The sequence below is a fragment of the Notechis scutatus genome, chromosome 1, assembly GCF_049901735.1.
Source record: "Notechis scutatus isolate UNSWTSFEM ecotype Mainland chromosome 1, rNotScu1.2, whole genome shotgun sequence".
Classification (NCBI taxonomy): domain Eukaryota; kingdom Metazoa; phylum Chordata; class Lepidosauria; order Squamata; family Elapidae; genus Notechis; species Notechis scutatus.
The window spans coordinates 174,115,720-174,187,251 of NC_142009.1; the positions used below are offsets into that span (position 1 = coordinate 174,115,720).

At 41.2% G+C, this 71,532-nt stretch overlaps 3 protein-coding genes and 1 long non-coding RNA gene across 6 annotated transcripts; 2 read left to right on the forward strand and 2 right to left on the reverse strand.

The window, feature by feature from the left end:
• Nucleotides 1-16,186: 16,186 nt before the first annotated feature.
• On the reverse strand, nucleotides 16,187-23,147 carry MAIP1 (matrix AAA peptidase interacting protein 1). 2 transcript variants are annotated; one of them, XM_026667938.2, is made up of 5 exons: nucleotides 22,393-23,147; nucleotides 21,841-21,912; nucleotides 20,257-20,383; nucleotides 18,750-18,900; nucleotides 16,187-16,605 (listed from the first exon to the last, which is right to left on the reverse strand). In XM_026667938.2, exons 1-5 carry the CDS (start codon nucleotides 22,741-22,743, stop codon nucleotides 16,527-16,529), a joined length of 780 nt encoding a protein of 259 aa, XP_026523723.1. In that variant the 5' UTR covers nucleotides 22,744-23,147; the 3' UTR covers nucleotides 16,187-16,526. The 2 variants fall into 2 exon arrangements, with proteins under 2 accessions (XP_026523723.1, XP_087805647.1); XM_087949521.1 differs by lacking the exon at nucleotides 21,841-21,912 and having other exon boundaries at nucleotides 22,393-22,914.
• TYW5 (tRNA-yW synthesizing protein 5) lies at nucleotides 23,018-41,660 on the forward strand. Of its 2 annotated transcripts, XM_026667937.2 has the most exons (8): nucleotides 23,018-23,106; nucleotides 24,201-24,355; nucleotides 25,009-25,078; nucleotides 25,222-25,266; nucleotides 29,985-30,122; nucleotides 34,145-34,232; nucleotides 35,686-35,802; nucleotides 41,341-41,660. In XM_026667937.2, exons 1-8 carry the CDS (start codon nucleotides 23,035-23,037, stop codon nucleotides 41,595-41,597), a joined length of 942 nt encoding a protein of 313 aa, XP_026523722.1. In that variant the 5' UTR covers nucleotides 23,018-23,034; the 3' UTR covers nucleotides 41,598-41,660. The 2 variants fall into 2 exon arrangements, with proteins under 2 accessions (XP_026523722.1, XP_087805646.1); XM_087949520.1 differs by lacking the exon at nucleotides 29,985-30,122.
• A 497-nt stretch (nucleotides 41,661-42,157) lies between these two features.
• C1H2orf69 (chromosome 1 C2orf69 homolog) lies at nucleotides 42,158-48,048 on the reverse strand. Its single transcript, XM_026667939.2, has 2 exons — nucleotides 47,610-48,048; nucleotides 42,158-45,370 (listed from the first exon to the last, which is right to left on the reverse strand). Exons 1-2 carry the CDS (start codon nucleotides 47,946-47,948, stop codon nucleotides 44,543-44,545), a joined length of 1,167 nt encoding a protein of 388 aa, XP_026523724.2. The 5' UTR covers nucleotides 47,949-48,048; the 3' UTR covers nucleotides 42,158-44,542.
• On the forward strand, nucleotides 47,960-51,483 carry LOC148133111 (uncharacterized). Its single transcript, XR_015746461.1, has 3 exons — nucleotides 47,960-48,098; nucleotides 48,568-48,629; nucleotides 50,211-51,483. It is a non-coding gene; the product is annotated as an uncharacterized LOC148133111 (long non-coding RNA).
• The last annotated feature ends 20,049 nt before the right edge of the window (nucleotides 51,484-71,532 follow it).

A 71,532-nucleotide genomic window follows, 5' to 3' on the forward strand; every position in this document is an offset into this window, starting at 1 on the left:
GCACAGAAATGTGCAATTGGAACAGATAGACACAGCAGTGTGGTCTGTTGTAACCCTGATATATTGACAGATCCTTTTAGAATATTGTTTCTGCACACCTGTCTACTGTATTCAGGTAGATTCTTTGACAAGAGAATCTATAGTTAGTTATCAATCAGATTTTAGAAATAGCACTAGCTTCTGGGTATAACACAATGCCCTATAATTTAATTCACACAATGTACTAAAGCTTAATGTGGCTCTTTTTTTTCTCAGTGTGGCTGAGCAAAAGTATGGCTTATCTAACAATTTAAGGTTAGATAAATTATGAATTAGGAAGATACTTAAATCTGGACTGTCTTCCAATTGCTTCTGCAGCTAGCACTGAAAATTAATGGAAAATGTCTAATATTAAGTGATTTAACTGGGAAAAAAGCTATATATAAATAACCAAGATGGAAGCAGTACTTTGCATCACTTCTCTTAAAAAAGGTTTTCTCTCCACTCCTTTAAACAGATTGGAAAGGCATCCCATGAAGAAAATAAAATATTATATAAATGAAAAGGAAATGGAAGAAAGCAGTCTTACCTCTTTTTGCCTCTTTCCTCAATTAAAAAAAATCCACCTGAATATTCCTGCTGCAATGCTGAAACAGGAATGCTTGGAAACACTTAACAAAACCAATCATGCCTATAGGCCAGAGATGGTATTCAGCAGGTTCTGACCAGTTCTGGAGAACCAATAACGGAAATTTTCAGTAGTTTGGAGAAATCCCAACTCTGACTGACATTTATTCTCTGCCTCCCAAGTCCCAGCTGATTGACTGGGTCTTTTTTTGTTGCACTGCACAGGAGAATGGAGCTGGAAAGCAGGTTAGTGGGGTGGGGAGGGAATGGGGATTTTGCAGCAACCTTCCCCTGCCATGCCCACGAAGCCACATCCACCAAGCCACGCTCACAGAACTGGTAATAATTTTTTTTGAATCCCACCACTTCTATAGGCAGAGATCCAGTGCCCAGATATCAGTGGTACGATAGGCACCACTGAAGATGTTCTTGAGAGCTGCAATCAGCCATTAGTCAAGATGAGGCAGATACTTGGTTTTCACTAGGAATGCAAACATATCCTTTAGATGTGCATCAAGGTTTCATAATTGAATGCAAGGATGTTTTTATGCTTCCCTACAAGAAAATTGCCCATGTATTTATAGCTGTTGAAAAAGACAAAAATGCATTCAAAGAATGCGCCTGTCAGCCTCAAGATATCTTCTGCATCCTATCTACTACATCTTCTCTGCTGCTATGCTATGCTATTTCTTTCGGCTGTCATTTGCAACGGGGGGGGGGGGGAGGGGGACTTGGAGGGGAAGAGAGCTGGAGGTGTTTTGCATTCCTTTGCTGTGGGTAGCAAGGGGAGGGGGTGTATGAATTCTTCTTTTTAACTTTCCATTTCTTCGCTAGCTTCTATCCTCTTTTGCGCAGCTGCGAAGTTTTATCAAAATATGTCAAGGTCAACGGACAGAGGCCTCATCACCACCTGAAGATGCCCACATGATCATATTCAGAACTTTTAATTGGAAGAGTCATTTGGACTTTGGGGGGTGGGAACAATTCCATTCCTTTGTATATGTGATCTGCGCGCCAATTCCTCAGATTCGGAATTAAATCTGTAGCTTCCACTTTGATTTCCAGTAAAAGGATAACTTTGCTCTAACCCATGGAGTCTGAGTATTTCTTTCTTGGATCTTGAAGGGAGCACACACTGACAGCGCCCCTTTTGCACCTCACTGAAAATTCACTGCAATATATAATTTCCTGAATGGGGAAAACCAACTAACTTTGTCTTTGTAATTTCACTTCCAGTAAAGGTAGAGCACTCTTGCATGAAGCTCCTGGAAAGATTTATTCCTTAGTCTATAGGTCAATGTAAAAAGTGTTTTAATTTTCTAATGTAATAAACACAATTTCAGAGACTTTTCTTTCCCTACATGACATGCCTGGTGCTGATGTCTGGAGACATCTGACACCATTTTAGAATTCCAAATGAATGGAAGGAATCTAATTCATCTTCAATGGTTGCACATCTGATGATCCACTGCCTTTTCAATGGTTCATTGCTCAGTGCAAACTCTTCCTACTGAAGTACCCCAAAGAGATCTTTGCCATGGTTGTCAGACATATCATACTCTTAAACCTATCTTTTCACAAACCCTTAAAAAACTGCTCCATGCTGCTTTCAACCAGAGAAATTTTACTGTCTCTAACAAGGAAGAAGTCATTATAGGTACTTACTGACATTACACCTATATACTGTATATAGATATAATTCTTGACTGGGAGAAACAAAATGTTTTGGCTGTGATAAAATACTCCCACCTAATGGACACAGATGAGAAATGCAAGAAAAAGCTACTGAGTGCTTTTCAGACATATGTGTTTATCTAATGTTATTTCCCCCCATTCGGCCTGCAGAATAGGAATGTCTTCCCACGATCAACTCAGGTGTTCCTAGCATTTGTCAGCACAGAATGGAGTTCCCAAGGAAGGATAATTTCAACTGCTTTTACTTAAAGGGTCCTGGTCAATTGTGCAGGATTTCAGGAGAAACGAACCTTTTCTTCAAGTTCCAAGTAAATTCCACTACTAGGGAGATTCATGCGAGCTAATTCTTTCAGGCTATTTATCAAAATTATATAGCCACCCATCTCACAAGAAGTCTCTCTGGAAAGCTTACAACAAAGATCTAAAATAATAAAACATATTCAAATAATCATTATTAAAAAGTTTTAAAAGCATATGGCCCACATGAGGTCAGACTAGCAAGGGAGCAACTCAAGATCTCACTTGGTCCCAAGTCCCCCAAGCTTTGATGGCAAAGGTAGGTCTTGACAGACTTCTGGGATGTAAGTAAGGATGGAACTGATCTTCCTTCGGGAGGGAGAGGAGAATATTCTATAAGTCAGGCACCATGACAGAAGGCCCACCTCCTTGGACCCGCCAAATATAATTCTTTAACACATGGGACCTGCAGCATGCCTCTTCTGCTGGACCTGATGGGATGAGGTGGTATAATCAGGGAAAGACGGTCCCTCAGGTAATCCACCCTATTCCATGAAAGGCTTTAAAAGTTAAAAACAGCATCTTGAATTGGACCTGGAAGCAGATTGGCAACCAATGCAGCTTGCAGAGCAGACATGTCACATGTGCTGTTCTAGAAGCATTTTGCACAAGCTGAAGCTTCTGGATATTCTTCAGGGATATCCCTACAGTAATCCAATCAGGAGGTAACTGGGGCATGAGTGATTGTGAGGAGAGCCCTCTGATCCAGGAATGGGTGCAGCTGACACCTTACCCATGACTGCACCTGCTCACAGAGCAGGAGTCATGAGGCCAGAAGGCTCCTCAGATTGCTCATCAGATCTGTTTGGGGTAATGCAACCAATCCAGCACCAAATATAGTATTTTATTTGTTAGACTTTTATCCTGTCTTTATTACTTTAACTCAAGGCGGAGAACATACATAATGTGCTCGCTTCGGCAGCACATATACTGAACATACATAATATTCCTATTTTCCCCATAATAACAGAATAGGAAGATGAGATAGTTGGGCTGAGAGAATAACTGGCCAAAAGTCACCCAGTTCTGGAACTGGCAGGTCTCAAAACCCAAAGCTATTCAGTCATTTCCAGGGTTCAATTGAAACCTATTGTTTCAATTCAGACCCTTACAGACTCCAGACTTCAGGGTAAGACATTCATAGCATTTCTTAAGTCATTAAGGAAAGAGATATATAATTGATAAATATATATGATCAGCATGCTGAAGATCTCTCATTCTGTGGGAATGGATGAGCTTGCCCAAGCAGCCTCATATAGGTACTAAATAGCAATGGAGAGCGCACCTAACCATGTGGCACCCAACATACAATAATAGGGGCTGAGGGTAGGATCTCTCTTCCCCAACCAGAATTGACCTTGGAGAAAGGAGGCAAACAGTACAACAGGCTGCCCATGCTCAATCCTGCTCTTGCCAGTGATCACCAAAAAGTGCAACCAATGCCATTTTCAACCCATACTCAGATTTGAATTCTGACTGAAAGGAATCCTGGTAATCCACTTCACCAAGGTGTTGGAAGTTGTTGTGCAACCAACTTCTCAACCACTTTCATCAGAACATGGAGGTTATACTGGGTGAAAGTTGTCCAGTATTCTGGAGTCCAGCAATGGCTTCTTAAAGAGGGGATAAACCAAGCCCTCTTTTAGAATAGGACCTTCTCACTCAAGGAAGAATTCACCACAAGAATCCACTTATACGATGCACTTCACCAAGCTTTTTTAACAAGCCGGGGCGTGATATAAGCTAAGGAGCAGGTGACTGAGCTTACAATCCCAAGGACACTGTCCATTTCTGCAGACCCGAGTTTAAACCATTTCCAGATAACTGGGTAAGACTTCTCCCCAGGCCTCACCTCCAGACCTGCAACAAGGCTGGCATCCAACCCCAAGCAAATTCAAGTGACTTTTGTCCAAAAGATGCTGAAAAAAAATTCTTTGCATATCCTAGTAGGTGGTTCTCTGACCACCCTATATATAAGGCAACATGTCACCTAAACATGGCCAGCTATTCACAGATGCAATAAAGATGGTGAAGTAGACTCTTTATGTGCATGGCTGCATTCCCACTTATGCTAGTAATACTATTACTAAATTTGCAGATGATACAACAGTGGTGGGACTCATCTCGGGGTGGGGGGATGAGTTTGCCTACTGAGATGTAGAGTTGTAATTGCAGGAATGTTCCAATCTTGGACGGCAAACCTCAGATAAAGAATGTTTCCAAGCAAATACAACTCAGGCAAACAAAGTCACTAATCTATGGATAAAGGAGGATTAGAGAGGGGAAGTAGACATATGTTAGACTTTAACTAGAGATAATTGTATGGATTACTGTACTAAACAGTAGCGAAAGTTAAGCAGTAACCAAAGTTAACCAATGATGGAGGATAACTAAAAATGTATATAAATGCAAGACTATACTCCAATAAAGATCATCATAATTCAGTTGTTCATGATCAAACAACTCGACTGCCTCGTCATTACAACACCGAGATGAGGTGGACTGGTGGCTTTCATGGTGTGGAGACAATAACTTGGTCTTCAACACCAATAAGACCAAGGAGCTTATAGTGGAGTATAGGAGGAACAGATCAGACGTCCAGCCCTTATCAATGGAGACTGAGTGGAGCAAGTGGCCAGTTTTAAGTTTCTGGGTGTTACCATAAAAGAGGACCTGACCTGGGGTGCTCACATTGCAGCATTGGTCAAAAGGGCCCAGCAGAGATTATACTACCCGAGACTTCTCAGAAAACAACTGTCGGCTCACATTAAAAAAAGGAAAGTTGATTCTGAATGCCGTGTTTTCAACAAGGCATGGACTGCTAAATATTTATTTACGGAAGTCAAAGGCAAAGCCGTTTGCTTAGTTTGTGGTACAGTTGTCGCTGTGTTTAAAGATTATAATCTGAATCGCCACTATGTGACCAAACATGAGGATAAATATAGGAACTTGTCTGACCAAGAGCGAGCAAAGGAGTCGGAGATTTTGCTATCCAAGCTGCAAACTCAATGAACACTTTTTACAAAACTTAGCACATCCAGAGATACAGCTACCAAAGCAAGTTATGTCATATCTCATAAAATAGCTAAACGAAGTAAACCGTTTTCTGATGAAGAGTTTATTAAAGAGTGTTTGGTGGACTCTGCTGAGCTAATATGTCCAGAGAAAAAGGGTGCATTTGAGAACATCCCTCTATCCCGGCATACTGTGACGAGAAGGGTTGAGGACATTGCAGAAAATTTGGAGTTTCAGCTGAAGAACAGAGCGGTTACATTTTCCTTTTTTACCCTGGCTCTGGATGAGAGCTGCGATGTACGAGACACTGCCCAGCTACTCATCTTCTTACGTGGGATCACTGCAGACTTCAAAATAACGGAGGAACTGGCAGCCATGCAGTCAATGAAAGAGACAACAACAGGGAGTGATTTCCTAACGGAAGTAAATGCATGTTTAGACAAGTTGGGACTGAAATGGGACAAACTTGTAGGTGTGACAACAGATGGTTGTCCAAATCTGACAGGGAGAAATGTTGGACTTTTGAAAAGAATGCAGGATAAAGTTACCGAAATTAACCCTGAGCAGAAATTGACATTTTTGCATTGTATCATACATCAGGAAGTGTTGTGTAGGTCAGTATTAAAAATGAACCATGTTGTTGATGTTGTAACTAAAACCGTTAACTTCATCAGAGCAAGAGCACTGAATCACAGACAGTTTGTTGCACTATTGGAGGAAAATGAGTCTGAACATCATGACATCATCTACCACACAAATGTCAGGTGGCTGAGGCTGGGAAAAGTCCTGAAAGTTTTCTGGGACCTGAGAGAGGAGATCTGGCAGTTCTGTGAGAACAAGGGAAATGACATCCCTCAGCTTTCAGATGCAGTCTGGCTGGCAGACCTTAGTTTTGCTGTAGACGTGACTTCTTTGATGAATGACCTGAGTGTCAAACTGCAATGCAAGGGCCTTTTTGTGCATGAAATGTACAGCGCAGTGAAGGCTTTCATGAGAAAGTTGCAGCTTCTCTCAAGCCAAATGGGGAACAATATTCTTACTCACATGCCAACACTGAAGGAAGGCAAACCATCAGCTGATCACCTCCACAGATACTCATCCATGTTAGAAGCACTGCATGCTGAGTTTTCAAGGCGATTTCAAGACTTCAAAACACTTGAGAGTGAAATGGACATGGTTTCTTCTCCCTTCAGCTGCAATGTGGATAATGCACCCAGTGATGTTCAGATGGAACTCACTGACTTGCAGTCTGACACACTTCTAGCAGCGCACTTTAGGTCTGTCCCACTGCTTGAGTTTTACTCATCGCTCAAAGAGGAGAACTTTCCACACATGAGGAGACATGCTCTGAAAATTCTAGTCCTCTTTGGATCTACCTACATATGTGAACAGACATTCTCAGTGATGAAGTTCAACAAATCCAGACACAGATCCTCTATCACTGATGACCACCTCTCAGCTGTCCTTCGCATAGCCACCTCAGATATTCCGCCAGATTTCAGTGCACTTGTTCAAGCCCAAGACAGACTGGATTTCTCCCACTGAACAGGTAAATGATTCTTATATATAATTTGCTGCATTTTATAATGGGCCCTTTATAATGGCCTTTTATAAAATTAGTTCGGCCCTCGAACGCAGATCTGATTTTCTATGTGGCCCCTGACAGAAATTAATTGCCCACCCCTGGTGTAGATGAATTAGGTTATTTGTTGAAGAAAAATAATACCGAGGTACCACAGAGAAATCTCTTAAGGTTGGTCCAGGAGATTGCAGCTCAGTGCCTATGGTACCCAGAAAAGGGGTCTTTAAAATTAATTGATTGGGAACGTATTGGGAAAACATTGCATACTGAACCTCAAGCAAAAATAGAAGTTTTGCATGTGTGGCATTTATGTAGGCATGCAATTGAAACATTTGGTCACAATGAACTTTCTCTTTTAACACCTCCACCTTCACGTTATACTATACATTTGTCCCCCTTCTTCACCTGAATATATGTCTTCAATTCCCTCAGCTCCTGCAGATACAGGGCAAAAGCCTCCTGACTCTATTGTTCAGTCTTCTTTTCAGAAAATGGTAGAGACTTGTAAAAGGGATGCCTCTGTCTCAGGAACAGAACTTGCAGAATTACTGTCTGTTTGTCCAGTACAATATCATCCTGGTCAGGGGCCACAGCTTGGACTGCAAGTAGCAGAATGGGAGGGTCTGCCTTATCAGATCTTAAGAGAGTTAAGCCTTTCATGCTTTTCTTAAGGTAAACCCAAGCTGGAGAATCTAGAGCAAATTTTTCAAACATTCGACAGAATGCCAATGAGCCTTATGCTGACTTTGTTGAGCGTCTGTCCAAAGCAATTAGACAGCAGTTTGATCATCAGGAAGCTGCTGGTGAACTTCTTTGCCAGTTAGCTATTGAAAATGCTAATGCAGATTGTAAAAGAGCTTTACAGCCATTAAAGGCTACTGCTCATTTCACTCTGGCAGATATGCTGCGAGTCTGCCAGGATATTGGACCACAAACTTATAAAATGCATATGTTAGCAGCTGCTATTCAGAAAGGACAGCGACCAATTGGTAACTGTTTTAAGTGTAAGAAGCCTGGCCACTTTCAGAAGGACTGTCGTTCTACACCTTCTATGCCTCAGAATCGTCCTTCTAAGAAGTGCCCTATTTGTAAAAAGGATTTCATTGGGCCAATCAATGTCAGTTTCGGTCGGGAAACTTGCCAATGGGTGTGGCACCCACCCAGAATCCAAAGCGTGCCTTTCCCATCACTCTGACTCCTCCAGCAGTCTCTCTCACTCCTCCCCAGCCATAGCCAGTAGCGCTGGAATCGATTTAATCACTCAAGAGGAAATTGAGTTTAAATTTCCCATGGAAGTTAAAATAGTTCCATCTCAATTTAAAGGTCCTCTTCCTTCGGGATTAGTTGGCTTAATTTTGCCTCGTTCTTCTGCACACAAAAAGGGCTATTTTGTTGTGCCTGGGGTAATAGATTCAGATTACACTGGTATCCTCATGATTCAGATTTGGGTGAATCTTCCTCAAGTTCTTCCTTGTAATTCTTCTGTTGCTCAATTGCTTCTTCTTCCATATGAAATTCCATCTCCTGGTATAGGTAATCGTGGGGATGCAGGATTTGGATCAACTTCTTTATCTGTAGGCTTACTTCATCAGCTGAACTCCTCTCATCCTTTGTTAATGCTCTTCCTTAACCATTTCAAGGGTTATTGGTTACTGGAGCTGATGTTACTGTCATCTCCTCTTTACAGTGGCCAGTACAATGGCCAAAAATGACACTTTCTTCATTGTGGGGAATAGAAGGTTCTACAGCTGCTTGGCAGAGTGTTCAAGAAATTAATGTTACAACATCTGCTGGTAAGTCCTTTTTCCTACAACCATACATTCTAGATATTCATACTAATATTTGGGGCCGTGATATCCTTTCTCTTCTTAATGCCCATTTGATTCTTGATGATGCCTTGTCCTCTTAAATGGCTCTGTTCTATGCTGGTTTGGGTGGAACAATGGCCATTATCAAGGGAAAAATTCGCTGCTTTACAACAATTGGTTTAAGAACAATTGGCTGCTGGTCATATAGAACCTTCTACTAGTCCTTGGAATACTCCTGTTTTTGTTATAAAAAAGAAAAATGGGAAACATAGAATGTTGCACAATTCCTCCATTCCAATTCTTCCTGAATTACAAGTACAGAAATCATATACATTAGTACAATGGCAAAAATTATTTGGCATTATTAATTGGGCACGCCCATTCTTCTACATTACAACTGGTGATATGTTGCCCTTATTTCAGTCTTTGAAGGGAGCTCAATCACCAGGAGATCTAGTTGTATTAACTGATCTTCAAAGAACATGCCTTCAAGAAATATTGAATAAGTTTAAGCATCGATATGTGGACAAGATAACATCCTTAACAATAGGACTTTGCTTAGCTATTCTTCCCACTACACCCTTACCCACGGGATGTCTTTATTCTAATGCGTCCTCGCAAGTGGTCAACATTCATGAATGGATTAATTTGTCAGCTACTCCGCCTAGAAACATTTATCCTTATCAATCAGCATTAGAGGATTTTAAAGGTCGTAAACGAGCCTTACATCTTACAGGACAGGATCTCATTAGCATAGCTTTCACTCATACAAAAGTTGAACATGAGCATTTGATGATGATTTCAGAATCATATCAGATAGCCTTTTCTCAATATGTGGGAAACTTGTATTCTTTACCCAAGGATCCTAGAATAGTGGTTACTACTACTTTAAATCTACTTTACTACTTAATTTCTTAATTACTACTTTAATTTCTTCCATTTTTGTGCAAAATCCTATTTCTAAAGCTCTTACAGTCTTTACTGATAGATCACCTACAAAGAGGTGTAGTTGTCTGGCAGATTCAACAATGGTATTCTAAATTTACTGCCACGCAGACTTCAGCTCAACGTGCTGAGCTGGCTGCTGTGATTTTGGCTTTACGATTGTTCAATGACCAACCTATTAACTTGATCGTTGATATTCAATATGTGTATCTAGCTATGCAATCTCTTCCCTTTTCTTATTGTGCTCTCTCTTTGGATAAGAATTTGTTATCCTTGTTTTTATCTTTAAAGAATAGTTTGGAAACTCGCTTGTATTCTTTGTATGTAGAACACATTCGAAGTCATACTCCCTTTACTAATGCCTTGACTGAAGGAAATCGGAAGGCAGATGAATCCTTAAAGGATGTTGCGTCTTTGTTTGCTGATCCTGTTGCTAGTCATTCTTATTTTCATCAAAATGCCAAATCGCTTGCAAAGCAATTTAAAATTTCATTATCTCAAGCCCGGGATATTGTCCGTGCTTGTCCAGCTTGTCAGCAACTGGCAGTTCCCTTTCCAGTGGGTGTCAACCCACGAGGAACCCAAGCTAATCAAATTTGGCAAATGGATGTAACTCAATTTTCAACCTTTAAGCCATACTGTTATCTTCATACATCTATTGACACTCATTCACACTTCCTTTGGGTTACTGCTTCAAAACATGAACGTGCTTCAGATGTTATTTCTCATTGCCTATCCTCTTTTGCTGTAATGGGTCGGCCTTCTCAGTTTAAAACTGACAATGGCCTCGCTTATATTAGTAAGGAGTTTCAAACCTTTTGTCAGAAATGAAATATTACTTTAGTGCACAGAATTCCTTACAACTCTCAGGGTCAAGCTATAGTTGAGCGAACTCATCGTACTTTTAAGGCATTGCTTCAGAAACAATTACAAACTGAGTCTGGCCCTTACCATCTGCGAAAGATTCAAAATCTCATTGCTGTAGCATTATATACTTGGAATTATTTAACCTTTTTAGATTCTCTTGCAGACTCACCTGTTAATTTGCATTTTCGAACTACTGAATCTTTAGCAAGGCCTTTGGTAAAGTATCGCCAAGCTCCAGATCCAACCTGGAAAGGCCCTACACCGCTGATCACCTGGGGTCGCGGTTACACCACCGTGGAAGATCCTTCTACTCGACAAGCAGTGTGGGTTCCAGTGCGTTATGTTCGTCCGTATCATGGCATGGCATCAGGGCCTTCACAACCCGATTCCAGATTTCAATCTTCATCTGAACACGGAAGTCCATCTTCCAAGGTTGATGTGCCCGCAACCCATCACTTGGGGCCAGGTTAAATCTACTACATATCAAGCTCAACAACAACTGCAACAGGCCTCATTACCTCAGACTCCTGAAAATCTTGTTGCTGCTATTTTTGCTATTATTACTGCTAACTCTGTTACCATTTTACTTTGTATTTTCTTGTTTATGTTTAATGGTGTTTCTGCTCAAAATGACACTTCTGTGGTTCGTCTTAACCCTAATTTGTGGGTTCGTCATGCCCAATACATGTTTATGCCCATGGCACAAATATTACTTTATACTATGAGCCCCCAATGGCATTTGGTCAAATTTCTTTTACCCCTAACTTGATCATGTCTTCTACATTTATTGTCTTACAACTACAATCTATTTCACACTCCTGTCTATTTTCTACACCCCCTATGCAATTGAATTCTGTCCATTGGCGTTACTTGAAAGTTAGTCAATTTACAAGGGGTCTGTGTTTCTGTTGTCACGCTAAACACACTTCATAATTGGTCTGATTATGATGCTGCTCAGCACATATTAAAAAAGCTAGGGAGTTATAGTTATTGTTCTGACTACTATTGGTTGTCACGTACCCTTAATTCTTCTTTGCATGGAATTAATATAGCTCCTGATATGTATCATGACAATTTTCCTATTTTTAATGCCTCTGATCAATCTAATACAGGATCGATATGCGCTGGTTGGCAGCTTAAGGATCCTAATATGTGGTTCTTTTTTGATAAATATGCCACTAATGTTCATCCTCAGAATTATCAATGTGCAACTATGTTATTTTACTCTACCTGTTCAAATAGGTATGCTCCCATCAACTCGACAGCAGCGTTCCTCTCTGGGGCCTACATGTAATGATGAAGTCATTATTGACACACAGTTGTCTTCTGGTTCTACATTTGGCCATGCATTGGCAGGGGCCGTTACAGGAGTCCTTACTCTAGGCTCTTATCCTGGCATAATTGCTCAAGAAAACAGACGATCTATTCTTGGTCTCACCTGCAGACTTGAAAAATCCATCAATGCTACTGCTGCTATTATTCGTAATTTGCAGCATGAAATAGAAGACTTAAATCAAGATGTCTTACAGCAGCGTTTTGCCATAGACTATCTTTTAGCCCATCATGGAGGGTTCTGTACGTTAGTTGGACACCGTGGATGTGCTGTGCATTTTCATTCTTTGAATAAAACTATTGAGGATGAGCTTGCCAATTTACAATCATACATTCAAAATAATATCCATGCTCATTACTCACCTTTTGAGTGGCTAACCAATTGGCTCCCTGATTGGTCTTGGCTCAGACAGTTTTTCTTTTATGCTCTAATTATTATTATTGTACTAATTGCAACCTGTTGTTTTATTCAATCTATTCCAAATTTATTCGCATTGTTTCGTCCCGCTTCCCCCTCTCTTAACCCTCTACAATTGCGATACATTTATAAATCTTTGAATCCTCCATTTAAAATAAAAACCGAGGATATGTAGAATTGTAATTGCAGGAATGTTCCAATCTCGGATGGCAAACCTCAGATAAAGAATGTTTCCAAGCAAATACAACTCAGGCAAACAAAGTCACTAATCTATGGATGAAGGAGGATTAGAGAGGGGAAGTAGACATATGTTAGACTTTAACTAGAGATAATTGTATGGATTACTGTACTAAACAGTAGCGAAAGTTAAGCAGTAACCAAAGTTAACCAATGATGGAGGATAACTAAAAATGTATATAAATGCAAGACTATACTCCAATAAAGATCATCATAATTCAGTTGTTCATGATCAAACAACTCGACTGCCTCGTCATTACAACACCGAGATGAGGTGGACTGGTGGCTTTCATGGTGTGGAGACAATAACTTGGTCTTCAACACCAATAAGACCAAGGAGCTTATAGTGGAGTATAGGAGGAACAGATCAGACGTCCAGCCCTTATCAATGGAGACTGAGTGGAGCAAGTGGCCAGTTTTAAGTTTCTGGGTGTTACCATAAAAGAGGACCTGACCTGGGGTGCTCACATTGCAGCATTGGTCAAAAGGGCCCAGCAGAGATTATACTACCCGAGACTTCTCAGAAAACAACTGAATGAAAAACTGCTGGTGACCTTCTACCGCTGCACCATAGAGAGTATCTTAACTTACTGCACCTCAGTATGGTTTGCCAATTGCACAGTGGCAGATAGGAAAGCACTCCAGAGGTCATTGCCCAGATCATTGGTTGCCCTCTCCCCTCTTTGGAAGAGCTTGATAGCTCCCGCTGCCTTAAGGAAGCTCAAAACATTCTCAAAGATCCATCTCATCCTGGGCACCCATTTTTTTAACTATTACCATTTGGCAGACGATACAGAATAAAAACAAGGACAAATAGGCTGAAAAACAGCTTCTATCCCAGGGCAGTAACTCTACTGAATTCTACTGTATAGTGCAATATTAATGCGATATCAGGGGTTTTCAATTCAATGTGTGGAGTGTGAGGGATGTGTGCTTGTGTTTATTTTCATAAATTGTACACTGAAGATAGTATTTAATTTTGTTGTACGAGGTGCAATGACAATAAACTAAAATTAAACTAAACTAGATGCTTCACCACCCTTACTGCCACAAGGTAGGCCTTGTAATGGCTGTCAGCCATGTTCGGTGAATTTCACCTTTCTTGAGCACCATAATACTACAGATTTTTTTTTTCAAATTCCTCAACTCTGTGAGTGAAATTGCATGGATGTGATCTGATCTAAAGCTCAGCTGCACCCCATTCTAGGCAGTGACTAAGGTTTCAGATGGACTGTGCACCAGACCAATAGGAACAGTCCCCAATTCCCTCTTTCATCCAGGGTCATCAGTCACCAGGGATGGGTAAATCGAATGGATCAAGCCTCCCTGCCACGGATAGTGGCACTAGAGAAATCCATGATCATTAGGAGTTGATTTGATCATGACAAAGGAAACTCTAAGAACTCCCATTTCAGAACATATAACCACTGCTCAGATGTGACTGCCATTTACATTCTACCCTTATCCAATTCAACTAATATTTTTCTTCCTGTTATTTTCCGATTTACAACTTTAGGCACTGGATCCTAACAACAAATAATTGTATACAATGTGAAGAATCAAAAGTATCACTGCATATGCTGAACTGTTTAAATTACCAATTAAATTAATTCAAATGGATCAATTGATGGGAACCAACTGGTCAAGAAAAAAATTGGAAGGCTGAGACTGAACACTACTCTGTAGCTTGTTAAAATTCATTTCAAAATTGACGTTCTCTTGTATTGCTTTCATATGCTAAAAGAACATACCTACTGGAGAATGCATATTCAATCCATCTTATCAATTTCAAGCCAGAATCAATCAATACCCCAAATGCATAATTGTAGGCATGAGACAGTATAATTGCTGCTTGCCTCATGTTCTGCATGTGCATCTCTTTCCACCCCTTCCACAGCTCTTCTGATGTGTTTGTACATATACCTGTACACAGAGTGATAAAATATTTTTTTCTCAAGACCATACTCCAGGCATCTGCTAAAGTGGGCTGTGATCCAGAAAATGTTAGCAGTCATAGATGTATTAGATTTACAAGTGCCACAAGTCTGTTATTTCTGTTGCATGAGATAAGCCATCCCATCAGGAACTGCATTATAGTAGTTTTCAAAAGTAATAGATGCATTAACATAATGCAGCAAACATATGAGAAAAAAGCCAGTGTCTTAAAGACAATTTGTAAGTCACTGGCACAAGATACAGGTGAGGTTCAATAACTGTTTGTTATACTAGAGTTCTTCTCCAGGCTACTCACCATTTGCTATTTTGACTCATAGTAGCTCTTCACGGTTTCAGAGATCTTTCCCCTTATTTCTTATTCCCCCCCTGCCCCCTTTAGCTGAGAAACCAGAGAATAAACCTGGGGTCTTCTGCATGCAAATCAGGTGTTCTATCCCTGAGTACATTTAATAGCACCATTAAGGCTGTAAATGCAGACACCCTATAATAGTACAGCCCAGATACCCTGCATCAGGATGCCTTCCAAAATGAATGGATTCAGATTGGCAGGTCTCTTATACTGTCACAACGGGGAGTAAATGATGGCATCCACTTCAGCAGATTATCTAGGGAGATCTGGATGATCAAGGGGATCAATTGTCTGGCTCATGGAAAGGAGCTCATAACATCCAGGTACTGTGCCTGCTGTCTACTCACAACAAGTAGAGTGATCCCTGTGGAAGTGGCTAACTGGATGGTCAGTTGGCTTTACTGCTATTCTTTCATTAACTGAGACATTCCTGGGTATATTTTCTTCAGTGTCCTGCTTTTCAGGTAAAAAGCACAAACAGGAGAGTTTAAAGATTAAATTAAAATACCTCAAAATCTTTTGCAATCTCAGAGAATCAATTCAAATCATCTTATGCTGTCAAGTTTCAATAAATCATTTTAAATGTATAAAAGGAACAATACTCGGATTGCTTGGATTGGGATTTTAGCCATTTAGTAGAAGTCAATTTAGTCCTATATATTTTATATGTATGAAGACCTACATTTAAGCTCTGGCAGTGTCACAAAGAAAATATAAAAAGCTGCCTCACATTGAAATTATGTTCATCATACCATACTGTACCGTACTATACCATATCATAAACCATACCATACTATACCATACCACAGACCATACACCACAACACTACCATATTTTGGATCTCAGCTAGAAGTTGCATATGACTATTATAGTTTTTTACTTTTACTTTCATTACCAAATATACAAAAAAAAGTACAAAATTAATTCTGGTATAAATACGAAGTCTATTGAAACATCTTTACTTTCATTGTTGAATGATCCAGATAATATGTCCATTGAAAAGTAAATTATGCATTCTAGTGTACTTGATCTTAAGTACTGTGTATCAATGGAGTCGGATAAAATCTGGTATTTGGAAGGTCAGTTCTTTCTCTTTTTTATTTTTTTGAGACCACCCATTTCACTTTCTGAAGATGGTTGAAGAAAAAAGATGTAATGTTCAATTATGAACTATGAATTATCTTCTACCAGAGCACATCAAGATGTTTCTCATACCAACCTAATGTTCCCCATTATACATTGGTCCAAACTGTGCTTTCAACTCTGATAGGAAAGACATTATTTATATTGTTCAGAGCAAGATGATATTCAGATAAAACCCACAAAATTAGTCCACTATGTATTGCGGCATATAAATCTTGAGATGTTTCTTGATATGCCAAAATATTACTAGTACATGAAAGTCTTTGTTCAAGGAACTTATTCCAACAGGTTTGGATGTTCAATCCATGTAATCATCCAGTCTGGCTTCACACCCTGTGTGAATTCTCTTCGAAACCTTTGGGGAAAACAAAGTAAAATAATGAAGAGACAATTGCATAAGTCAAGCAACAAACCCTTTGTGAATGGCCTTAATATTACAAACATAAATGTAGTATTAAAGTGGTGAACAAACATAATACTAAAAGTAGATTTAAGACTTGGCTGCCAAATCTCTCAGATAAGAACTGCAATCTGACTTAAATTGACAAAGCAAGAAACATAGCAGATTTCAGGAACATCTTAATAATTGCATCAATGAACACTTCCATTTATTAAATGAACATTAATGAAATCTGGAGGTTTATGCAAGTCATACCATTAGGTTGAAGGCAGAAGGCATGTTGAGCATACAAAGGAACTGGAAGCCCTTATGCTACTTCCAGTAATTAATGTTGGAATCTTTGATTGACATAGAAAAAGGCTGTGCAAATGGAGCAACTGGTTATCCAAAGTACTTGTTCTCATTGTCAACATTCATAACTGATACTTTTTATTTATTGCATCCCTTAAAATAATAATTTAAAAAAGCAGAGATGACTAGATCAGACACAAACATCCAGTTGGAGCCAGAGAAAAGTTATAGGAATGAACCAAAACGTTCCTGTCATTCTGACATTGTTCTTCAAGAACTATTATTCTTTGCTTCAGTATCTATTAATTATTAGAACCATCTGAGGGTTTATCTCATTGGCTTTGATTATTATTCTATGCAAAGTCCCTCGTATTTTCAAAAATATCTCCAAAACCATAAGAAAGCATGATAACTTGAAACCTTGATCTTCAAAGAAGGAAGATAAATCTAAAAGTCATCAATGCAAAGAAAAATATCAATTGTGATCTCTATGAAAAATTGCAAGAAAATATTTTAAGTGATACAAGATTCTGAAGTTTTTGTGTTTTAACTATACTCAACAGAAAATTGTTGGGGGAAAATAGAGAGATGACATAGACCCCTATTCATTTTTATTTTTCAGTTCTTAGAACTGGAAATCTACACAATCTTCTGCTTAAGAACCATTCTCTCTAAACATCTGCTTTTCATTTACAGCTAAGGACAAAGGCTGTAAAGGCTATATTTAACTGCCTTACTAAAAGCCATCCTCATATTTGGATTTGTATGTGCGAATGCTGTTCTGGCTTTCATCACTCTTGAATAGACATCCCAACTACATGTTCTGCAGATGTGCTGGACATTAACTCCCATAAATTATATAAGAAAGAGAATGTAAGAGAGAATCCCACACAGTATAACCAGTATACACCAATACAGTCCTACAATACACACATTTTTTTTCTATAATACATGAATGAAAAAAATGTGGAGAAAAAATGGTTTGCAGTTGGAAATACAAAGTGATATGTTTTTTCCTGAAAAGCTTCTCAAGGACAAATGTCTACATTTGATCCACCAAAATGGTTTTTAGCCACTCGTGCACTCCCCAAATTTGGTCCAAAGAGTCTTTTTGCTCCAGACTTTTGCAAATAGCTTTAAGGAGGAAACAGAAATCCTGTCTGCACAACCTCTCTTCTGTGGGGGATGAAAACAGTTACACAAGACTGATTCTTGCAAGACAAACTTCTACTTTTTCCAATAGAAGAAAGGGAAAAATATTTTTGAGCATTATTTTAAAAGCAGTAAAAGTAATAGAAATATGGCAATATATGTATTTATTAAAATACTGTTATGCTGCTGGCCAATGAAATATTCTGGACTACAAACAATATAAAAGAGGTATCCTATAATCACTCCAATCAAACATTTTCATTATATATTATCTTGTTACAGTATTAACTCTTCATTGTTCATTTTATAAACCAATCCCATCTGTTTAGACATCTTTCAGGCTAAAATAAACTAATCAGACAGATAAATTGTCCCATCCAGTTTCTCCTTTATAAACTGATTATAAATCTTTGCCTTTCTGAAAGATCAACTTAAGCTATTATTGACTTCCTAGGACATTTTGTTCATACTGCACTGCTTGTGATCTTTATCACTGACCTTCCAATAAATTATTTTTTTCTCTTGATTAGTCAGGTATATTGCTCAAGATGCAGCATCACTTATATACTACAGAGCTAACCTTGTTTAAAGTACTCTGAAGTTTCACCATACCTGAAGAACAAAACCACGGTCAGGTAGAAAAATCAATGACTTACTCATAGTTTGCTAATAAAAGATGTCTTCTTTTTGGTGTGCTTTCACCTCTAAGCGCAATCTGGAATACTTTGGCTCCTTCTGGAGTCTTATCAGGGATGTCAGCACTGCTCAGATACCAGAACGACATCAGGATACTAACAAACTTCCTGCCTGTTTACAGCGCAAGATAGATTTGGAAACAGAGAAAGACATCTTATATGAAGAACACATCTCTCTCTTTTTCTAACACACACACACACACACACATACACAAACACATGTACAAATTGTGAAAAAGCAGGATAGCAATGGCTCCAAAGCCTCTTTCAGAGACAAAGCATGAATTGCCACATACTTGGTTCATGTATTAGGCTAATCTAAAAATTACTTTTCCAGAGTTTCCTAAATACGTAACAATTAACATACATAACAAGCAGGATGCAGACCAACAATATTATGGATTAACACAATGCACAAAATCAGCCAGAATTCTTTTTTGTTTTTTTTTTGGGGGGGGGGGCAGCATATGTGACTCTTCAACCATGACCCACTCATAGTTGCAGCCAACTACTTTCAGCTACCAGAGAACCTATTAACTGCTTCCACTTCCAACACAGGTTCTCCTGAATTTTCCCTTCCCAGCAAAAATCTAGGAAATGGTATAGACACAAATCAATTGCTTTCTCCTACTAAGACCAACACAACATAATTCTATGTATGTTTGTAGATATCAAATGGGAAAATTCATGGCTTGGGTATGAATTAGAGTTATTACTGTTTCTAATATTTGCCATTCAAGTGATTAATTCAACTTAAAAAATAAAATTAGGAAAGTTGTTTGTCCTGCTGGACAACCTACAAGAGAGAAATTAGCTCTGTGTATTTTTTTTAAAAAATATTATACTACATCAGATCTCATACTGATTTCTTGGAGTATAGTTGATGATCAAAGGTGTAAAAGGCCTTTCTCACCAATTTCTGAATAAACATTAGATCTATATTTGACTAGCAAAGCATGGATCTTCTTAAAGAGCCAAGCAAACTCACTCAGCTTCTCAACTGCACGTTGATATAAAGTCCATTCTGCATGTCAGTTCTGTTGTTTTAGAACAGTATCTCAGGATCCCTTTACATTTTTAAAAATGATTGAGGACCCCAGGGAGTTTTGGTTTGTGTGGGGTATGTCCATTATTAGTTACTAGTAGTAACTAAGTAGTAATAGAAATTAAAACTGAGAAATTAAATAAGTTATTTGACTTCACGGGCCCTCTGAAAGGGTCTCAGGAACCTCCAGGGACTCCTAGATCACATTTTGAGAGACATTGTTTTTTTTTTTAAATAACCACTTGATTTTACTTGGGGCCAAAAGATTGCTGGCAGAATGAAATAGCGACAAATCAGACACAAGTCAAAGTAGCAGACAGATGCTCAACATGAATACTTAAATGGATAGAAAATAATTTTTACGCATTATTTAAAAAGACTGAGGGATGCTTTTAAGGAATGTGAAATAGAATGAAGGCATACCACTGTCATCATAGTAAATGCCTACATCTCCTGTTGCTGTGAACATAATTTCATCCATCTCCGCAGCCAGGGCTTTTCTGTGGTTTTCAGACAATGAAGAGAGCTTCTCTCTTAACACCTGAATCATCTGGATTAGAAATGGAATTGTTAATGTTAGTGCTTACTAATTCCTTTACACCAACTCACTTAATCAACCATGTAACAGTTATATAAGATATTGATAAGATATTATTGAAAACTATGCTGCCATTTCTCCCTGCCATTTCAAAAGTCAAGTATTTTTTTAAAATCTCAGTCTTGCTTTAAATAATTATTAGATGAGTCTGGTTATGGTTGATTTCCTTTGTGTGGATTCTGAAACTCCCATTTAATGTAGAAACTAATAATTTGGGAAGGGGAGAGAACCTCTTTCAATGAGTGGCTATTGTAGACATTACTTACTGATGAGAGAATAGTCTTCTATAACTAGTCTCTCACAACTTTTTAGTGACCATTCTAAATTCCAACGGCACTGGAAAAAAAAAGAGTAATGAATGGTTTTCACACTTACACTGCAGCATGCCCATGGACATGTGATCAAAATTCGGATTCTTGATAACTAGCATGTATTTATGGCAGTTGCACTGTCCCCAGGGTCATGCAATTTGTGACCTTTTGTGACCTTCTGACAAGCAAAGTCAATGGGGAAGCCACATTCACTTAACAACTATGCTACTAATTTAACAACTGCAGTGATTCATTTAACAACTGTGGCAAAAAGAGAGTGTAAAGTGGGACACAACTCACTTAAAAGCTGTCCTGCTTAGCAACAGAAATTCTGGGCACAATTGTAGTTGTTAAGTCAAGGATTACCTGTGTGTCCTTAAAGGCACCCTTATAAAACATTTAATAGTTCTATTAAACTTAGTCTTTCTTCTAAAAGCCATTCAAAGCTGATGCTGTGGAAAACTGACTCCAGGTAAGATCTGCTAAGTGTTCCACTACTGAAAGTCATGCCCACAATCTTTTGGAAGGTCTTGGATATTCAGACCATCCCTTTTTTACTAAAAGTTATTATATTAAAACTGTAGGCAGTTCTGTTTTGGAAATGAAGTGGCATGAAAGTTGTAAAAAATAAATTAATTAAATCCTACTTTTAGAAATGATAGTGCAGCTGAAGTAGATAAACTGTGAAAAAAACTAAGTTAGAATAAAGGGAATAAACAGTTATAGTGGTTAAATTACACTGAAGAGAAAACATAACCTGATTGCTGCCCCTTTAAGAAAATCAAATCTAAGTTGTCAGTTTCTAGGAATAAAAAGCTATCAATTTATATGCTATTTGCTTGTTCTCTAGGAATAGAATATAAATCCAAATTGTTTCTTCCACTTTTTGATTAACTTAAGGCAATGGTTTCCCTTCTCACACTCTTCAATACACAGAAGTTCAATGCTTACAATTTTTAGCCAACATATAGGAGCTGACATCTAACAAATCCACTATGTTGTGATAAGCTGGCTGATATTGTCCTCTGTAAAAAGAAATGTTTAAGGAACAGCTAGGAGAATCTGGTTTTTCACATATGAGAAATATTAAATATTTACCTCTTTTGATACAAGTTCTTCCAATACATCATATTTACACTGAGAAAGTAGCCTTGAAACAACAGTAAAGGCCTGGAAAACAGACAAATGCTACTTTAATTAAGATTAAGCACAAGTTTGCAGCTCAACTACATTAATGTGCTTCTAGTGAAAACATTATTTCTAGTCTTTCAGTATTCTCAATTTGAAATGCAGAATCCTGCAGAAAAATGCAGGTTCTATAGACTAGAATGTAATGTATTGTTGTCTTTGTGCATATTTAAAAAGTAAATAGTTTAGGTTCATTTAATGCAAAATACAGAAGGGCATTGTGATTTTATTGAGCTAAAAACTGATGCAGTAGAAAGAACCACAACCACAGGCAGAGTAAGAGGACGAGAGCCCTCCGCTACTGCACAGCCATAAACACCATTTCATTTAAGCAGCATTTGCTAAACGAATCCCAAAGCTTCCTCGGAGGAGTGTTAAAAAGAAAGGGGGGGGGGGAAGCCGCCCTTCCTTTTAATATATAACATCCCGAAATGTGGCGCGGCGGTTCAACCAACGACTTACGTGCTTCGCCCCTTGCATGAACTCCTGGACGCTGAAGTCGCGGTCGAAGTAGGTGCGGATGAGGAAGAAGTAGAGGCGAGTGCGAAGCCATCTCAAGGGGTTGGGGAACCCCAAGAAGACCGCTCGCTCCTCCGTCTTGGAGTCGCCGTTGCCGCTGCTATAAAAGCGCGCGGGGGGCAGCGGTCGAAACTGGTATCGGCCAGAGAGCGGCAAGAGGTGCCCGACCCCTTCGCGCTGGGCGGCTGAACCTCTCTGGAGGGCGGGGAGCCCCCGCAGCTGCCAGCACCAGCAGCGCCTGCAGAGGACTCCCCGGTTCAGCCCCATAACTCCCCGCCTCGGCCCTCCCGTCATGCCGCGGCGACGGAAGAGACGCGGGAGGGGATCGGCAGGTGGTGAACAGGCTTCCCTCGCGGTGAAGGAACGGGCTTTGCGCCGCCTCTCGGGCCTGCAGGAGGGACGGGGGGCGCCTCGCTCCGCCCTTGGGTTGTACAGCAGGGGCCAGATTCTCCTCGCGGCATCCCCTCCGACGGTGTTTGGGCCCTTGGGGCACGGGGTTGGGGGGTCTACTGGTTTTGCGAGGCCTCGTTGCCAGCGGAGGGAAATCACCGCCGGACCCAAAGGAGGAAGTGACCGAGCGGGGACATGGAGAAGCAGCGAGTCCCGCAGTATACCGGGATTCCTCGGGAGCGTTTTTTGCAAGACGTCTATCCCCTGGTGGGTGAAACCCGGAGGCTCAAGCGCTTTCTTTCCGTTTCTAAATAACGTGGCAAAGAAAGGTATGACACAGAGAATCAGCGTAGTGTAGTGGTGGAGGTGCTGGCCAAAAAACCCAGACTGAGTTCTAGGCCAGTCTGAGCGCAGTCCACTTCACAGGGTGGTGGTTATGGGGAAAATAGGCAGGAGTAATTGGTATAAGTAAAAATTAAAAGGGACAAAAATGTATTAATAAAAACAGTTCTATATAAAGTACTCAGGTGGGTCCTTTGTTTTTTTGACTTCAGGGAAAAGAATACATTTTAATTAATCCTGCCTTTAATCAAATATTTGCTGTGCTCTCTGTGGTTAATATTTACATCCTAAACCATTACCAGGTGCACATAAAGCAAGGCATGTTTTCCTTCTCCAGATAAAATAAGATGAAGATAATTAACCTTTTCTTTGTTAATTGTCATGTTTGGAATTTTTATTGCAGGCTAATTTTGGTAGCATGTTAAGTGCACTTTCAGAAAGTATCTGCCAGAATGGATTTGTTCACAACATGCTAATTTACCACAAATGAATAAATATTACTTCAGCAGTCTTTAGCTTCCTAGAATTCTTATCTTATTTTTCTGAGTTTTGCCTTTAATATTTAGATTTGCTGCTATGTTCTTCCAGTACTTTGTTTCCTGTCTCTTTCATAGATTTATTGAAAAATGATCTAATTAAATGATCTAATCTAACTTGTAAGGTTCAATTAACTGTCTAGATAATATTATTTAGAAATCAATTTGCTTCAAAGTAGTTGTGCTAAGAATTAGGCTGCAAAGCTCTGTAAAAAGTAGATTAATCAGTACTGTGCTGTGGGGTGTTCGTTAATGCTTATCTTGCTATTAGAATAATATGTATTTCACTAAAGCATGCTCTGTTAGAAAAATCATAAGAGTTAGAAATATAGATGTTCATTTTACTGATAAATAATTTTCTAAGAAAAGATATGCTTTTCTTAGGTTTGGATAGTTGGGAGTAGAAGATAAGTCATAGGCTTTTGTTTGTTTCTAATAGCAAAATGGTGGCATGTTATCCAATAACTTTTTTTTCATTCTCAGAGAAAGCCTGCAGTACTGAAAGGAATAGATCTGGGCCCTTGTGTGACCAAATGGACAGTAGATTACCTTTGTCAAGCATCAGGGAAAAAAGAAGTAAAGGTTCATGTTTCCACTGTGCCACAGATGAACTTCCTTAGTAAGAACTTTGTGTATAGGTATTCTGTTCCAAGCTTTACTCTGTTTCTGTAAGTGAGAACTGGTAGCAACTCAGATGTTGCTGTTCTAGTTAGAACATGCCATGCTTAGCTCAAAACAAACTAGAGATGTGCCATTTGAGAAGAAAAGCAAGTAGTTATAGAACTATTTGCATTAATACATCTTATGGCTCACTTAGTTTTTCCCGACCTAGATAGTAGGGATTTTGTACTGACTTTATGTTTTCAGTCCAGCTACACATTTTCATGATGGCTACAGTTGGCAGGCTTTGTGTATAAGTGTCCAAGATCAACTTTTTATATTCTCCCACCTATCTCTTATACAAAACTTGTTTTCCCATCACAGAAATAATTGTACTGTCTTAACTAATGAAGCAAATAGGCTGATTTAATCTTCAAATTCAGTAAATCAAATTATTGTAATTTGTCTGAAATTCCTACAATGTTTTCTATGGCTGCCTTCTCTGTGTCACAGTCACCCATTGCAACTACAATCAAGTCACAGTATACTCTAGCTTACAGTCAGACTTATTCTCATTAAAAAAAATGAAAGCAATTCTGCATATTACTACAAAGAAGATGTTTTAAGATAGTTATTAACAGTCAGTCCCATCTGTTTAAAATATTTTGATAACTTTTATTTTGATATTTAGAACACTGCCTTTTGATGTATTTATAAAGAGAGCAGCTGAAATCAAACATTCGGATTATTTTCTTTCTGAGGTAATATATTATTTTCTTACTGAGCTGATTTTTTTAATGTAGGTTTTTTTTCAGTTACCAAACTACATGGCACTTGATAAGTCAATTAAATATTAATGTGCCTATTCATTGCAATTTATTTTCCTTATGTTTGCATTTTTAAGGATGAAAAGTATTATTTACGATCACTGGGAGATGATCCCCGAAAGGTGAGTACATTGTATATGATACAAATGTTCTCTCTGAGCTATCCTGGATTATCCTTCAATAAGTTTGTGCTTTTTTACTATGTTTAAATAGAGAGAATGGAGAATCATAAAGCTGATAGAGAAAATGATTGATTAGTGTTATCACTATTATTTCCTGGAACAGATCAGGAAATAGATGTTTTTGCAAAAAAAGTTCTATCCTACCCTGCAACTCCCTGACTCATGATTTGGAAAGAGATTTGAAAAACAGTATTTCATTGGACAGTTCACCGAAGTTCTGAGCCAAATGTTATCTTGTTTACCCATGTTAACTTCAGCAATTCAATATTACAACTGCTCCTAACATATTCATATCCTTTTTGTTCCTTTGTGAAATGTATTTCTTCAGAATCTGGAAATGAATGAAGGATTTGAAGTGTTTCAAATGAAGCCAAATGCTTATTGTGCATTATTTGAACTTGTTCAGTCCAAATATGGATAAATTTGATGGCTGGCCTGGAAACTTGCCTTCTAAATATCTTATTGAAAGCCCAAGCTAACCAGAATCTCTTGAATTGAAAAGTTTTTGCAGTTCATGGGGGAGGAAACTAGCAGACTTACAGTTATGGACTAAGGTCCTTTTGTCTTTCTGTAGCATCCTAACACCGTATATACTCGAGTATAAGTCGACCCGAATATAAGCCGAGGCACCTAATTTTACACAAAAAACCTGGGAAAACTTATTGACTCGAGTATAAGCCGAGGGTGGGAAATGCAGCAGCTACTGGTAAATTTCAAAAATAAAAATAATTAATTTGGGAAACGATCTCACTATCATGAAAGGTTTAATTGATTCACTAACCCAAAAGAAGAAGATGACGACAGCGGGAGGCAGGAGTCACTCTCTTCCCCTCCCTCGGAGGCCCCCTGAGTCAGGAGTCGCTACCGCCGGTGCGGCCCCAGTCCTGCGTCGCCTTGGGAAGGGAAAGGCAAAGCGCTTTTGCCTTCCCTTCCCGGCTGGGGCTGTTGGGAGTTGCTGCCGCCAGTGCGGCCCCAGTCCCGCGTCGCCTTGGGAAGGGAAAGGCAAAGCGCTTTTTGCCTTTCCCTTCCCGGCTGGGGCTGTTGGGAGTTTCTGCCGCCGGTGCGGCCCCAGTCCCACGTCGCCTCGGGAAGGGAAAGGCAAAGCGCTTTTGCCTTTCCCTTCCCGGCTGGGGCTGTTGGGAGTTGCTGCCGCCGAGCGGCCCCAGTCCCAGCGTCGCCTCGGGAAGGGTGGGGCAAAGCGCTTTTTGCCTTTCCCTTCCCGGCTGGGGCTGTTGGGAGTTGCTGCCGCCGGCGCGGCCCCAGTCCGCGTCGCCTCGGGAAGGGTGGGGCAAAGCGCTTTTGCCTTTCCCTTCCCGGCTGGGGCTGTTGGGAGTCGCTGCCGCCAGCGCGGCCCCAGTCCCGCATCGCCTCGGGAAGGGTGGGGCAAAGCGCTTTTGCCTTTCCCTTCCCGGCTCGGGCTGTTGGGAGTCGCTGCCGCCGGCGCGGCCCCAGTCCTGCGTCGCCTTGGGAAGGGTGGGGCAAAGCGCTTTTTGCCTTTCCCTTCCCTGCTGGGGCTGTTGGGAGTCGCTACGCCGGTGCGGCCCCAGTCCGCGTCGCCTCGGGAAGGGAAAGGCAAAGCGCTTTTGCCTTTCCCTTCCCGGCTGGGGCTGTTGGGAGTTGCTGCCGCCGGTGTGGCCCCAGTCCCGCGTCGCCTTGGGAAGGGAAAGGCCACGGCTTGGAAGGCCGCCGCTGGAGCGAAGCTGTGCGCAGCCGCTGCGCTAGCATCGGATCGGGCGCGCCGGACGGTTCCGACCGAGCCCCGAGCGTCGTCTTTGGCGCCCGCCCAGTGCCGCGGAGCTCCCTGTACCGGGAGAAGGGGAAGACCCCCGGGCGGGGCAGGAGAGGAGCTTCTCCCGCCCGCCCCTCTTTCCGCGCCCACGGTGTCCCGCAGGACAACCCCGCCCGCAGTTGCCGCCGCTCGAAAGAGACGGGCCGGGGGTGGGTAGAAAGCGCCGGGCGCCCTTGGAGGAGAAGGTCCGCGTTCGCCTGTCTGCCCGCGGACGTCAGCGGAGCTTTGCCGCTGCTTCGTCCGGGGTCTCTGGGCAAACACGTCCACCCAAGCGGGGCTTGTCGCCTCCGCACGCAAGCAGCGCTGCCCTCGGATTCCCTGTCCGGTTGCCCCCCTTTTGAGGGCGATGGCAGTAAACTGTTCCCGTAGCAGCGGCTGCTCCTCTTTCCCGGCTGGGCTGGTGAACGAGGCTTTGCAGGGCACCTTCGGCTCAGCAATTCTCTCCGCCGGAGCGGCTGGTCCCTGGAGGCTGGCCCCTCTGCCCGGAGGGACTGGGGGGGAGGGGGCTCCGGTCCGGCCTTCCGAAGCCGTGAATTCGTCCCTCTCGCTGATATGCCTGAGGCGCCCCTGGTTGCCTTGCCGGCTGGTTCCTCCCCCACAGAGCGAAAGACGCGCTTCCCTCGAGGAGAGCAGGGGATGCGGGTCCTGAGGCAGCCAAGTCCCCCCAAATGCTCGCAGTCCCACCTGCCAGCCGGACGGTCGCCGCGCTCCCCTCTGGATTCTGCCGGCGCCTGTGCCCTCCAGAAGGCAGGAGGGTCACCCGGGTGGTTTTGTTTTTAGCAAACCTGAGAGGAGCACCAGGGTGGGGAAAAGGGAACACGTGACTATGCAGGAGCTGTTCTGGGATTCTTTCTTGCTTCTTGTGCAATCTCACGCCCCTCCCGAGAAGGGACACCCTGACCCCCATTTGGGACTTGCGCCTGACAGGGGCCTGATGGAGCCCAGAGCTTTGGAAGTCATTCATTCTTCCAGGCTGCACATGAAGGACATGAAGAGCTTCCAGGCTCTTGAGAAGGGGGGGGGGGGAGAGGCCAGCCTGATGAGGTCTCTGCTCCATCTGACCCTGGAGTAGTGGGGTAGTTGTGATTGCAGGGAAGCCAGGCAACAAATTACAACTCTGGCCTGGCGGGTTGATTCAGACCGCCCTGAAGTTGGACAGAACCCACGTGAAGTTGTGATAACATTCAGAGCCAAAAACAGCCCCCACCCCTCTTCGGAGAACCCAGTAGTTCCCACCAAAGAGAGGGCGAGGGTGCAAAGGCTGGTCTGAACACAGCTCAGATCTGGCTTTTTAATCAGGGCCAGGGGAGCCCCCTGAAATGCAGGTCCTGGGCCGCATCCTGATACTTTCCTTGGTGCTCTGGGCAGAAGCAACTGGCCTGCTTCAGTCACAGTTCAGCAGAACACCCCACTAAGTACCCCAAGGTTTAGTGAACCATAAACCACTGTTGGCTCCAACAAGGGACAGGCCAGGAAGAAGTAACTGGGGTTTAGTAAATCTAGAATCATTTTAATCCCAATCCAGATTGAATCCATACAGTCCATACAGTCTTAACTCTACGAAGCCTCGTTCACCAGCCCAGCCGGGAAAGAGAAGCAGCCGCTGCTACGGGAACAGTTTACTGCCATCGCCCTCAAAAGGGGGCAACCGGACAGGGAATCCGAGGGCAGCGCTCGTTGCGTGCCGGAGGCGACAAGCCCCGCTCAGGTGGACGTGTTTGCCCAGAGACCCCGGACGAAGCAGCGGCAAAGCTCCGCTGACATCCGCGGGCAGACAGGCGAACGCGGGACCTTCTCCTCCAAGGGCGCCCGGCGCCTTTCTACCCACCCCCGGCCCGTCTCTTTCAAGCGGCGGCGACTGCGGGGCGGGGGTTGTCCTGCGGGGACACCGGTGGGCACGGAAAGAAGGGCAGGCGGGAGAAGCTCCTCTCCCTGCCCCGCCCCGGGGGGGTGTCTTCCCCTTCTCCTGGTACAGGGAGCTCCACGGCGCTGGGCGGGCGCCAAAGACGACGCTCGGGGCTCGGTCGGAACCGTCCGGCGCGCCCGATCCGATGCTAGCGCAGCGGCTGCGCGCAGCTTCGCTCCAGTGGCGGCCTTCCAAGCGCTTTGCCTTTCCCTTCCCGAGGCGACGCGGGACTGGGGCCGCACCGGCGGCAGCAACTCCCAACAGCCCCAGCCAGACACCTGAGCGGAGCCCGGGCGGAACTGCCTGTTGCCGCCGTGGGCGCCGTTGCGGGCGCCCGGCTGCCCAAGTAAAGAACAGGGCCGCGCCGGACCATCGGAGAAGCGGAGCAAAGCCGGACACCAGCAGCCGCCTCCCTCGGCGCAGAAAGCCTCCCCCAACCCGCCGGCCGGTCTCCTCCTCCTCGATCACACAGAACAAACAGGCAGAGAAGGAGGAGAGCAGCTGGCCAGCCGGGGGAGGCCTCCCGTGCTGCGAAAGAGGCAGCCAACGATCTCCGGCGCCGTCCTGCTCCACGCACTGGCTGCTCGGACTTGCCGGGCCCGGCACATAGAACAGGGCAGTGCTGGATGTTGGAGAAGCTGAGCGGAGCTGAAGCGACCTCGGCTCGCATTGTTTTCTGAGCCCATTTTTTTTTCAGAGGGGAATCTGACTTGAGTATAAGCCGAGGGGGTTTTTTCAGCACAAAAAGTGGTCTGAAAAACTCGGCTTATACTCGAGTATATACGGTAATCATTTTCCTCTTCCAGGGGTTTCAGATGTAATTGGATTCCTACATTGCACTAAGCCATAGAATGGTTTGCTTTTGGCTTCAAATGCTGTGTGAACCTTGCTATGATTTCTACATGCTGTTTTATAACTTAACATACTATGCAACTCTAGTCAAGGTAAATATTTTTGTTTCAGGATATTGCAGACCTGAGAAAGCAGTTTCCTTTATTGGCAGATGACATTCAAATTCCAGAATACTTTGATAAGGAACAGTTTTTCTCTACTGTCTTCCGCATAAGTTCAGAAGGTCTACAACTTTGGACACACTATGATGTAAATAATATATTCCTAAAAAATTATTAAAGAAAAGTATGCTAAACAGATTTTGACCTTTATGTGAAGAGGACTCTGTAATTTCCTTGAAAATATTTAAAAGGAATGCTGTAGGTGTTAAACTACCGTATTTATCGGCGTATAACACGCACAGGCGTATAACACGCATCTTCATTTTAAGGGGGAAATTTCAGGAAAATTTTTTTAAAAAAATTCTGCCTGCCTGCCTTAGTTTCTGGTTGTTTGGGAGCAGCTTCGGCTGAGAATAATAACTATTCGCCTCTTTTACTCAGCCGAAGCTGTTCCGATTCAACCATTAACGAAGGCAGGCAGGCAGGCAGAACGGAGCACTGCGGGCGGGCGGACGGGGTGGGGGTGGGGGAGAGGCGACAGGAAAAGCCCCCCGCTTCTTTGAAGCAGTTTCTTCCTGTGCTGGTGGAGGAGCGAGAGAGCAACTGAGAGAGCTGACCCAGAGAGAAGGACAGGCTTCGGTTGCTTCCTCCCTCCCCTTCTTTCATTTGTGTCCTTGATCCCCGATCCCAGCAGCATTCACCGAAGGCTTCTTAACATTATATCGGCGTATAACACGCATACATCATTTGCCCCCTATTTTCAGGGGGGAAAAAGTGCGTGTTATACGCCGATAAATACGGTAAGTCAGGACTTTCTTTTTCTAAATTAAGATTAAGGATTTATACTCCAAACAATAATAAACCCTTAAAACACAATGAATCCAGTTTGAATGTTAAAAAGACAGCAAAACAATAATTTTAAAAAAGTTGTAGAACATTCTGACCCTTATGAAGTTCTTCAGGAATTCCACCTACAGGTGAAACTCGAAAAATTAGAATATTGTGCAAAAGTTCATTTATTGCAGTAATGCAACTTAAAAGGTGAAACTAATATATGAGATAGACTCATTACGTGCAAAGGAAGATAGTTCAAACCGTGATGTGTCATAATTGTGATGATTATGGCTTACAGCTCATGAAAACCCCAAATCCACAATCTCAGAAAATTAGAATATTGTGAAAAGGTTCAATATTCTAGGCTCAAAGTGTCCCACTCTAATCAGCTAATGAAGCCAGAACACCTGCAAAGGGTTCCTGAGCCTTTAAATGCTCTCTCAGTCTGGTTCAGTAGGAAGCACAATCATGGGAAAGACTGCTGACCTGACAGTTGTGCAGAAAACCTTCATTGACACCCTCCATAAGGAGGGAAAGCCTCAAAAGGTAATTGCAAAAGAAGTTGGATGCTGTAAAGTGCTGTATCAAAGTACATTAATAGAAAGTTGTGTGGAAGAAAAAGGTGCACAAGCAGCAGGGATGACTGCAGCCTGGAGAGGATTGTCAGGAAAAAGTGTTGGGGACTTTCACAAGGAGTGGACTGAGGCTGGAGTCAGTGCATCAAGAGCCACCACACACACATGGATCCTGGACATGGGCTTCAAATGTCATATTCCTCTTGTCAAGCCACTCCTGAACAACAAACAACGTCAGAAGTGTTTTACCTGGGCTGAAGAAAAACAGAAGTGGCCTGTTGCTCAGTGGTCCAGAGTCCTCTTTTCTCATGAGAGCAACTTTTGCATCTCATTTGGAAACCAGAGTCTGGAGGAAGAATGGAGAGGCACACACTGCAAGATGCTTGGAGTCCAGTGTGAAGTTTCCACAGTCTGTGTTGATTTGGGGAGCCATGTCATCTGCTGGTGTTGGTCCACTGTGCTTCATTAAGTCCAGGGTCAATGCAGCCGTCTACCAGGAGATTTTGGAGCATTTCATGCTTCTTTCTGAAGATGAGCTTTATGGAGATGCTGACTTCATTTTCCAGCAGGACGTGGCACCTGCCCACACTGCCAAAAGCACCAAAATTTGGTTAAATGACCATGGGATTACTGTGCTTGATTGGCCAGCAAACTCGCCTGACCTGAACCCCATAGAGAATCTATGCAGAAGAGCTGAAGGCCGGTATTGCAGCATCCTGGTCTTCCATAACACCTCAGCAGTGCTACAGGCTGATAGCTCCCATGCCACGCTGCATTGAGGCAGTAATTGCTGCAAAAGGGGCCCAAACCAAGTACTGAGCACATATGCATGCTTATACTTTTCAGAGGTCTGATATTGTTCTATGTACAATCCTTGTTTTATTGATTGCATGTAATATTCTAATTTTCTGAGATTGTGGATTTGGGGTTTTCATGAGCTGTAAGCCATAATCATCTCAATTATGACAAATCACGGCTTGAACTATCTTGCTTTGCATGTAATGAGTCTCTCTCATATATTAGTTTCACCTTTTAAGTTGCATTACTGAAATAAATGAACTTTTGCACGATATTCTAATTTTTTGAGTTTCACCTGTATGATATTTGTTCTTATTCATGCTTGATACAACTTGTCCATTTAGATACAACTAGAGAAGCCTTAAATCTAGACTAAGCCATTTCTACTTTGTTCCTATAATTTCAGCTGGAGGAATGATTATTAATAGGATATAATGAATGAGCACTGACACGTGAAGAAACTTTGAGGCAGGGTGTGGGAGTCATGAGCTTGAGTATTGGATAACTGAGGAAGTATGGAGTAGTTTTTGATGAATGAAAGAACTGTAACAAAGAATTTCTCTCATATCTGATTTAATTAGGCATTTGGATTGGTTGATAAAATGGCACCATATCTGCTCTTGAAACTAGTACTATGGTATTTATGAAACTGCACACATTTAGGGCAGCTTTCTAATTTCTTGCTTCTTAGCATCATCAAGCTTGTAGGTAGTATGCTTTGGATTGGATTATGAACATGTTCTGATCTAGTTAACTGCTTTTTTAAAAGATACTGTATAGTCCATCAGCTGTTTTATGAGTATCCCTCAATGTATTAAGTCTAGTCAGACATATTGTTCTCCTCCAAATGAGATACAGGTAGTCTTCGTTTGCTGACCATTCAGCAATAATTTAAAGTTATAATGGCCCCAAGGAGATTTAACAATTGTTGTTTGAAGTTCTAGCTGTCCCAGCACTACTGATATTATGTGATTGCAATCAGGTGTTTGGCAACTGGCTCACTCTTAGTGACAGTTGTAGCATTAGGTGGTGTCATGATTATCATGTGCAACCTTCCCTGCTGGCTTCCCACAAGCAAACTCAATGGGGAAGCCAGGAGGAAAGGCCATAGGTAGTTCCAGTGAGTTTCTTGCATCCTCCTCCACCTGGTAGCAGCCACCCCCAGCTGCATCCATACTGTGCCTTGTAGATTACTTACCGCCCTCTCCTCACCTGGCAACAGCTACCCCTCATGGCACATGTGTCATGCAGCCTACCTGGTGGCCTGCTTGTGAGCTGCCTGACATTTGCTTAATGACCCGAGGTCCTCACTTAACGATAGCAATGAGCATTACTAGGATTGCCATCCATAAGTCATGCAGCCAGTGATATTACACTTTACAACCACATCACTTAGTGATGGAAAGTCTGATCCCAATTACAGCTGTTAACTGAGGACTATCCTTACCTCAGTGCTGCACATGGAATATATTAATTTGCTTCAGGTTTTTAAGACATAGGCTTAAAGATTTTGATTGAGTACCAGTATCTTTCAATCTAAACAACAGTACAATCTGTACTTGGAGTGTATTGGGGACAAGCAGGGCATTAACGTTGTTTGAACATCTTCAGGGAGGACAGGAAATAATGCAATATTTTGCTGCTAATACTACAATCATTGTTGGTGTATCTATATAATTTTTGTGTGGGTTTGTATCCAGAGGTAAAGATATAAAGGCAGACAATTAGAGGCAGTTATTTTACCTTTATAATGCCAAGTGTTCCCTACGTGACTTTTTTTTAATTAACAGAGAATCTCCTATTTCTCCACATAAGGGCAAGAGACTAAAGGTTCATGATCTGACATGGTTTTCAGAGTCATTGTAAATGAGTATTATTGCTAATATGTTAGCTCTAATTTAATATAGCTGCAAGTCTTATCTGATCACATGCTCAGTAATGTTTACTGTTTTTATATTTGTAGATAATGGATAACTTCTTAATTCAGGTGACGGGAAAGAAACGAGTTGTACTCTTCAGCCCCCGTGATGCACCATATTTATATTTATCAGGTGTGTTTCTGTGGGTTACCTAGCTTAAAAGGAGATACTACATAAGACTTGAAGAACACTCCTCCTGCATCAGATCACATTTCCCTTATTTATAATGTTCCAGCTTCCACTTTGGTTGCTCAGATATCACTAGGGTCTGTTGGAATAAGTGTCTCGTGTTCTTTTGATTCAGTGTCAGACAAACTCAACTTTGTATTGCTTTTGAAACCTGGATCATTTAGTAGCTGTCAGTAAACTACCTTTCAGACATTTGGTGTAATCCCTTTTTACAACTGTTTAAAGTAGTTATCTTCTATATCAGAGTTCCCCAATCTTTCCAGCTTTGCGGCCTGGTGAGGTGTGGGGAGTGGATGGTACTGCCACTCGCATAAATGGAGCATGCACATGCTTGCCCACTGCTTGCGCATGTTCTGAACCTCTGCAGCCTTGTTCCAAATGGCTCAGGGCCCAGTAGTGGGCTGCGACTCAGGGGCACTCTTGTTCTATACCATTTATCTTGCATTGTGTACAATGTTTTTTTAAAATCTTTAACAATTGTTAATAACAATGGATGATTCAAAATTCTGTTGAGTATTTTGTTACTTTCATTTGTTGTTCATTTTTAATTCTTTATTGAGCCTCTTTCCCTGAATCTGTTGTCATTATTCTCATTTGTAAACTTTAAAGTTTTTCATAATCTTGGATATCCTTTTGTTTATCCTCCAAGATAACCTTGATTTTTGATAACTTTGTAAACAAATATTAAATTACTGGAACTTTTACTATTACTAAGATCTCTCCTACCCTGGGGCACCCCATCCTTCATTTAATGACCCGCACATCTGCATTGGGGAGAGCAGAGATGAAGGATCATAAAATGAGGTGCTTCACTTAATGGCTATCCTGACTTCTGACTGTAATGGGCAGGCTAATGAGCTAATGAGATGCAAATAGCTAAAGATCAGTTGACAGTTGCTTTGTGCAGTACCATCTCCATTCTAGATGACACTGAAGAGCAGACTTGCTATTTGATATTTGCTTGAACCATATATATTTCCAAAATTGGCATGCGCTGAATAAAGGAGAGCTACTCTGGAATGAAATAGTGTGATCTTTGATCAGTTAAACAGTAGTGTTTCTGAGATTGCAGAGAAAGGATGTCCCATTTGGTGTAATAAAAACTTAAATTGCATCATATTGTAGTTAATATTGATTTAGTGCTATTTGATAGCTTAAAAGAACTAGAGAAATGGAAAACCATAATTTTGGCACTCAACTTGAGGCACATAGTATTCTCTGTGTGTGTGCGCGCGCGCACACACACACACACACACACACACACACACACACACAGTCTTTCTCTCCTGGATGTTTTACTCCCAAATGAGGGGTGTAAATATTATGCTGGTAGCATTAAGAATAATACAGTTTAATAGAAGCATTGTCATTGATCGTTCCTTGAACTCTTCATTAGGCACAAAGTCTGAGGTACTAGATGTGGATAAACCAAACATGAAGAAATATCCTCTCTTTATCAAGGCTAGACGTTATGAATGTCAGCTGGAAGCAGGAGATGTCTTATTCATTCCTGGTAAGAAAACCAACAACAAATTTTCTTTTTTTTTAAAGGACTGTTGAAGACTGCCTATTCTTTGGCCTGATTCAGCTTAAAATTTAATCAGTCACAGGAGAGTGTTTTTTATGACTGCATGTTAACATGGAGCAAATAGCCATGAATTATAGTGATCTGACTCATATTGTGGTAAAACCATGGTTTTTGACATGGTTTTTGTCCTTTTGTCTCCTTATTTGCATATCATGCTAAGCCAGAGTTAAAAAAATAAGTGAACACACTTCCATTCTTATCTGTGAGAACCTATGTAACCAAATTTTTAATACAAATTCTTAACTAATAAAAACTCTAATTTTTAAATGGTATAGTGAGTTGTATTTTTTAGTAAGTCACTGGTGGAAAAAAACCTAGAGAAAATAAATGAGGCTTTTAAATTCTGAGCAGCACAAAATTATATTGCCACAATCTATATCAAGTGCAAAATTCACTTATGTTATCTATAACAAGCAAATTAATTCTTTTTCAATATACTTCAGGAGGGAGAAGACAATAAGGGGAAAAAAATAAAAAACTGTAGCTTCCAACTTTCTTCGATACAGTTATTATTAATATAAAAAACAACCTTTTGATCTAAAATTCAAGCAAAAGGTCCAAAAGTGGTTTCCATATAGAAGCAAAGCTATAAAAAGTCTTTTCTTTAATCAAAGTAGTTAATTTCCCCATCTCAGCCATCCATTAACTTTACCATCCATTGTTACATTATGGCAATCTATATAGGTAGTCCTCAACCTAAGACCACAATTGAGGGGGAAATTTCCATTCCTAAGCAAGATAGGTGAGTTTTGCCCCATTTTACAACCTTTCTTGCCACAGTTGTTAAGTGAATCACTGCAGTTGTTAAGGTAGCAACATGGTTGTTAAGTGAATCTAGTTTCCCCATTGACTTTGTTTGTCAGAAGGTTGCAGAAGGTGATCACATGATCTCGGGACACTGCGACTCATAAATTCAGGGCAATTGCCAAGTGTCCAACTTTTCATCATGTGACCATGGGGATGCTGCAATGGCTGTAAGCATCAAACAGTAATGAGTCACTTTTTTCAGTATGATTGTAACTTCAAACAGTCACTAAATGAATGGTTGTAAATTGAAGATTATCTGTCTTTCTAATGTTACCATATATAAAAACAAAGTCCCATTTTTTCCCCAAATGGTTATCCATCAAACTTAGGAAGAAACACCTCTGGTTTCATTTGTACATTTATTTAAAAATTGTTTAAATTATTTATTTAATGCCAATAATTTGTAGCTTTCTTATATGTCCATCAAAGATGTTAAAAGGTGCCTTCAGAAGGATTATACTTCCAACATATATTTGATACACTTCTACATCTTTGACAATTTTTGTTGTTGTTAGTTGCAAAGTCATGTCCAACCCATCGCGATCCCATGGACAACGTTCCTCCAGGCCTTCCTGTCCTCTACCATTCTCCGGAGTTCATTTAAGCTCACGCCTACTGCTTCAACGACTCCATCCAGCCACCTTATTCTCTACCATCCCCTTCTTCTTTTGCCCTCAGTTGTTCCCAGCATTAGGCTCTTCCCCAATGAGTTCTTCCTTCTCATTCAGTGGCCAAAGTATTTGAGTTTCATCTTCAGGATATGGCCTTCTAAAGAGCAGTCAGGGTTGATCTCCTAGAGGAGTGACCAGTTTGATTGCCTTGCAGTCCAAGGGACTTGCATGAGTCTTCTCCAGCACTATAGTTCAAAGGCCTCAATTCCTTGGCTCTCAGCCTTCTTTATGGTCCAACTTTTACAGCCATACATTGCAACTGAGAAAACCATAGCCTTGATTATATGCACTTTTGTTGGCAGGGTGATGTCTCTGCTTTTTAGTATGCTGTCTAGATATGCCATAGCTTTCCTTCCCAGGAGCAAGCATCTTTTAATTTCTTGGCTGCAGTCCCATCTGCAGTGATCTTGGAGCCCAGGAAAATAAAATCTGTCACTACCTCCATTTCTTCCCCATCTATATGCCAGGAATTGAGAGGGCTGGCTGCCATGATCTTAGTTTTCTTAATGTTGAGTTTCAAGCCAACTTTTGCACTTTTCTTCCTCACCCGCATCAAGAAGCTCTTTAGTTCCTCTTCACTTTCTGCCATTAGAGTGGTATCATCTTCATATCTGAGGTTGTTGATATTTCTCCCGGCAACCTTAATTCCCAACTTTTGATCTAGCCCTGTCTTTCTCATGATGTGCTCTCCATATAAGTTAAATAGGCAGGGTGATAGTATACAGCTTTGCTGAACTCCTTTCTCAATTTTGAACCAATCAGTGGTTCCATGTCCAGTTCTCACTGTTGCTTTTTCATGGCAAAGATACTGGAGTGGGTTACCATTTCCTTCTCCAGTGGTTCACGTTTTGTCAGAACTCTCTACTATGACCTGTCCATCTTGGGTGGCCCCGCAGGGCATAGCTCATAGCTACACAAGCCCCTTTGTCACGACAAGGCAATGATCCAATGAAGGGGTTTATCAGATGTTAAATACTAATGATATATCATATTGTAAAAATTCTTGTTTCAAATTATAGTTTAAAGTGTATTTTCAATCCCTTACTCCCCATATTCTCCGACTGATGCAGCATTTTATCTCCTTTTTTGCTCAATTAGTCATTCAGTCTTTAATTCATCTTGTATGTTCATTTTCATTAAAAGTCTATACATCTTGGCAATAATATGTTTATCATTAGTACTCAAACCAAATTCAGTTTTGTCATTTGTAAAACCAAAACTACTCTTATGTACTTTAAATCTATCAATTGAACATAAGCAAACCATTAATAGTAAAACTCTCCTTTTCCAGTTCTTCTCTTGTTTTTAATTTAAAGTTTTCTTCAGAAAAAGTAAGTCTGCTTAAATCAACCGAGTTGTGTGGTTATCGTTTCTTTTCTATGAAAAGGGGTAGCAACCAAAAGGAATTTTGGACATAAATCTTGCGTTATACCTATTCCATACCTTCAATATGGCATACCTAACAAAGTGATGTTGAAAATTTCTATTAATTTTGTCATTACATAGATAGATATGCCACCCATATCTCAAATCATATCCTTCTAACTCCAATAACTCCCTCTCACAAGAAAGTTGATTCTAACATAAGAAAAAGCAATAGAAAAAACAAGCAATATTGAAATATTAGCAGGTGCAAGAGATGTAGCCCATGTATTTGATTACATTTATGAGACTGCATTAATATATTAAAAATGAATGTAGTAACATAATACATGATAGTCAAAATTAATATATTTGTAAATAAATGCTTGTAGCATTCTATGCGTAATGAGTGAGACTTGTCATAATCCAGTATAAGATTAAATGTCTGAGGCAACATTTCATATTATATACAACTGGAAGATCACTCAGATTGCAGGAAGCTTCCATTTGGGCTTTCAATAGAGAATAGCAATTTTTGTGTGGATAGGTCAAACCATACACTTCATTTTACAAGTTATACTATTCTGAATACTGTAAGAGGAAAGTTGTTTGATCTATTGTAGCCAAAATCATGAGCCAATAGCTTATGCCTTTTAATAAATGTTAGTCTGGAGAAATGCTCCTCCTCATTTTTACTCTGCACATTTAAATTGATGTCAGACCCATTATATGATTGGGTTAGATCCAAAAGTAACTGCAACAGTTTATACATCCATTTTATTTATTAAAATTTTCCAGATATGAGAATTTGGGCTACTTCCAAGGATACATGACTGTTCTTTCATCTGAAGCTATTTTTAGCACTAGCTTGGGTACTAGCTTGGATTGGTAGGTGGTAGTTTGAAGATCAGATGTAACCTTTTTCTTATCAATTTAGATTTAATCAGGTTGGAGTGATGATCACTATAATTTAAAGGAAAGCTCTTTGAAGTAGAATAAAGTGCCTCATACATAAAAAATAACAGTTCATAGTAGCTATCTGCTAATTTTAAAACTCTTGGCATAACCATCATTAACAGGTCAATTTTTAATTTTCAAAATTCAAGGAATCCATATCTGAACAGTTTGAACACCAATGAGATTTGCACATCTAGTACAGCTAATAATGATGAGTTATAGTTACTAGATATGTATCCTTAGAAGTATAAGTTTCTTTAGACCTCAAACTGGTAAGCATACATGAGGCAAGAAAGAAAAGGAAAGATAAAAACACAATGTTAGGAATAGATTTTTGAAGCTATACTCTGGATGCCACTTGAATCTAAATTAGTTAGGTGAAATGGGAGTAGTAATTTTCATGGATTATTTTGCTTTCTCAGCCCCTCCTCTCAATTGTTTTTAACAGGTAGTCCTTTACTTACCATCACAATTGGGCTTGAAATTTCAGTTGTTGAATGGTTATTAGGGAGATGCCATATGATCACTTCATTCAACAATGGTGATCTCAATTCCTGTTATCATTAAGTGGAATGCTGGAGGAAGGGCCAAGTCCTGGACATGGTGGGATGGGGGTCAGGGCCTCCTGGGAAGCCTGAGCCCTTACCTCAGCAGGAAGATGATTCATAAGAATGGTGGTTATTCACTAGGGTTTTGAAGTCCATTCCTCCAATGTGTCAAGGGATTTCCCCTCTGGAGAGATTTGCACATCCCTCTGTGCACTGGAGGAATAGACCTCAAGTCTGTTTAAAAAGCTAGCAATTGCAATAGTTCAGGGAGGCTCAGAACACTGACATTTGCTAGTATTTGCTCCTTTCCTTTGGGAAGGAAAACACTAGCAAATATCAGCATTCTGAAAGGCTCAGAACAGAAGGCTGGCATTTGCTGGTGTTTTTGGCAAATTTGAGGATTGTTTCTCCAGTGTGTGAGGATTTCCCCTCCCCATGTGGAGGAGAGTTTCCTTGGTGCACTTGGGGAATGAACTCACAGCATCGCCTTTGCTTACAATCTTCCCTGCTGGCTTCCACATTGACTTTCTGGGGAAGCTGGCAGAGATGATTGCAAATGGTGATCACAGGACACTTGGCAAACACTTGTAAATGCAGACAGGGTTGCCAAATGCCTGAAATGCAGTCATGTGGCCAGAGGAGGGCATTCCAGCGCAGCATTTTATGATGGCCAGAAGTGCCTTATGGTCTTCAAAGACTCATTCTGAGGCTGTCATGACTGTGAATAAATGACCGGTCCTAAGTCAAGGATTACAAGGGACTTTCAGAACAGTTTTGGACGTGCAGCTTGAAGAATCAGCAAAAAAATGGCTTTAACTTTATTCACTGGGATTTCTAGTTAGTGAGGTTTTTCCCCAGACACAACTCACTACTACAAATTTCCTCTTAGTGGTCTAAATCTAGCCTAAAGAATCTATAGTCCCAAGTATATTTTCAGAACAATTTTCAAATCTTCAATTTATAGAACCATGGTATATTTAACATGTTTGCAAGATTGAAGCATCTTCCTGTAAAACTGTCATTGTAAAACAATTACTGGTTGATAACTAGAAATTAAATATTTTTTCAGTACACGTGTAAAATATATTTCATGACTTGTGGTTCTCTCCCCCCCAAAGCCTTGTGGTTCCATAATGTGACTTCTGAGGAATTTGGAGTTGGAGTCAATGTTTTCTGGAAGCAGCTTCCTTCTGAATACTATGATAAAACGGATACATATGGAAACAAAGATCTCACTGCAGCTTCAAGAGCAATACAGATTTTGGATAGAGCACTAAAAACCCTAGAAGAACTTCCTGAGGAATACAGAGACTTCTATGGTAGGAGAATGGCATTACGCATCCAAGACAAAACTTACAGCAGTAATTATGAATAAAAAAACATTTTTGAATACTTGTCTTAGAAACATATATTAAATTATCTCTTGTGAACCAATTAATAGGATGGCCATTGGTGTAATTTGTGCAAAATATTTCATTTTTGTTAGTTCTTGCCCTTTGTGTCTGCGTAACAATTTCAGATACTTGACTTTTCCTTCTGGCCAGGACAGCCTCTCTCCGACTGATTATGTCCAGTAAAGTATCAGTACAATCTAAGCTACTGATTGGAAGCAAAATTTGTAACTGGAATCTACAGTGTTTATTTTTTCATGCTTAGAAAATAAATTTAGAGTTTAAAAATAAATAAATTACATCTACTCAGATTAGTACTGAACAATGAACTCTGCAGTTTAGTAAACATCAAAATATTTTATTGAACTGAGTATTTTTTTAAAGAAAGCTATCTTTAATACGATACCACTTTCAATTTTTTTGTCCAATTGTCTTCTGATTCTCTATCGAAACAAAAGTATCTTAACTCCATTCAGAAAAATAAAGTTCAATTTATGTCAGCATCTACTGTAAGAAAAACATAAAATGAATTTATAAAGCCAGCTTTCAAAGGTAAATATTTCACATTGAAAATATTGGCACAGAAAATTCAGTATATCTTACACTGTGACAGAGTTAATGAGTGAAGGCATTCAATATATTATTTCCCTCTTTCTTCAGCCCCAAATCTTTCTCAATCTTCAAGAGTGAATTTGGGAAATGGAAGAACTCACTTTACTGCTAGACATTATTTCAGTAAATAGATATAATATCCTAATTGTAGATTGAATTAATTTCTCCAGAATACTGTAAGACTCACCTATTCTTCTGGCATCTTCTAATTCTATTGTGAAGCAATATGTGAATAGTGTCTAGTAAAAGCTGGATATTTTGGTTGTAGACTTTTAATTTGGAGAGGACTAAATGACTAATTTGGAGATGACCAGAATTTTATTTTTAAAACATGAAGAAGATTGCTTCAGAATAGATTTCAAATTGCAACAATAGGAAAAATCTCATTGGAAGGTATGAAAAGCAAAAATCCCTGCATTTTGGCTGCACAAACAACATTATGAGATTTGACCTACTTAACATCCTAGCTTTCCCTCTTCCATGCGCACATCCCTTTGGAAATGCTGAAGTGAGGGGAATAAATAAAAAGGGGTCAGTGTACAATATCTCAAATTCACCCACAGCGAATTATTGGATCAGGACAAATAGCCATTTCACATTGATACTGATGTGATAAACTTGCATCATCTTTACATAGTATGAGATGGCATCAAAGTCTATGCTAAAGGTCTACTGCTAACAAACCACAACTTTCTTATTCTCACAGCTCTCTCACGACACCAGAGAAGGAAAAATGGCTTCCACGGAACAAGCATATCATTAAATTCCACCGATTATAACCAAACAATAATTTTATAGCTTACTCATGTTCAAAAGCTGTGTGGCTTATACAATGGATAGTAAGCAGGCAGTGCTTACTCTCGCAAATAAGGATCTCCATTTGTATTCATTCCTCTACCTTAACTTTCTATCCCATTTTAAAAAGTTACTTTTGAAGGGTGTCCTCCTTGCAAAACACAGAATGGAATAATATGGAAAAATGTAGTTAGGAGGATATTCTATGAAAATTATCAAACCTTTTCTGTTATAGCAAAAACAATTTAGACATAGTCTTTGACTTTTAACAAGTTTTTTCTAGCAATAATTTTAGCTTATCTTTCAGAACTGGGTAGAGAAAGTGATGGGCGAGTGTGCGCGCACATCCTCACTTGGACAAGCAGCAGGCAAGTGCGTGCACACACACCGCATCTGCGCAGAACCATCCCCCCTCTCCAGGGCCGCAAAGCTGAAAAGATTGGGAAATTGTTTTAAGGGACCCTGTTGTTTTCACAAATCATTTAAAATTCAGGTGAATTCTCTATTCTCCAAAGTGTTCTGGTTTCTAGTAATTAGCTTTCAAAGAATATATAAAAGTATTGATCAATTGCACTGATGGATTAATACTTTAATTTTTAACTACAGAAAATCAAAATGTTTTACACTGGTGATAATTCCCATTTTATAAGAGAATGCTGCTTGATGTTCCTGTGCTATAAATAATAACTATATGCTACTATCATTTTTGCAAAACTTACAGTATTAATATAATTAATTACATGGCTTTATATTCAGCAAAGTAATAATTACAGTTATAAAAATTCTAACAGTCTCAAGTTACAAAAGCTCAACACTGTATTGAGCGTTAAGCTTTCACCATTAATATGGAATGTTGAACCACATGAGAGTGTACATTTTTGGTCTCACACACACAAAGTTGTTCAATTCTCTTCCAATGCCCGCCCCTGAAAAAAAAACAAAAAAAATACAACATCTGTAGATGCTTGCAATGGTTAGAAATTGCAGGGTATCTCTGGCACAACAGTACAGTAGTTATTCACCTTATTCCCAAGGTTAATATATACTTATTGCAATGAAGATAAATACTGTCAAAATAACCAATTTACTGCATCGCTTGTGCTAAAGTACTAAATAATGTTTAGAGTAGCTTTGCTATTCTAATAATTATCCCATCTAAATAACAGGATTTTATTCAAAAACAAAACATAAATTTCATCAAATTAGAAGAATTTGAAGGTGATATTTTTATACCTATGCTTGAAAGTTTTGCTCATTATAATTCTAGAAAAATCTCCTATAACATTAATCTGAATTAAGGTTTTTTTTTCTTTTTGCTCTTAAATTGGTTTTTCTCATCATTGCCTTGTTCAGATCAAAAGCTGTAACTTTCTGGTGACTTCAGTTACAAGCAGTAGACACATCAAATTCATCTTAGAAGGCATATATAATATTTCCTCTTCCAAGTGTTAACAAAACACAATATTAAACTTGAAGTTTAAGATCTATTTTGCAGATACAGTATAATGGCATTATTAACATATCAAAATACTTCATGCACTTTGAAGTGATTTTCCAAAGAAGGTGCTTCATCAGCAAAATGAAGTTGGCTATTTATATTTGCACCAAATTCCTCAAGAAGTTGTACAAATCTCTTGTGCTCTTTTCCAATCCATGTTCTCATTGTATCAAATACCTGATATGGTGTGACATGAGCACTAACTGAAATTCCAGTCTGTGAAAACTCTCTCAGCACATGAGGGTATGTTACCCAAGTATTACTTCCTCCAGAATGACCGCCATCCAACCAGTACATAGCTTTTATATTTTGTATAAAATCATCTATATCCTTGTCCTTTTTTGCTTCTTTCAGTTCATGAAGTAATTGATTCAAGACAACACAACCTTTACTGAATCCTATTAATGTGAATGAATTTCTACCAATAGCAGAAGGCTCATTAAAGCTCATAGCAGAATTGCTAACATGTTCACAGTGTTTGTCTGCTGCTGGGCAACCGTTACTAGTTGCAAAAGTAGGTAATTCACAAGAAACTTCCTCTGTATTGTCGCTGAACTCGTGCATGTTTTTCTGAGACACCAAAATTTTTTGAGCAAGTTTAAATGCATTAACTAGCAGGGCATGAAGGTGTCTGAAGGCTCCAAAGTCAGTAGTATGTTCAGGTGCTCCAAATAAATTGCTTGCCACAAAATTATCATAGCAGCTGAACTTGTGCAAATGCATACGGGAACATTTTATAATCCAAATGTAACTGCCTGGAAAACGATGACCAAGAATAATTGCAACATTTTCTAAGCACCATTGTTTCCACTGGAAGTTCTCTGGATGACAAGCCATAATTTCATGATAGTTCTGAAATGAAATAAAGGCATTATTTTAGAGGAAACTATTAGAAAAAAAACCTGCAGGTCACATGCAGAGTAGAAATAACACATATTCTAATAAAATTTGATGAATGCATGCATTTGAAATGAATACAGCTGTCCCTTTTAAGATATTCCAGTCTACTGTAACTTATCTGATTTTTTTTCTGACAGTATGTATGTATGTATGTATGTATGTATGTATGTATGTATGTATGTATTCAATTTCTCAATGACTGGGTGGCTTACAAGTAAAAAAACAAAACCTAAAACACTAAAGTATTTTCAAACAATCAAATAATAAAAACATGCAAATTGAATATACATAGCAGCTGAGATACTTGGCCAGTGTAGTGTTAGCAGTAAAGCCAGGAAACGTGGCCCTTAACATCTTCAGTACCCCGGCTTTGGAACATAGCCAGAACAGGGTTGGGGACTTTCTAATCTCCGAAGGGAGGAAGTTCCACAGAGCAGGGGCCACTGCAGAAGAAACCTGTCATCTAGTCCTCACCAGTTGATACTCTTTGGCTGATGGGATCTGCAGCATGCCCATTCTGCTAGATAGAGTTGGATGGGTAGAGACTCTTGGAAAAAGATGGTCCCTCATATAATCTGGCCCCAAGCCATGGAGGTCTTTAAAAGTGACAACCAGCACTCTGAATTGCCCCCAGACACAAACTGGTAATCAATGCAGCTCATGCAGAAATGGGGTTACAGGTGCCATTTACCATTCGCATTCTAGACCAGTTGAAGTTTCCAAATGCCCTTCAGGGACAGCCCCACATCGAGCATGTTGCACTAGTTTAAATGAGAAATTACAAAGGTGTGAGTTACTGTGAGCAGGGCCTTCTGATCCAAGAATGGGTGCACCTGGTGTATCACCTGAAGATGTGCAAAGGCTCTTAGCCATGACTGCCACCTGCTCTTTGAACAGGAGCAGTAAGTCTAGGACTCTAGGAGGATTTCCAGATTGCACAATGAGTCTGCCTGGGGTTGTATAACCCCATCCAGAACTAAAGAGTCTTGGTCTCTGGAAGCTGCTTCATCTTTCTAAGATTGAGTTACAGCCCATTGATGTTAAATGCCATCAAAGCCTTTAAAGCTAAAATGACTTAGGATATCTTCCAACACTTCCATTTGTTACAAAATACTCTGGAATTTGGGTAGATATGCAGCATCCTGCCTTAACACCAACCTAAAAAATGGAGACAAATATCTTCTATTTCAATTTGCATCTTAGAAAACTGAAACTCTCACTGATTTCTCTACAATAATATGAAGTTCCTTAATCTTCCATTATTAACCTTTTCTGAACTAGGTATTGTATATGTTTTATTTCAGCTGGCTTAAACCTGATTCATTCTGCTGAGCTGTAATTATAATAACTATGATTTTTCTCCTTGCTACCAATTTAGCCACCAAAACAAAACAAAACCCCACAACCACCACAGAGACAACAGCCTCATTTCTTTTACTGTGGAATAAGAATAAATAATGGCCACCATGGAAAACCTTTCTGGATTAAAAATGATACAAACAACCTAGAGCAACTCAATGGTTGGTCAAGATCACTGGTGCAAGTCAAGATTTGTGCAAGATATCTACAGACTCCATTAGAAAACAAATAAACCTGATTTTTATCCAGCACATTCCTTAAGAGTTTCGACTTGATTTTCACTTTCAGGAGCATCTACAACGGTGTGCCCATAAAACTCTGAAATGGCAGATTTTTAAGTGCCAATCGTGGCCTACAAAAGAGGTCACGGTTTCTTCTGATGACCCTCACCCGACTTAACACCGGCCAACAATATAAATTCCCCTCCCTTTCAATTTTAATTCAGAGACCTGAATTTTGCCAGCAAAGCACAAGTCACGCTACAACAGAAGTCCTAGGGAGAAACCCCCGCGTCCGTGCACCCCAAAAGCAACTCCAGGCCATTGGCGTATCTTGGGTTGCCTTGTTCCTCCGCATCGTTGCTCACAGCCAGGCGCCGCAGCCGTACCTATCGGGGCTGCGCCGTTCCCTCGCTGCTCGCCGAGCCCCGCGGGGTCTGCGTTCGCACGTGCGGCTGAGCCACAGACGAGTCCCAACGGACAACCCACGAAACACGCGGTGCCCTCCCCCCCAGGCTCCACGCGTGGCGTGCAAAGCGGTGCGTTTCCTTCCTCGCGGGCTTCGCGCATCCGAAGAAAAGCCGCTGCGGACCTCCGGCGCCCGCCTCCTTTACCTGCACGTCCCCCGGGAAGTAGACGACGTGATGCTGAGCCTGCCCCGTCGCGGGGGCGGAAAGGGGCAGGTGCAGCAGCGCGTCGTTGGCTTTGAAGGGCTCGTCGCCCGGCACCTCCGATAGCCGCAGCAGCCGCGGCCGCGGCGAGGAGGTCGAGGGCAGGAAGAAGGCGCTCCCTCCTTCGTCAGAGCCCGCTCCGCTGCTGCTGCTGCCGCCCGCGGCCCCCGACAGATAGGCAGCCGGATTTCCACGGAGGCTCATAGTCCGTGTCAGGCAGAAAAAAACGGAGCCGAGGAGTCCCCTCACAACCGAGGCTACAGGTGGACAACACCTGTTCATGGAGGCTCTAACGTTCTGGCCCCGCGCGACCAGCCAGGCCTCCAAGGTCTCCCCAAACAAACGCGCCAACCAATCGACGGGCCCGACCTGCTCACACCTCCGAGGCGGCGTACAGACGAGTGCGCACGCGCCAATGGGAGGCGAGAGGAGGTGCGTTTCCTGGCGGAGGAGTGAAAGAGGGCCTTGATTGGTCGTCCCGAGTCGCTTCCTCTGGTTGGCTGCAAAAAGGAGAGCGGGGAAATTGAAAGAAAGAGGCGGAGCTGAAGGAGAGGCGGGGTCCTAGGAACAGAGGAGAGTGGATAAAAATGTTTCAGTCGGTCAGTTATATACAGTGTCAGTTTGGTTGATTAATGCCTTCCTTATAAAAAAGTAAGGTTTTCCAAAATGATCAATATTAACCTTCAAAGGTGGATGTTATTATTATTTGTAGTACTATTAAAGTAGGGTTTTTCATATAATTATGGATTGGTAAGCAATCTGAAATTTCATGAATAAATTGATGAATTAAAGAGTTTAGAGACCCCCATAAATGTATAAGAACCATATTTGCTAATCAGTTTGTAATTGTCACTTGCTTTTTTTTGCCATAATTATTTTTCTTTTTTTTTTTGCCATTCAGATCTTTCAAATGCAATCCAGGATAAGTAAAACCTAAACTGCCATTACGGAACTCCATTCCAGGTATCTTCTGAGCAAGAGTGATCTTTAATAAGAATAGACTCATTCCTCTGATATTTAACTGAAGAATTACTTGTCAACAGTTAAGTACTTAAAACATATTGAAAAAGACAGCTGTCTACTCCAACCCATACATATAAGCTATCATAAAAAAATCTGAAGGGTATAAACTAATGCATCAAAATAATGCATTGGGAAATAACTCAGTAGGCTCCCAAAGTCACAGAAAATTGAATGTTTATTTTATACATTGGGGAATGAAATGAATGAAAAGAAATATATCCTACAGGTAATAGCTATCTGAAATACAGATAATTCTTTACTTATGACCATAATTGTGACTGGAATTTCTGTTGCCTGTAAGGCAGTTGTTGGATGAGTGGGCATACAATCATATTTCCTTTTTTTTCACAGTTAACAGAATCACTGCAGTTGTTAAGTGAGTCACATGGTCATTAAGTAAATTTTGCTTTCCCCATTAGCTTTGTTTGTTGAAAACTGACTGAGGAGCTTCCAAATGGCGATCACATGACCCTGGGACACTACAGCCATCATAAATATATGCCAGCCGCCAAGCATCTGGGTTTTGATCATGTGACCATGGGGATTTTTACATGGTCATAAATGTGAAGACTAGTTGTAAGTCATTGTTTTTTCATTGTTGCTGTAATTTCCAATAGTCACTTGAATGGCTGCAAGTTGAGGAGTACTTGTACATAATAGGAGCACTTTAGCTGATGTGAAAATAGAGTGTAACATTTTGTTGCAGGTCTTATTTCTCTCTTCCAGAACAACTTCAATCCCACCATTTTTTCCCTTTGTGATATTTACTTACTTATTCACTCACCCATTCATTTTCTACCTTTATTATTTTTATAAACAACTCAAGGAGGTTAATACTCCTTCCTCCTCCTATTTTCTGCATAATAGCAATATTCTATTGAATATTATGCTATTTCTTTTTCTGGTGCAATAAAGCTTAAATAGAATCCTTACTTAACTGACAAAAAATATTGATTCTTATTATGAAAAGGTAACAACAGTATATTTTACTGGAATTTTTTAATTCACCACAAGATGGCACTGTAGTTGTAGCTTGATGACAAATTCGCTCCTTATCATTTGGTTATTTTATACTGTATTTAAGCTTCATAATTATAGGAGTAGTATAAATCAGCAAACTTTTTTGATATTGGCTATAAGATTGATTTACAAAATTAAACTGGAAAAAAATAAATATTTTATTTGGCAACAATGCTGGCTCTCTGTTAGGATTAGTTTCTTTAAAAAGTTTCACGATAAATATACATATGAGCTGCAGAAGAGGTTCATGGAGAAAGGAGAGTTGATTCTCCCAGGACAAAATGTACTGAGATCTGGTTTGATATATAAAATAGCACAAATATAGTTTCCAATGTAGGAATTCATTTGCAGACATATTGCAGATATCTATCCAAAAGAAAGCTAATAGCCCCAGAATCCATTGTTAGCTCCAGGTTTAAAACTATAACCATATTTATCTGAGGAAGAATAGCTTTTGTTTGTGTTTATAATATCTTATTTTATCTGTCTTGGAATACATAGAATGAATACTTGACATGCCTGAAGTTTGACTAGAAAGAATCCAGAAAATTTGCTTTCTTCAGGGCCCTTTGAAGTTGTGAAACAACCAATCTAAAAAGAGAAGGATGGAGATTGGAAAGAAATCATTCTGAACTGTTGGATCCAAGGACGGCTTCTTAGGAAGGAGACAGTCAACCCCCTCTTTAAATGCAAACATCTTCTCCTCCAAAGAGGAGTTTACCATATCTTGTATCCAAGCATGCATCACTTCCCGAGAGGCTAGGAGAGACATGGATCTAAAGCACAGGTGGCAGAAATCACAGTCCCAAAAATGCTGCCCATTTCCTCAGGACCAATCAGGTGAAACTCTTACCAATAATTGAACAAGATCATGCCTCAAGTCAGTTCTAACTGATCAGCCTGTCTGGATCTGATTAACTTTATCAATAGAGTAAGTAGTCCACCTAGTATTCCTGCAAGGGTTTCCCCAGTCTTTCTCTCTTTGCCAAGAAGAGACATAGCCTCCCAAAACAGAGTTGCTGGTTGCCAGCTATGAGAATGGTAAAAATGAAGAAATAGCCTGTTTTGCCATTCTTATTGTAAGCCTTAATAAAGGTTTTTACCTGTGCTTGATAAGGTTTGCTTTTTGTCTTCCTCCTGTGGTGCTTTGGGCATCTTCTAGTGTCATTTCATCTTGCAGAATTCCTCTAGAGGAAAGCTAGAGGGCCCTCTAGGATCACAAAGAGGCTGCACAGGCACAATTCACTTTGCTATTCTCTATGTTATTTTTTTAATTCTTCACACATTATTAGGAGCATATTCTGTTAGAAAAATACTGGTTAGAAACTTAATGAATTTATGCCTGTCATTGATCAGATCATGTATCGGAATTTCTATATATAAGTAAGCAAAGACATACAATTTATATATCTTTTTATACTTTGTGTTACAAAGCAAACATAAACAAAACAGCTTTAATCGTGGTAAGTGATAGCACATATATAATGATAATATTACTGACAAAATGGAAGGCTAGCTTTGTCTTAGAGGTTAAGGAAGGGAATAATTTTTGTATCCTTGAGAGTATCTATCAGTTTACAAAACAGTGAAAATCGTCATCTTGCCCTTGAAACACAATTTTATTAAGTTAAATTTTCAAGTACGGGCTGTAGTTAATTTGACCAGGAACTGCATTCTAAACATTCTTGGTAGTATTTCTATGTTTTTTTATTCTACCATTGTGCTGGAAATCAATTCTAGAGAGCCATCATGAAATTACCGATTACTATCATAACCTGAGGTTTACCTGTATTCTACATTTTGCGGCTATCTGCCATTCCTTAAATGAAATGCATTTTGTTCCATGTTTATGTTATAGTCGTGATCCCAGACAAAGAGAGCTGCTGTCTCTGTCTGTGTGTCTGTCTCTCTGTCTGTGTGTCTGTCTGTCTGTCTCTCTCTCTCTCTCTCTGTATTTTGCTATGATTTTATTGACAAGTGTTGACACTACCTATTCCAAATAATTGTAATCACTGAATGATTTCTCTGCCTATAAGAAGAGTAGGATTTGGCTTACCAGATGTTTCTGAATTAGAACTCTTGGCAGCTCCAGCTAACATGACCAATAGTGAGGGTATCTGGGAGTTGCATTTCAACAGCATCTGGAGGGCCTCAGATTCCCCACCCTTGAAATAAATGATACCCTGCGTCCCCATCCAGCTTTCTGATTTTATGTTAGCTATATTTTTGTCAGCAGTTTTGTGCTGTGCGCTTGTGAAGTTGCACCAAATTGCAGCCTTTCAGTTTGGGGAGGATTTTTGAATGTGGTTTGAATGATCTGTTACACAAGTGAAAACCATTAATCTGTGAGTCTCTAACTAGCATGTTTTAATACTTCAAGGCAGTGGTGGTGTCTATATATTTTTTCTAGTATTTCTGTGAGGTTGGATCTGAAGTTCAGTATGTAAGGAAATGGTGTTTTTTTTTTTTTTTTTTTTGTAAAAGGGAAGTCCTGAAGCCTTTGAGTTTTGTGAATTGCACTCTGGGCCCCTTTATGTTGGTGTGAACTTAAATGAAAGACCAGCAATACTTGTATTTGTTTCTTAAATAGAAGCTATACACAATGGCATTTTCTTAAAGACTGATGCCGCAAAATCCCAGTTCTTGGTATAATAGTTCTTTTTGCTGGATTTTCAATAAATACCTATTTTATCATTGTACTTATGGAGAACTATCTATATGTCCAAGTAAGAAGAGCACCAAAATCTCACCTGCCAGGCTTGAACCAAGTGACTTTATTTTGTTTGCATTAGAATTAGCTCAATTTAAAAAACCCTTTTGGTAAATTTGACAATAGCTTTTGTTTTAAGTTATGTATTATATTATTTTACTGAGTGCATTTACATTTGGCCATCCTTCCACCATGGAACTCACAAGGGTACATTGGGGTTTCCCACTCAGTTTCTATTCCTGTTTAGATTCAAGCCTGCAACCAGATGTCCTCAGACCATGCCCTTCAAACATCTAATCAAAGGCTTATTATTTTTGACATTTGTTTCAGGTCTTAATTTATTATGAGCCTTAGCATTCCTGACTTTATCTTTGCAGATTTGTATATGCTGCCTTAGCTATGTGTTCCTCTTTCTATTTTTTATACATGTCCTTTTTGTCTTTCAATTTTACACAGTCCTTTATACAGCCATGCTGGTTTCTTGGATCTCTTATTTTTCCTTTTCAGTGGTATTGTGCTGAACTGGGCTTTTATAATCTCATTTTTCAGAGTCTCCCAAGCTTCTTGAGTTGTTTTACCCTTTAAGATTTTCATCCATAAAATCTTCCCCAACCTCCCTCTAAGTTTATTGAAGTCAGCTCTCTTAAAGTCTAAGACACAAGTCTGATTTTGTTCTATTGCTTGTGTCTACTTTATATTGAATCTCAATATAACATGGTCACTCTCCCTCAAAGTTCCACGACTGCTTCTATCATGTCATCTGTTAGTAAGAATTAAGTCTAGGATAGCTGACCCTTTATTTCCCTTCTCAACCTTTTTTAGTCTTTTTCACCCTCTAGAAGACCTCGATGATTCCAAACAACAGCACTTAATATAATTTTTGATTGTAACTATAACAGATCTATCAAAGTGATATCTATTCCTTTTGACTGCCCAGAAACAAAAAATATGAAATGTTTTGAAATATTTTTAATTCCTTTGTAGGGGATGTTTTAAGAAATTCTGGCTGCAATCTTATGTATGCTTTTCTGAGAGTAAAGATCTTTCCCAGTTTTGACTTAAAATGCTATACATTCGTATTTGAATAAGCAGAAAGCTCTATTGGTGTGAAATTTGCTGTCCCCATTGACAATCTTTCTCCAACCTCTATTCTATTCAAAGCCACATAATGGTGTCCTGATTGTGTAGCTGTAGCATATTGTTAAGTTTGGAGAATAAGGAGACCAGACATCTGACCAGTGACTTCAACTCTTTAATAATAACAGGAATCAGAATGGAACAGAGCAATGCTATGGGCAGCAGTAACCCTTTTATAGGGTTAGCTGCTGCCTTATTAACCAATGAAAATGCGCAACAGGTTCCAACTACTGACCAATAAGGACAGTCCCAAAAGTGACCAATCAGGGACCGGTTCTGGCCCAATCCCAAGTTGTTGTATAAGGACCAATCAGGTGTGCAGGTTTTCAACCCCTCATTTGCATTTAGGTTATTCACTTTTATTGATTCACAACACCCCTCCCCCTTGGGTTCCGTTTGAGGGGAGCTGTGATAAAATCCTCAAGATAGGCAGGCCGTTTGGTCTGCCTGGATGATTTCCGAGGCTCCACCGGGTTTTGTCCAACGTCTGGTTCCGGTGGAGCGTTTGGATGACCATTGTTAAGTTCTATTTCGCTGCACGGCGATTCCGTGCTGCATTCACTGTGGATGTCTCTGCTACTGCGTGTTTCTTCGGGGTTTTGCAGTTCGTTTTCCCCTGTATTAAAGTTCCCTGAAGACATCAACTCCCTCCCCGCTTCACGTTCCGGTGCTTCGCTGGGCTGTAGGGCTCCCATTGACCCGCTATTAGTTGTATCAAAGTCAATTCCCTCGATACTCCCTCCCCTTGAGTTGTTGAACTGGGGAAGTCATGGCCGCTGGGTGATAATCTCGATCGGAGTTGGTCTATGTGGCGTTTCCACACCCTCCCATCGTCTGTTAGCAGGCGGTAAGATCTAGGTCCGGTGAGGTGGGTAACAGTTGCGGGTATCCATAACGGGTCGCCAGAAAAGTTTTTGGCAAAGATTAAATCGCCTACCTTAAATTCCCAGCATTTGCTGCTGGAGCCGACAGGTTTTTCTGGTGCGAAAGCGGGGTGGAGCCGGTCAAGGTGCGATCGTATTTTCCGCCCCATAAGAAGTTCAGCGGGTGTTTTGTTGGTCACGCTGCCGGGCGTGATGTGCTGCAATAAGAGGATTCGATTGATTTTCTCGTCGATGTTGCCAAATTCCATTTTATGCAGGGTCTTTTTCACAAATTGTACCATGCGTTCTGCACGTCCATTCGCCGCAGGGTGCGCGGGCGAGGTCAGCGCATGGCGGATGCCCCGATCAGCCAGATATTGTTCAAAGGGCAATGCAGTGAACTGCGGGCCGTTGTCCGAGACCAACAGGTCCGGAAACCCGTGCGTGGCAAATAGTCTGTTTAATTTATTAATAACTGAGTCGTTTGTAGTTGTGTGCATTCGATGAATCTCGAGCCAGTTGGAATAGGCGTCGACAGTAATCAGGAAAGTGTGACCTTTGGTAGGCCCCGCAAAGTCAATATGAATACGGGACCACGGTCCCCTCGGTGTTTCCCATTCGGTTGGGCTTGCTTTAGGTGGGGCGTTGCTGACTTCCTGGCAGCGTTGGCACGTAGCGACCCAGGCCTCGATTCTTTTGTCGATTCCCGGCCATCAAGCGTAGCTGCGTGCGAGTGATTTCATCCGCACAATGCCCGGATGTCCCTCATGCAATACGGCCAGCACAGTCTGTTGCAATTTGGCAGGGATTACGACTCGATCGCCCCACAAGATACAGCCTTTTTGGGTAAACAGCTCGGTTTGGCGGGCTTTGAAGGGCGCCCATTCAGGTGCAATTTGGTCCGTCGGCCACCCCCGTTCAACCCAGCGTAGTATGTGTTGCAGGACTGGGTCACGTTTCGTTTCAAAAGCAATGTCTCTAGCCGTCAAGGGTGGTGCCTGTAGAGTTTCAATCTGTAGTGTTGAGAGGGTTGGGGCTGGATCCACAACAGTGTCTGGAAGCGGTGTTCTGCTCAATGCATCGGCGTGGAGAATCGATTTCCCCGGGTGGTGCTGCAAAGTGTAGTTGTAGGCCGCCAGGAATTCAGACCAACGGGTCATTCTGGGGGACAATATATACGGAGTTGGTTTATTACCCGCAATGATCCCCAGTAGCGGTTTATGATCAGTGATTATTGTAAATGTACGGCCATAAACATATTCGTGAAATCTTTTAACTGCAGCAACAATAGCTAAAGCTTCTTTGTCCAGCTGACTATAATTTCGTTCAGCTTTAGCTAAGGTTCGCAAAAAAAAACGCGATGGGGGCTTCTGCTCCGTTTGGTAACACGTGGGCCAGAATTGCCCCAACCCCAAAAGGTGATGCGTCACACGTGATAGCAGCAGAGTCTCGTTGTACTGCATAAGTACTGAATCAGAAGTTAGCAATTTCTTTACTTGTTGGAAAGCATGTTGTTCCCGTTGTCCCCAAACCCACGTTGCTTTTTTGTCTAATAGTCTATGCAATGGTTCAGCTACTGTTGCTTTGTGGGGTAAAAACACATTATAGAAATTGATAAGTCCAAGGAACGCCTGTAGGTCTGCCTTGTTCCTAGGAGTGGGTGCCTTTTTAATTGCTCGTAATTTGTCTTCGGTGGGATGAATTCCTTGGCTGTCCAGGAGGTATCCCAAAAATTCTACTTTTTCGGTACATAAGTGGCATTTATCTTTTTTTACTCTGAGGCCTGCATTTTGGAATCTTTGTAAAACCTCTCTGAGTCGTTTTTCTAAGATGTCTTTGTTAGGTGCGGCGATGAGTACATCGTCGAAATATGGGACAACACCTTTTATCCCTTGTAACAACCTTTCCATTAAGCTCTGGAAGATTCCAGGGGCGACGCTTACTCCGAATTGGAGCCGGTTGCATTTAAATGCGCCCCTATGTGTTACGATTGTTTGCGCTTCGGCTGTGGTTGGGTTTACAGGCAATTGTTGATACGCCTGGGCTAGATCTAGTTTGGCGAAAACTTTCCCGCCACCCAGAGAATGGAGTAAGTGTTGCACTACCGGTACTGGATAAGCACTTTGCTGCAGTGCGTGGTTTAATGTGGCCCGGTAGTCTCCACAAATTCTTAGGGACCCATCAGGCTTGATAGGCGTTACTATTGGGGTTTCCCAACGGGCGTGGTCGGTGGGTTCCAGTACGCCCTGCGCTATCAGCTTATCGAGTTGTTCGTCGATTTTAGGCTTTAAGGCGAACGGCACCCGACGCGGCTTAAGGCGGATGGGTGCTATTTCAGGGTTCAAATTAAACGAGATTGGGGTCCCCTTATACTTGCCTAGTCCGTTCGTGAAAACGTCTTGGAATTCTTGCACGAGTGCTTCCTCCCAATCGACGCTTTCGGCCTTGTGGACTCCGGCTACAGTGATTCCAAGCGGCCTGAACCATTGCAGGCCTAGAAGACTAGGCCTGTCTCGATCCACGACAGTCAGTGGTAGTGTGACGGTGCGGTCCTTGAATGAGACCTGGAATCTGCGGGACCCGACGACAGGAATTCGGTTGCCCTGATAGTCTTTGAGTATAACCCTCTGAGGGTTAAGGTCTTGGCGGCGAATCGTTGGAAGGAGCTGTTGGAGCGTTTTCCACGACACCATAGAGAGGGAAGATCCCGAGTCTACCTCCATCACGCAAGGTTTGTTTTCGATGGCGACCTTTACTCGGATTTTCCCGGCATCAAGGGATGTAGTGATTGTTTGGTGGGTCTCTTCCCGCCTGGTGGAAGTGGTGGACGGCTTGTTTCTGTAGGAGTGGTTCACTTTTTCTCGGTGTGCCCAAGAATCCGGAAGACTGGAATTCGGCCTGTCGGGGTTTGGAGTTCTGTTTGCTTCTGCAAACCTTTGCGATGTGACCGCGTCTCCCGCAATGGCGGCAAAGTGCGTCAAGGAATTTGCAGCCAGATCGTGGGTGATTCGCTCCACAGCTGGCACACGGTCGAAATGAGTGTTATGAGGACTGCTCTCTCTCCGTTCGAAGTCGGTTGACCTCTTCCTCATCGCTGTCGGACGGGGACTCTAGGTCTTCGTGGTGAGTTGATACCGGGTGTCTCTCTGAGCGAGGCGAGGTATCAGTGGCGAGTTTACGTAGCGGTGCGTTGGTGCGGCACATTTGGGCTGCTGACTTCTTTGTCGCCTCTGCTGCCGAGGCCTCTTTAAGGGCATCGGTGAGGCTGATGTCCCCCTTAGCCATAATTTTGCTCTGGATAGCGCCGTCTTCTAGGCCCAGAACCAGGCGGTCCCGGAGGGCTTCTTCCAAGTCGGCGAACCCGCAGAGGCCTCCTAGGTTCCGGAGGTCCGCGATGTAATTGGCAAGGCTTTCGCCCTTCCGTTGATCCCTCTGGTAATATTCGTGTCTTCTTACTAGGGTTGGTATGGAGGGCGCGTAGTGAGCCCGTAGTAACGGCTCGAGGACGTCCCAGTCCATTTCTTTTACCTCTGCTGGCTTGGCAAGCGACTTTGCCATTTTAAACACGGTTGGCCCACAATGCGTTAGAAAGATAGCTCTTTTTTTGCCGGTTGTTGCATCTTTCAAATTGTTAGTTTCCAGAAACATCTGGAACCGATCCATGTAGGCCTCCCAGTCTTCGGTCTCTGGATTGAATGGAGCGGGTGGTACGGCACCGCTGGCCATGTTGCTGTTGATGGTGCGTGTTTGACCACGTGCTCTGTAGGTTGCTCTGTAGGTTTAGTCAGTTCTTCGGTCTCTGAATCCCACCTTCGTCGCCAGTGTTAAGTTTGGAGAATAAGGAGACCAGACATCTGACCAGTGACTTCAACTCTTTAATAATAACAGGAATCAGAATGGAACAGAGCAATGCTATGGGCAGCAGTAACCCTTTTATAGGGTTAGCTGCTACCTTATTAACCAATGAAAATGCGCAACAGGTTCCAACTACTGACCAATAAGGACAGTCCCAAAAGTGACCAATCAGGGACCGGTTCTGGCCCAAGTTGTATAAGGACCAATCAGGTGTGCAGGTTTTCAACCCCTCATTTGCATTTAGGTTATTCACTTTTATTGATTCACAACACATATAATAAGCAAAGTGAATGGTTGAATCCTCCAGCCTGTCTACCTATCATGAGCCAGCAGGGGAAACATTCCCCCAATGTAACGCAGTAGAAGGAATTGGGGGTGGGGGTGGAAGAGCTGTCTGAACAAAGGGCTCTCTCATTCCTAATTTTTCCTCTTCCTACCCCTCATTCTCTCACAGCTTAACTTGAATAAACATCAAATTAAATCAGAATTATGAAGGAAACTAAGCAGTACAGTAATGCAGTGCGGTATTTTGGGTTTTTCCATTTTTCTTTCCTTTAAAAAGGCAACAAATGACAACTTTGTATTTGGATTTGAAGGAAAAGTGTATATGATGGTGTCATTCGACAATTTCGGTATTTTAGCTCTGTGCTAAACTTGCAGGGGGCATAGAGTTGAAGAACTTAGAGTTATGGCTGAGCAGTCTGATGCTACTACATAGTGCACCCATGTCTTTAAGGAGGCAAAAGCAAAATGGTGGTAAGACAAGTTGGCCAGCCTGAACAGCCAATAAGTGAGTCTTTGATTCCAGCTACTATTGATAGTAGTCACTGACCACTGCCATCCTACTTGGGGAATAGCATAACAAATGTTGCACATAAGGAGAGGATTCTTGTATTCTGACCCAAGCCTTATTCAAATTAAACAAACACAAACTGTATAAAAGCAAACCTTTTTTAATGCGGTGCTGGGAATTCTTTGAATTCCCAGCCAAGAGTCATTTAAACTTAATTGTCTGAGATAAAAGCAAGTCCTTTCAAGGTTGTAAAAGGCTGCCAAGAACAGGAGTCTAATTACTGATAAATATCAACTAACAGAAGTTTCAAAAACAAACGAGTTCACAGGGCTTCAACGAGGACTCATAGTCTAAAGAACTTCTTTGCTTCCTACAAAGAGCACATCCCCGAGGGCTGGTTTTTATCTCTTATGGGAGGGGCAATCATCTTCCAGCCTTACTCCCAAGTCTCCCTTGCTGCTTCAGCTGCTCTCTCCTTCGAGCAGCCCTGCACACATGCATTGGGCACAGGCTCCCCGGGGTCCTCTGCTTCACTGCTGCCAGACTCCAAAAGCTCCGAAGGCAGCACCCCACTCTCAGATGGTCCTGGCCCCATCCCTGCATCATACGCAGGACCCTTGTCCAAGTCCTTGCCAGACTGGTTCTCTTTTGTCCTCTCTGTCAGAGATCTCTGCTGTCCGCACCTGCTGCTGGCGAACCACAACATCTTGTAGGCTGCCACCTTAACAGAAACTAACTGCATCTGAAATTAAGCAGAGTTGGGACTAGTGAGTGCTTGATTGAGAGACCACTACTATCAATGAACACTCTCAAAGAAGGCAGTGACATAGCACTTTTGAACTATTATCGAGAAAAGTAAATAGATGTGTACATGAGATATGTTTTCATGAGATGAATTCAACTAAAATGAGAGTTTTATATCTTTTTAATACATTGTGAAAATTATTTATGCAGATCTCTGTTTTCCTTTCAGATTTATATGTTTTTGTTAGAAAACTATAATAAATTATTGCTATTCTGTAAGGATGTTTTGCCTCTATGAATATGCCTGCATATGTCCGAATCCATCAGTGCTTGAGCCTGGTGCCCATTCTCCTGCTGATTGATGTTGATTTGGAAGAATATGGAATAATTTCTTAAAGTAGCAGACTTTGAACATTCCAATTTTCACCCATCACATGAGACTGTCAACCTATGGCCATTTAAATGTTATTTATTTATTAGATATTTTAATCCTGACTTTATTGTTTGTCATAAATAACAAGGCAGTGAATACCTTCTCATCCTATTTTCCCCAAAACAACAACCCTCTGAGGTAGGTGGGTTGGGCTGAGAGAAAGTTACTGGCCCGAAATCAGCCAGCTGGCATTCATGCTTGCTGAGTTGCAGCTTGTGGCAGCTCCAGGAAACATGGCCAGTGGAGAAGAGAACATCTGAAGCATCAACACATTCTCTACTCTTGTAGAATATTATTAACCATAATATAAATTATTAATGTAGTTCCTACTATGATGTCCCTGATGAGGGGAAGATGGCAGGGGCTGGGGGACTAAGGAGTGGAGGCAGCAGCTGTCAACCCTGAAGTGTAACTGGGCAAAGCCATTTTGGAGCTTCAGTTTTACCACACTGGGGCGAGGGATAGGGAGGTGGGGATTAGAGATAGCTGGGCTTGTGTAGTCAAAATAAAATACTTTCTCCTGGGACCCAAGGACATTCTCATACCTGACTGAAGGAAGGAAGGAGAGGTGATGTGATCAGACCAGCAGACGCTGATTGGGTGATGTGACTGATTGTTTGGGGTCGATTAGAGATAGAATTAGAGGAGAAAGTAGTCAAAGGTAAAATAATAGCTTGGAGTAAAATATAGGACGCAGCATTACTTTAATAGAATGGGAAAAGATTTGGACCAAAAATAATAAAATTACAAAATCGGCAACATACAAAGAAAATGCCTATAAAATGTTCTATAGATGGCATCTCCCTCCTTCGAGGCTAGCGAAGATGTTCCCCCAACATGAATCCGAATTTCTGGAAGTGCAAAAAAAATATGGAACATTCTACCACATGTGGTGGTCCTGTACTGAAGCCCAAAGATATTGGTGGAGAATTAAAAAATGGTTGGAGGAAATTACGACTGAACAGATTGAACTCAAACCAGAATTCTTTTTACTAGGGATATTTAATAGACAATTCCTCCCAAAAGCCAAATACATAATATTACACATACACATGGCAGCTAGATTGGCTTTTGCACAATGTTGGAAACAATCTTATATTCCAACAGAGGAAATAACTATTCAGAAAATAGTAAGTTGTGCAGAAATGGATAAATTGACCCTAGCACTTAGAGACAAAGAATCATCAGAATATTATAGGAGTTGGAACTGATGGTATGATTGGATAGAACAAAGGTAGATAATATAATAATAAACAACAATAAACTATAAAGGAGGCTAAGATATAACTGTAGTAATTATATATTTGCATTAAGCTTTAATTGTAAATATGACAGCAATAATGATGTAAATAAGGAACCACAAACTCAATAATGGAACTGTCTTTTATTCGTTTTTCTTATTTTTCTATGTTGTGTATGTGTTTATTCATTTGTTTTAATTGTAAAATCAATAAAGTTTAGTTTTAAAAAAGCAAAACCTATGGGATACAATGAAGGCATATCTAAGAGGAATTACAATAGCCTACACAGCAAAAAGAAACAAAGAAAAATGGAGGACCCATTAATAGGGGAGATAAAGAGATTAGAAGATAAATTATAAAAAGGCCCAAGGGAAGAACAAACCAGAAATAATTTGGCATTATCAAAACATAAATTGAACATCCTAGAACAGGAAGATTTGGCAAGGAGCCTACAATATACAAAACAAAATTATTTCGAGCATGCAAATAAACCTGGTAGATGGCTGGCCTATAAACTTAAAAAAGAAAATGAGAGAAGAACTATACATCAATTATTAGATAGGAATGGAATTGAGGAAACTGTTAAGTTTGGAGAATAATGGAGACCAGACATCTGACCAGTGACTTCAAACTCTTTAATAACAGTGGATAGAACAGAACAGAGCAAGGCTATGGGCAGCAGTAACCCTTTTATAGGGTTGGCTGCTACCTTATTAACCAATAATATGTGCAACTAGTTCAACTAATACCCAATAAGAAGTGTCCTAATATGGGCCAATCAGGGACTTGTTATGGACCAATCCTTGTTCGTTGTTTAAGGACCAATCAGGTGTGCAGGCTTTCAAAACCTGCTTTGCATTTGGGCTTAGTTACTTTTTTATTGATTCACAACACCCCTCCCCCTTGGGCTCCGTTTGAGGGGAGCTGTAACAAAATCCTCAAGATAGGCAGGCCGTTTGGTCTGTCTGGATGATTTCCGTGGTTCCACCGGGTTTGGCCTAAAGTCCGGTTCCAGTGGAGCGTTTGGATGATCTCTGTTAAGCTCCGTTTCGCTGCATGGAAATTCCGTGTTGCTTTCGTTGTAGTTGTCCCCACCCATCAGTGTTTCTTTGGGGTTTCGCAGTTCGGTTTCCCCCGTGTTCACGTCCCATGGGAAAGTCAACTCTCTCCCTGCTTCGATTCCCGGTACTTCGCTGGGCCGTAGGGTTTCCGTTGGCCTGCTATCTGTCATATCGAAGTCAATTTCCTCGATATTTCCTCCCCCCTCAGTTGGTGAACCCAGGGAGCCATGGGCGCTGGGTGGTAATCTCGAACGGAGTTGGTCTATGTGGCGTTTCCACACCCTCCCATCGTCTGTTAGCAGGCGGTAAGATCTAGGCCCTGTGAGGTGGGTGACGGTTGTGGGTATCCATAAAGGGTCGCCGGAGAAGTTTTTGGCAAAGATTAAATCGCCTACCTTAAATTCCCGGCATTTGCTGCTGGAGCCGAAAGGCTTTTCGGGTGCGTATGTGGGGTGGAGCCAGTCAAGGTGCGATCGTAGTTTCCGCCCCATGAGAAGTTCGGCGGGCGTTTTGTTGGTAACGCTGTGGGGCGTGATGTGCTGCAACAATAAAATTCGATTGATTTTTTCATCGATGTCGCCGAATTCCATTTTGTGGAGGGTCTTTTTTACAAACTGTACCATGCGCTCTGCACGTCCGTTCGCCGCAGGGTGCGCGGGCGAGGTTAGCGCATGGCGGATGCCCCGGTCAGCGAGATATTGTTCAAATGGTAATGCTGTGAACTGTGGGCCGTTATCCGAGACCAGAACGTCCGGAAAACCATGTGTGGCAAATAACCTGTTTAATTTGTTGATAACTGAGTCCGTTGTAGTTGTGTTCATTCGATGGATCTCGAGCCAATTTGAATAGGCGTAGACTGTAATAAGGAAAGTGTGCCCTTTTGTAGGCCCCGCAAAGTCAATATGAATACGGGACCATGGTCCCCTCGGAGTTTCCCATTCGGTTGGGCTTGCTTTAGGTGGGGCGTTGCTGACGTCCTGGCAACGTTGACAAGTAGCGACCCAGGCCTCGATTCTTTTGTCGATTTCCGCCACCAGGCGTAGCTCCGTGCGAGTGCTTTCATCCGCACGATGCCCGGATGTCCGTCGTGCAATACCGCTAAAACAGTTCGTTGCAGTTTGCCCGGGATTACTACTCTATCGCCCCACAAGATGCAGCCCTTTTGGGAAAACTGTTCGGTTTGGCGGGCTTTGAAAGGCGCCCATTCCGGTGATAGTTGTTCTGTTGGCCAACCACGTTCAACCCAACGTAGGATGTGTTGCAGGACCGGATCTCGTTTTGTTTCGAGGGCAATGTCTCTCGACGTCAATGGCGGCGCGTGTAGAGCCTCAATTTGTAGCATTGTGACGGTTGGGGCTGGATCTTCAACCGATTCTGGAAGTGGTGTTCTGCTCAATGCATCAGCGTGGAGAATTGATTTCCCCGGGCGGTGTTGCAAGGTGTAGTTGTACGCCGCCAAGAATTCAGACCAGTGGGTCATTCTGGGGGACAATATATACGGGGTTGGTTTATTACCCGCAATAATCCCCAGTAGTGGTTTATGATCAGTAATTATTGTAAACGCTCGCCCATACACATATTCATGAAATCGTTTAACTGCAGCCACAATAGCTAAAGCTTCTTTATCCAGCTGACTATAATTTCTTTCAGCTTTAGCTAAAGTTCACGAAAAAAATGTGACGGGAGCTTCAGTTCCGTTCGGTAATACGTGGGCCAGGATTGCTCCAACCCCAAAAGGGGAAGCGTCACAGGTAATAGTTAACGGCAGAGTCTCGTTGTACTGCATAAGTACAGAATCAGAAGTTAGCAATTTCTTTACTTGTTGGAAAGCGTATTGTTCACGTTGTCCCCAAACCCACGTTGCTTTTTTGTCTAAGAGTCTATGTAATGGTTCAGCTACCGTTGCTTTATTGGGTAAAAAGACGTTATAAAAATTGATAAGTCCAAGGAACGCCTGTAGATCTGCCTTGTTCCTTGGAGTGGGGGCCTTCTTAATTGCCTTTAATTTGTCCTCAGTGGGATGGATTCCTTGACTGTCCAGGAGGTATCCTAAGAACTCCACCCTTTCGGTACATAACTGGCATTTATTTTTTTTAACTTTGAGGCCGGCGTCTTGGAACCTTTGTAAGACCATTCAGAGTCGTTTTTCTAGAATGTCTCTGTTAGGGGCGGCGATGAGTACATCGTCGAAATACGGTACGACCCCTCTTATTCCTTGTAACAGCCTTTCCATTAAGCTCTGAAAGATTCCTGGAGCGACGCTCACCCCGAACTGGAGCCGGTTGCATTTAAATGCGCACCTATGCGTGACGATAGTTTGCGCCTCCGCGGTGGCCGGATCTACAGGCAATTGTTGATACGCCTGCGCTAGGTCTAGTTTAGCGAAAACTTTCCCGCCGCCCAGGGAATGGAGCAGGTGTTGCACTACCGGCACTGGATATGCACTTTGCTGAAGTGCGTGGTTTAGGTGGCCCGGTAGTCTCCGCAAATTCTCAGTGACCCATCAGGCTTGATAGGCGTCACTATTTGGGTTTCCACCGGGCGTGGTCGGTGGGTTCCAGCACGCCCTGTGCTATTAGCTTATCGAGTTGTTCGTCGATTTTAGGTTTTAGGGCGAACGGCACCCGACGCGGCTTAAGGCGGATGGGTGTTACCTCAGGGTTCAAGTTAAATGAGATCGGGGTCCCCTTGTACTTGCCTAGTCCGTTCGCAAAAACGTCTTGGAATTCTTGCACGAGGGCTTCCTCCCAATCGTTGCTCTCGCACGGTGGACCTGCTACAGTGATTCCGAGCGGTCTGAACCATTGCAGGCCTAAAAGACTAGGCCGGTCACGGTCAATGACAGTCAGTGGCAGTGCGATGGTGCGGTCCTTGAAAGAGACCTGGAATCGGCGGGACCCGATAACGGGAATTCGGTTACCCTGGTAATCTTTGAGTATAACCCTTTGAGGGTTGAGGTCTTGGCGGCGAATCGTCGGAACGAGCTGTTGGAGCGTCTTCCAGGACACCATCGAGAGGGATGATCCTGAGTCCACCTCCATCACACAAGGTTTGTTTTCGATAGCGACCTTCACTCTGATTTTCCCGGCATCTAGGGATGTAGCGTGGCCTATGGTAATTGTCTGGTGGGTCTCTTCCCGCCTGGTTTCTTCCCGCCTGGGGGAAGTGGTGGACGGTTTGTTTCTGTAGGAGTGGCTTCCCCATTGGTGATTCAGTTTGTCTCGGGGTGTGCCGATGAATCCTGAAGACTGGCATTCGGCCTGTCGGGGTTTGGAGTTGGAGTTTTGTTTGCTTCTGCAAACCTTTTCGATGTGACCTCTTTTCCCGCAAACGCGGCAGAGTGCGTCGAGGAATTTGCAGCTGGATCGTGGGTGATTCGCTCCACATCCTGCACAAGGTCGAAGTGAGCGTTGTGTGAACTGGTCTCGCTCAGTTCGGAGTCGGTTGACCTCTTCCTCATCACTTTCTGACGGGATTCTAGGTCTTCGTGGTGAGTCGATACCGGTGTCTCTCTGAGCGAGGCGAGGTATCATTGGCGAGTTGACGTAGCGGTGCGCTGGTGCGGCGCATTCGGGCTGCCGACTTCTTGGTTGCTTCTGCTGCAGTGGCTTCTTTAAGGGCATCGGTGAGGCTGATGTCCCCCTTAGCCATGATTTTGCTCTGGATCGTGCAGTCTTCTAGGCCCAGAACTAGGTGGTCTCGGAGGGCTTCTTCTAAGTTAGAGAATCCGCAGAGGCCTCCAAGGTTTCGGAGGTCTGCGACGTAGTTGGCAAGGCTTTCGCCTTTCCGCTGGACCCTCTGGTAAAATTCGTGCCTTCTGACTAAGGTTGGTATGGTGGGCGCGTAGTGGGCCCGTAGCAAAGGCTCGAGGATGTCCCAGTCCATCGCTTTTACTTCGGCTGGCTTGGCGAGTGATTTTGCCATTTTAAACACGGTAGGCCCGCAGTGGGTTAGAAATACAGCTCTTTTTTTGCTGGCTGTTGCATCTTTCAAGTTGTTGGTCTCCAGAAACATCTGGAACCTATCCATGTACGACTCCCAGTCTTCGGTTTCTGGGTCGAATGGAGCGGGTGGTACGGCACCGCTGGCCATGTTGCCGTTGATAGTGCGTGTTTGACCACGTGCTCTGTTGGTTGCTCTGTAGATCAGTCAGCTCTTCGGTCTCCGTATCCCACCTTCGTCGCCAGTGTTAAGTTTGGAGAATAATGGAGACCAGACATCTGACCAGTGACTTCAAACTCTTTAATAACAGTGGATAGAACAGAACAGAGCAAGGCTATGGGCAGCAGTAACCCTTTTATAGGGTTGGCTGCTACCTTATTAACCAATAATATGTGCAACTAGTTCAACTAATACCCAATAAGAAGTGTCCTAATATGGGCCAATCAGGGACTTGTTATGGACCAATCCTTGTTCGTTGTTTAAGGACCAATCAGGTGTGCAGGCTTTCAAAACCCGCTTTGCATTTGGGCTTAGTTACTTTTTTATTGATTCACAACAGAAACCAATACAGAAAAGAAAAAAGAAATTGCGAGGGAATATTTTGAGAATTCATACAGTCAGGAAACAATAGAAACAAGGAAAATAGATGAGTACTTGAAAGAAGAACCATAACACCCATTAATGGAAAAAGAAAAGGAAATATTAAATAAGGAAATAACACCAACTGAACTAAAGGAAGCAACTAAAAGACAAAAAAATAATAAAACCCCAGGCCCGGATGGCCTACCAGGTGAACTTTATAAAAAAAATAGGAGAATTGACAGAAGGAATATTCTGGGAAGTTTGCAATGAGGTATTGTTGGAAGCTAGGATACCAGACTCATGGAAGGAGGCCTATGTTACATTAATCCCAAAGAAAGACTCAGAGGCTAATCAAATTAAAAATTACAGACCGATATCTCTCCTAAGTGCCATTTATAAAATTTTTATGAGCATAATGGCAGATAGGTTGAAGAAAATATTAAACGATAGAATACACCCTGATCAAAATGGATTCCTCTTGGAAAGACAAATTAGAAATAATACTAGAATAATAATCAATATATTAGAATACTATGAGATGCATCCAGGGAGCCAAGTAGCCCTTATCTTCCTGGATGCACAAAAAGCATTTGACAATGTTAATTGGAAGTTTATGATACAACAGATTAAATTGATGAAATTTGGAGAAAGATTTGAGAAAATGATAGAAACAATTTATTCCACACAGAAAGCAAATGTATTAATAAATGGGGAATTAACAAAACCATTTAAAATAGTGAAAGGAGTTAGGCAGGGATGTCCATTGTCACCTCTGCTTTTCATCCTAACATTAGAAACTTTATTGAGAAGAATTAGATCAAATAAGAGAATAAAAGGAACACAAATCAAAAAGGAAGAATATAAATTACAGGCCCTTACCGATGACATGGCATTTGTAATTGAAGATCCCCTAGAATCAGGCCCGATATTATTACAAGAAATAGGGAAATTCAATGAAACAGCAGGCCTCAAAATTAATAAAGAAAAAAATAAAATGCTAGTTACAAATTTATCAGTAAAAGATAAAAAGGAATTAGAAGAAATAAAAGGTCTCCAAATTGTTTAAAAAGTCAAATATCTAGGGTGAGATGCTCAGCCTTAAAAAAAGACAATTATATAAAATTGATACAACAAATAGGAAAAGACAAGGAAAAATGGAGTAAACTACACATTTCGTTCTTAGGGAAAATAGCTACAATTAAAATGAATATTCTATCTAAATTATTATATTATTCCAAACTATTTCAATTAAATTAGACAATTTTTTTTTTTCAAAGATCTGAATAAAATGACTGTGAAATTCGTATGGGCAGGGAAAAAGGCACAAATTAAAGCAATTTACAGGATAGTAAAAGCAGAGGTGGCTTTGGACTCTCAATTTGAGAAAATTACTATAAAGCAGTGTCCTTAATATGGATTAAGGATTGGCTTAAATTGGGGAACAAGAGGATATTAATATTAGAAGGATATGATATGCAAATAGGGTGGCATGCCTTCATATGGGACCCCAGGAATAGGAATCATTCTTATTTTTTTAGACATAACTTATGAAACTCGTTGATCAAAATCTGGGAGGGAATAAGGAAGAACCACTGTATTAAAATTCCTGGTTGGTTATCCACTATGGAGACAATGTTTCACCCAAATACTATGGATATCAGTAAAAAACTCAAATAGTACCAAATTTTGGATAATCAGGGAAGGCTCAAGACAGTCCAAGAACTAGAGATGGCAGGAATACTCATAGAGTGGTGGTTGTATCTCCAAATACAGACGAGATATAAAAAAAGATCTAAAAGAATTTGGATTTGAAATAAAAACAACTCAATTAGACAAATTATTATTGGGATCAGAACAAAAAATGATAACAAAATTATATAATTGTTTATTAAACTTTGAACTAGAGGAGGAAATTGTAAAAGGACTAATGCTAGCTTGGGCAAAAATTTTTGGACACAATATAGAATTGGATGATTGGGAAGAAGTATGGCAAAAAACCCTCTCTTTAACAAAGTCAGTCGCCTATAAAGAAAATTTATATAAAATGCTTTATAGATGGCATCTAGCACTCTCCAGACTTGCAAAAATGTACCCTAAATTAAACCCAAATTGTTGGAAATTCAAAAAAAACACAAGGTACCTTTTTCCATGCCTGGTGGCCATGCCCAGAATAAAAAAATATTGGATAAAGATCAAAACTTGGCTGGAGGAAATTACACACTGCAGGTTGGAGTGGAAGCCGGAATTGTTTCTCCTGGGAATCATCAAAGAAAAGTATCCCCCCAAAATTAGATATTTGATTATACATATATTAACAGCGGCATGAATTGCATTGGTGCAGACTTGGAAAATGTCCACCACACCATCTAATAATGTTATAATTCACAAAATCTTAGAATGTGCGGAGATGGATAGGCATACACTGAAATTAAGGGAAAAGGAGGACTCAGAATACTTTTTAATTTGGAACATTTGGTATCAATGGTTAGACAGTAAAGTACAATAAAAAGGTCACAAAAGGAATTTAAAAAGGAAGAAACAAGGGAAATAAAACTGGAATACAAGTAAACAGAATGAGGGAGAAGTAGTAGAAACTGAAGAACTGCTAGGGGAAAATAAGAGTTAGATAGACATCCAGATTAGGATTTATAATTATTTGGGTTTATTGTAGAAATGTGTAGAAATATGTAAAGAATGGTAGAAATGTGACTCCTGTTTTCTGCTATAGTCGCGTAATATTAAATTACAGCATATAGACTATAAATATCCTTGATGTTCCCCTTAGATATGCATGCATATATTAAATGTTAAATTGATATTCACTTTTCTGTATATGAGAATCAGATCTTAAAAGATGATATAATTTGTTTATTAACAGTAATTGAGAATTGAGAATTAATACAGACAATATGCTTAAAAACTGTCAAATTATATATATATATATATATATATATATATATATATATATATATATATATATATATATGTGTGTGTGTGTGTATATGTATATGTATATGTATATGTATATAAATAAAAAATAAACACACACACACACACACACACACACACACACACATATACATATATAAACATATAAAAAACATATACCCTGTTTCTTCAACAATACGGCCTCCCCCAATAGGAAGTCCCAGCATGTTTTATAGGCATGAAATGAAATTAAGCCCCTCCCCCCAAATTAAGGCCTATATTAAAACATGCGAAATGGGGGGGAATGGGGGGGCTTGCCGTTAGGAAATACTTTTGTTGCACACCCGGATATGGTGCTGCCTGCGTTGACCCCGATACGAAGTGCCCCACCAACGCTAAGGTCAACATCCAAGCCGTCGCCGCCCGCCCACCCAAAGATGCAAGGGGGGGGGAATTAAGTCACCCCCGAAAAGACAGCCTAGCCATTTTTTGGGGGCTCAAAAAAAAATAAGACCCGGCCTTATTATATGAGAAACACGGTATATATATATAAATATATTTTAAAACTTTAAAAGCACAACTACAATGACGTGCGAAAATACCCGAACAAAGCTGAATACCATACATGTAAGTACCCGCAAAAACTTAAGAAAACAAATATCAGACCTCTACGGGGAGGAAATAAACAGCCAGACCAAAACCTATGAGAAGCTAGAAGTTAAAAGAGCAGGCATACTATGTGACCTCAAATTCCTACACAGCTGCAGAGACAACAATGCAACACCAACCTGCTTCAAATTAACATTTCATCACAGCACAGCAGTTACTAAACGTATCCTGAAAAGAACTGAAATGGCTCTACTCAGGAACGAGCTCCACAGAAAGAGATTCCAATTGGATCAGTTAAACAAAGATTTGCTAGCACTACACCTGGAATTGAGCAGCAAAATCCACCCTCTACTTTGGGACAAGATAAAACAACTTACAACTTGGAGAGCTGAAACTGAAACCACTTACAAAAATGACAAACTCTTGAAGAAACTAAAGAAATTAGAACATGACAGGAAAGCCCCCAACAACTCACAACAACCCCTGAAACAATTAGTATATAACGTTTCCAACAGAGAACTCACCAAAACAGAAACAGATGTCCTAACCAAAGGATTCAATTATGCTATAGCACCCAAAAAAATCCCCACAGAATCCATCATATGTGCAGTAGAATCCAGCCTAACTAAATTAAATACAGATGAAGCTGATAGAATAAGACACCAAGTTACTAACATCCTATGCACGAGCAAACCACCCAAAAGCAACTTGCACAAAGAAGAACTAAAAGCACTGCAAGCCCTAAAAAAGGATAGCAGCATAATCATACTTCCAGCAGACAAAGGGAATGCCACAGTAGTAATGGATAGAAAAGACTACGAAACAAAATTGACAGACCTACTCCAAGACTCCACATACAAACCCATAAACATGGACCCAACTGGAAAAATTAACCAAGAAGAAAATTATAACCAGCCACATGAGC

What these genes read in the sequence shown, in the direction of transcription:
- TYW5 (XM_026667937.2), top strand. Translation starts at nt 23,035, where the DNA reads ATGGAGAAGCAGCGAGTCCCGCAGTATACCGGGATTCCTCGGGAGCGT. An exon ending in AGTAAGAACTTTGTGTATAG is followed by an intron (nt 24,356 to 25,008) that starts GTATTCTGTTCC and finishes TTTGATATTTAG; the next exon opens with AACACTGCCTTTTGATGTAT. An exon ending in ACCATATTTATATTTATCAG is followed by an intron (nt 34,233 to 35,685) that starts GTGTGTTTCTGT and finishes ACTCTTCATTAG; the next exon opens with GCACAAAGTCTGAGGTACTA.
- MAIP1 (XM_026667938.2), bottom strand. Translation starts at nt 22,743, where the DNA reads ATGACGGGAGGGCCGAGGCGGGGAGTTATGGGGCTGAACCGGGGAGTC. An exon ending in TCATGCAAGGGGCGAAGCAC is followed by an intron (nt 21,913 to 22,392) that starts GTAAGTCGTTGG and finishes TCTGTTTTCCAG; the next exon opens with GCCTTTACTGTTGTTTCAAG. An exon ending in AAGAACTTGTATCAAAAGAG is followed by an intron (nt 20,384 to 21,840) that starts GTAAATATTTAA and finishes TTTCTAATCCAG; the next exon opens with ATGATTCAGGTGTTAAGAGA.
- C1H2orf69 (XM_026667939.2), bottom strand. Translation starts at nt 47,948, where the DNA reads ATGAACAGGTGTTGTCCACCTGTAGCCTCGGTTGTGAGGGGACTCCTC. An exon ending in ACTTCCCGGGGGACGTGCAG is followed by an intron (nt 45,371 to 47,609) that starts GTAAAGGAGGCG and finishes ATTTCATTTCAG; the next exon opens with AACTATCATGAAATTATGGC.